Source organism: Bombina bombina, unplaced genomic scaffold (assembly GCF_027579735.1).
Source record: "Bombina bombina isolate aBomBom1 unplaced genomic scaffold, aBomBom1.pri scaffold_808, whole genome shotgun sequence".
Classification (NCBI taxonomy): domain Eukaryota; kingdom Metazoa; phylum Chordata; class Amphibia; order Anura; family Bombinatoridae; genus Bombina; species Bombina bombina.
The window spans coordinates 106,665-168,995 of NW_026511680.1; the positions used below are offsets into that span (position 1 = coordinate 106,665).

General features: G+C 40.9%; 2 protein-coding genes across 2 annotated transcripts in view; one reads left to right on the forward strand and one right to left on the reverse strand.

Annotated features, from left to right (window-relative positions):
- LOC128643903 (double-stranded RNA-binding protein Staufen homolog 1) overlaps positions 1-98 on the reverse strand; it is a gene marked incomplete at its 3' end in the record, with an annotated part of 77,563 nt that extends 77,465 nt beyond the window's left edge. The window contains exon 1 of the mRNA XM_053696674.1: positions 93-98. Coding sequence (XP_053552649.1) covers positions 93-98 — 6 coding nt within the window. The remainder of the gene's footprint in view (positions 1-92) is intronic.
- A 9,385-nt stretch (positions 99-9,483) lies between these two features.
- On the forward strand, positions 9,484-41,982 carry LOC128643904 (double-stranded RNA-binding protein Staufen homolog 1; the record flags this gene model as incomplete). The annotated part of the gene is given in 3 exon segments (XM_053696676.1): positions 9,484-9,606; positions 21,030-21,115; positions 41,132-41,982. Coding segments are annotated over 3 exon segments (297 nt in total), but the record flags the coding sequence as incomplete, so codon positions are not given.
- Between the last annotated feature and the right edge of the window lie 20,349 nt (positions 41,983-62,331).

The window sequence follows — 62,331 nt, forward strand, 5'->3', positions numbered from 1 at the left end:
GTACCACTACCTACATTAGTTAGATACCTACCTCTTTCCTAAATGGTGTTGCATGCCCTCCTCTGTCTCTTATGGGGCGTATATTAACTTACCTCCATGGTGCCCTGTTCAGCATGTGATAACTATTACCAAAGTGATTCCAACTTAGGAGAAAATGAAGCCCCTCATTAATTTTTTCCCCTTTATAGTGAGAGTAAAGCAGAGGGGAAGACGAGGGTTTTTATGTGGATCATGTTTATTCTTTGGGGGTGCAAGTGACTTAATTCAAAAGAAAGGAATAATTCAAATGAGGACACCCTTGCCCACTTATGCCATATTGGAGGATATAATGGATTTTATTAGAGCACTGCATCTTATGAATCAGGCTTCTTGTACCTAAAGCTGCAGGTTCAGTTTTTATTGCAAGGCCTTTCTAAGTGCTATGGGGCCAATATATGGGCTTCTTAACATTTAATCTCCCTCACCACTTGCAATGATGAATTGCCTCTGACTATGGAAACTCATTGTGTGATGTCACTACGCAGCAATACAGGATAGTCATGTTTGCTACATGTAGACAAGCCAGCCACATAAGTGTAAAAAATGTTATTGGTTTTCTCCTCCTCGTGAAATCATAAAGCACTATAGTTTTAAGTATTCACTCTTTTAGATGCAAAGCATAATGTCCCTTTAGATGTTTATAGAACCATATTTCTCTTGTAAGGTGTATCCAGTCCACGGATTCATCCATTACTTGTGGGATATTCTCCTTCCCAACAGGAAGCTGCAAGAGGATCACCCACAGCAGAGCTGTCTATATAGCTCCTCCCCTAACTGCCACCTCCAGTCATTCTCTTGCAGCTCTCGACAAGGGAAGTAGCTAAAGAGATGTGGTGAATTAATGTAGTTTATCTTCAATCAAAAGTTTGTTATTTTAAACGGTGCCGGCGTTGTACTGTTTTTTTACCTCAGACAGAAATTAGAAGAAGAATTTGCCTGAGGTTTTTGATGATCTTAGCAGGTTGTAACTAAGGTCCATTGCTGTTCTCACACATAACTGAAGAGTATGGGAGACTTCAGCTGGGAGAACGGCCTGCAGAATTAACTGCCCTGAGGTATGTTCAGTATATTTTTTTCTAGAGGATAAGAACTAGAAAATGCTGACAGTGCCTGATATAGTTAAGGTAAGCCTGATTGCAGTGATTTAATAACGACTGGCATCATGCTTGCAGTAAAGGGTAATTTTCATATTACTTTCTATTATGGCTTAGTATGTTAAACGTTATATATATATATATATATATATATATATATATATATATATATATATATATATATATATATATATATATATATATATATATATATATATAAGAAATGTTTTTTACTGAGGTGATAAATCTTTATTTGGGGCCTAGTTTTCCACATGGCTGTTATTTTACTCCTAGGAATAGTTTTTTAAGGCCCTCTGACTTTGAGTGTATGGTGGGAGGGGCCTATTTTGCGCTCTAATTGCGCAGTTGTTTATTACATCCTGAGACATCCAGCTTCCCTGAAGGAGTCCCCTGACATATTGGACCTCTGTAAAGGATTTTTGTGCCTAAAAAAGTCGTTTTATGGGAAGGTAGGAGCCACAGTAGAGCTGTGGCAGTTTGCTTGTGACTGTTCTAACGGTTTTTACCGTTTTTTTTGCTTCGTTTTTGAACCTGAGGGGTTAATAATCCATTTGCAAGTGGGTGCAATGCTATTTTAGTCTATTATATACACTGTAAAAATTTCATAGTTAACTGCTTTTTTCACTGTTTTGCAGTTTTTGTGTTTGTTTTTTTTTCCCTTAAAGGCACAGTACCGTTTTTTATATTCTGCTTTTTCACATTAATTAAAGTGTTTTCAAAGCTTGCTGGTCTCATTACTAGTCTGTTAAACATGTCTGACATAGAGGAAACTCCTTGTTCATTATGTTTAGAAGCCATTGTGGAACCCCCTCTTAGAATGTGTACCAAATGCACTGATCTTACTATAAGTTATAAAGACCATATTCTGGCTTTAAAAGATTTATCACCAGAAGAAATTGACAAGGGGGAAGTTATGCCGACTAACTCTCCCCACGTGTCAGAGCCTTTAACTCCTGCTCAAGAGGCGCCAAGTACATCTAGCGCGCCCATTGCGTATACTTTACAAGACATGGCAGTTATGAATCATACTCTTACAGAAGTATTGTCCAAACTGCCAGGGTTACAAGGAAAGCGAGACAGCTCTGGGACTAGAAAAAATACAGAGCTCTCTGACGCTTTAGTAGCTATGTCCGATATACCCTCACCATGTGCAGAAGCCGAAGAAGGAGAGCTTCTATCTGTGGGTGATTTTTCTGACTCAGGGAAGACACTTAAACCTGATTCTGATATGTCTACATTTAAATTTAAGCTTGAACACCTCTGCATGTTGCTCAGGGAGGTTTTAGCAACTCTGGATGACTGTGACGCCATTGTAGTCCCAGAGAAATTGTGTAAATTGGATAAATACTACGCAGTGCCTGTTTACACTGATGTTTTTCCAATACCTAAGAGGTTTTCAGAAATTATTACTACGGAATGGGATAGACCAGGTGTACCGTTCTCTCCCCCTCCTGTTTTTAAAAAGATGTTTCCCATAGATGCCGCTACACGGGACTTGTGGCAAACGGTCCCTAAGGTGGAGGGAGCAGTCTCTACTCGAGGACAGTTGTGCTTTTCTAGACCAAATAGACAAAAAATTAGAGGGTTACCTTAAGAAAATACTTATTCAACAAGGTTTTATTCTCCAGCCCCTTGCATGCATTGGCCCTGTCACTGCTGTTGCAGCCTTCTGGTTTGAGTCTTTAGAAGAGGCTCTACAGGTAGAAACCCCATTGGATGATATCCTTGACAAGCTTAAAGCCCTTAAGCTAGCCAATTCATTTGTTTCTGACACCGTTGTTCATTTAACCAAGCTAACGGCTAAGAACTCAGGTTTTGCTATTCAGGCGCGTAGGGCGCTATGGCTTAAATCCTGCTCAGCTGACGTTACTTCAAAGTCTAAGCTTCTCAACATTCCCTTCAAAGGGCAGACCCTATTCAGGCCTGGACTGAAGGAGATCATTTCTGATATTACTGGAGGAAAAGGTCAGGCCCTTCCTCAGGATAGGTCCAACAAATTAAGGACCAAACAGACTAATTTTCGTTCCTTTCGAAACTTCAAGAGTGGCGCAGCTTCAACTTCCTCTAATACAAAACAAGAGGGATATTTTGCCCAGTCCAAACCGGTCTGGAGACCTAACCAGACTTGGAACAAAGGAAAGCAGGCCAAAAAACCTGCTGCTGCCTCTAAGACAGCATGAAAGATCAGCCCCCGATCCGGTAACGGATCTAGTAGGGGGCAGACCTTCTCTCTTCGCCCAGGCTTGGGCAAGAGATGTCCAGGATCCCTGAGCGTTGGAAATTGTGTCCCAGGGATATCTTCTGGACTTCAAAGATTTCATCTCTCACAATTATCTGCAAACCAGATTGTCAGAGTATATGAATATTATGATGAATATTACATATGTGTACATATATATATATATATATATGTATATTTTATACACTGTATATGTTAGATGAGAACTCAGGATTAATTAAACATGAGTTTGTTGAACACAGCTTCTAATACACGTCTATCAGGATTGACGATCAGTAGAGCCTTTTTGAAACACAAACATTTCTTTTCTAAAGGAAATAGCTCAGTGACCCTATTCATTTGACTATATATGCAGATTTTTATAACCTCAGAACATTTGGTGAGGTGAGAAAAGAATGTGTTCAAGGACCCCTTTGGAATTTGACACGTGTGATACAACAGTTCTATCTCACTGAATCTCTATTTGAAGACTTACTGCAAAAACCCCTCTTGGGGGAAGGTGACACAAATAAAATCAAATACTCATCTGCACTGCTGGCTAAACAGGAAATATGCTGTTTTAAAGACTCTTACAACTCCTCATGGATTGACCCCATGTGGTGAGTATGAGACAAAAAGTCTGGCAACTGAAGTTACTGAAAAGTTAGAATGTTAGGATAATACAGTGAAGACAAATGACTTACATTATGATTCATGATATATATATATTAAAATTAAGCACATTGTATTAGGTGGATGATTGCTGCAGGGGATATTTATATAGGAAATAAATTCAGATATACATAGAAATGATGTATATGTTTTGAAAACACAAAAGATCTTACTTAGCCTCTGTGTGTTTAAAAACATGAATAGATGTTTATGGACCTGAAGAGAAGTGATTATTAACATTTATTTTCTTATTTCAGATCTACATAGACAGGATTCACTTGGAATACAGTACAATACTGAATTAAAAATAAGCTATTATTCACATATAAATGCCAGGATACCGATAAAATTGTAATGCATTTTAAGCTACTAATTAGCAGTATTAAATTGCCTTGATATAATAAAATGTTAATAATATAACATATTTGGTATCAGAATAATCAGAAAAAAATAACCTAATATTAACCATCTGTAATTGGGGTTATATATGATTAATGCAGAGAGTGTAATCTGATTAAATAACCATTTTATGAAAAAAAAAAAATTAACTTGCTTAAAAATGTCAGAAATGCTGTATTGTATTGCTATGTTGTACTGTATGCTGCCACCTGGTGTTATGTTGCGAGAACTACAGCCAGAAGGTTCTTTCTGGCTGTTAAAAATGAAATTTCCAAGGGCCAATCCGATTTAGACTTCCCAGATAACCAATGGGAAGGTCAGCTCCCGTAGTGCCACCCACATGATGTCATCAATGATTATATAATGGGAGTGTTGAATGCACAAGAGAGAGTTGTCTGTAACTTGTTGAAAATTAGTGATCTGATTTTGGCTGCGATATACCTGAAAAAAAAAAAGTTCACTTCAGCAAGGAGCTTAAAACTTATCCTTGATTTGTGCAAAAACCTTCTTTCAAATGAGATGACCTAAAGACCGCTACGAATTGGTTCAAAATTGGTGAAGTATATTGTATTTTAAATTGGTAGTTATAAGCCTAGGTTTTGTTCAAATCTGTGTCTGAATTGGCTAAGTAACGCATCTATACAAGTTCTGATATTGTCGGTTAATTTTGTATTAGGATAAATTGCAGTTAAATAGCAGAATATATATTTTATCCTATTGTTTTATAAACACTGTTTAGAATTGTATTGCTTGGATGTTAAAGGTTTTTAGTCCCATTGTGTTAAATAAATAAGGCTGAATTGTGAAGGTATATTGTTCTGGGTTTTGTAAGAAGAATAGCATATCTTAAGAGTTGGTTCTAACGCATATAAACTTTTATTTAGTTTCCTTTTATTGCAAATATAGTTCAATATGTTTATGGATATTAACTAAATAAAAGAATTCAGATATTTATATTAATTGTATGGTCTAGTAGGTGCATGGTTGATAAGGGTTTCTATTTCTTTGTATTGTGTTTATAACCCTGCCATAAACTTATATATATTATTTGGATAGCACTACTAAGATTTTCATAAATATACTGACAAGATAAAGAGAGAGGCATTCTTACATTGTGTTCAAGACCTCCTAGTTATGGGAGTGATCCACCCAGTTCCAAAGGAGGAACAGGGGCAAGGCTTCTATTCAAATCTGTTTGTGGTTCCCAAGAAAGAGGGAACCTTCAGACCAATCTTAGATCTCCAGATCCTAAACAAATTTCTCAGGGTCCCATCCTTCAAGATGGAGACTATTCGAACCATCCTACCTATGATCCAGGAGGGTCAATATATGACTACCGTGGACTTAAAGGATGCTTATCTGCACATTCCGATACACAGAGATCATCATCGGTTTCTCGGGTTCGCCTTCCTAGACGGGCATTACCAGTTTGTGGCTTTTCCCTTTGGGTTAGCTATGGCACCAAGAATCTTTACGAAGGTTCTGGGGTCACTCCTAGCGGTCCTAAGCCTGCGGGGTATAGCAGTAGCCCCTTACCTAGACGACATTCTAATACAGGCATCGAATTTTCAAATCACCAGGTCCCATACAGACATTGTTCTGGCATTTCTGAGGTCTCATGGGTGGAAAGTGAACGAAGAAAAAAGTTCTCTATCCCCTCTCACAAGAGTTTCCTTCCTAGGAACTCTGATAGATTCTGTAGAAATGAAGATTTACCTGACAGAGGCCAGGTTGTCAAAACTTCTAAACTCCTGCCGTGTTCTTTATTCTACTTCTCGCCCTTCAGTGGCTCAGTGTATGGAAGTAATCCGCTTAATGGTAGCGGCAATGGACATAGTGCCGTTTGCCCGCCTACATCTCAGACCGCTGCAACTCTGCATGCTCAGTCAGTGGAATGGGGATTACACAGATTTGTCCCCTCTACTAAATCTGGATCAAGAGACCAGGGATTCTCTTCTCTGGTGGTTATCTCGGGTCCATCTGTCCAAGGGTATGACCTTCAGCAGGCCAGATTGGACAATAGTAACGACAGATGCCAGCCTTCTGGGCTGGGGTGCAGTCTGGAACTCCCTGAAGGCTCAGGGCTTGTGGACTCAGGAGGAGACACTCCTTCCGATAAACATTCTGGAACTGAGAGCGATATTCAATGCTCTTCAGGCTTGGCCTCAGCTAGCTGCGGTCAGGTTCATCAGATTTCAGTCGGACAACATCACAACTGTAGCCTACATCAACCATCAAGGGGGAACAAGGAGTTCCCTAGCAATGTTGGAGTTTTCAAAAATAATTCTATGGGCAGAGGTTCACTCTTGCCATCTATCAGCTATCCATATCCCAGGAGTAGAGAACTGGGAGGCGGATTTTCTAAGTCGACAGACTTTTCATCCGGGGGAGTGGGAACTCCATCCGGAGGTGTTTGCACAGTTGATTCAACTTTGGGGCAAACCAGAACTGGATCTCATGGCGTCTCGTCAGAACGCCAAACTTACTTGTTACGGATCCAGGTCCAGGGATCCCAAGGCAGCGCTGATAGATGCTCTATAGCAGCGCCTTGGTCTTTCAACCTGGCTTATGTGTTTCCGTTTCCTCTGCTCCCTCGTCTGATTGCCAAGATCAAGCAGGAGAGAGCTTCGGTGATTTTGATAGCACCTGCGTGGCCACGCAGGACTTGGTATGCAGATCTGGTGGACATGTCATCCCTTCCACCATGGACTCTACCGCTGAGGCAGGACCTTCTACTTCAGGGTCCTTTCAACCATCCAAATCTAATTTCTCTGCGTCTGACTGCTTGGAGATTGAACACTTGATTTTATCAAAACGTGGTTTCTCCGAATTGGTCATTGATACCGTAATTCAGGCTCGAAAGCCTGTCACCAGGAATATCTATCATAAGATATGGTGTAAATATCTTCATTGGTGTGAATCCAAGGGTTACTCATGGAGTAAAGTCAGGATTCCCAGGATATTATCTTTTCTCCAAGAAGGATTGGAGAAGGGATTGTCAGCTAGTTCCTTAAAGGGACAGATTTCTGCTCTGTCTATTTTGCAGAAGCGTCTGGCGGATGTTTCAGGCGTTTTGTCAGGCGTTAGTTAGAATCAAGCCTGTGTTTAAACCTGTTGCTCCGCCATGGAGTTTAAATTTAGTTCTTAAAGTTCTTCAAGGGGTTCCATTTGAACCTCTGCATTCCATAGATATCAAGCTTTTATCTTGGAAAGTTCTGTTTTTGGTAGCTATCTCTTCGGCTCGAAGAGTTTCAGAGTTATCTGCCTTACAGTGTGATTCCCCTTATCTGATCTTCCATGCAGATAAGGTAGTTTTGCGTACCAAACCTGGGTTTCTTCCTAAGGTGGTATCTAATAAGAATATCAATCAGGAGATTGTTGTTCCGTCACTGTGTCCTAATCCTTCTTCAAAAAAGGAACGTCTGTTACACAATCTTGACGTGGTTCGTGCTTTAAAGTTTTATTTACAAGCTACTAAAGATTTTCGTCAAACATCTGCATTGTTTGTCTACTCTGGACAGAGGAAAGGCTTCAGCAACTTCTCTTTCCTTTTGGTTAAGAAGTATAATTTGCTTAGCTTATGAGACTGCTGGCCAGCAGCCTCCTGAAAGAATTACAGCTCATTCCACTAGAGCGGTGGCTTCCACATGGGCTTTTAAAAATGAGGCTTCTGTTGAACAGATTTGTAAGGCGGCGACTTGGTCTTCGCTTCATACTTTTTCTATATTCTACAAATTTGATACTTTTGCTTCTTCGGAGGCTATTTTTGGGAGAAAGGTCTTACAGGCAGTGGTGCCTTCCGTTTAAGCGCCTGCCTTGTCCATCCCTTCATCCGTGTCCTATAGCTTTGGTATTGGTATCCCACAAGTAATGGATGAATCCGTGGACTGGATACACCTTACAAGAGAAAACAAAATTTATGCTTACCTGATAAATTTATTTCTCTTTTGGTGTATGCAGTCCACGGCCCGCCCTGTCATTTTAAGGCAGGTGTTTTTTATTTTTAAACTACAGTCACCACTGCACCCTATGGTTTCTCCTTTCTCTTGCTTGTCTTCGGGTCGAATGACTGGAGGTGGCAGTTAGGGGAGGAGCTATATAGACAGCTCTGCTGTGGGTGATCCTCTTGCAGCTTCCTGTTGGGTAGGAGAATATCCCACAAGTAATGGATGAATCCGTGGACTGGATACACCACAAGAGAAATAAATTTTTCAGGTAAGCATAAATTTTGTTTTTGAGAGTTTTGTTTTTCTCTAGTGCCCCTTTTTAATGCACTTTTTACTTGTGACTATTGAAGGGATATTAAAGAGACAGTCTACACCTTGGTCATCTTAAAGTCTTACTTTAGATTAAGCTGCAAATAGCCTCTGCATACCTTTCTATATCATTCACCAGGAAAAGTGAATATTGTTTCTGGTCACACTGAAATGGCTGCCAACTCTATCCACTGATGGCATCACAATCTGGGCTGCATCTAGGCTGAATAGCATTGACAGTCTATTAAATCCAACCAGTGAGCCTTTTGTGATTGGATGCCATATGCAGCTCAGAATGTGATTTCATCAGTGAGCGGCACTTGGTAACCGTTTCAAAGTGGCTCGAAACAATATTCATTTTAAAATATATTTTTTTCTTCCATTTCTGGTGCAGGAGGCTATATGCAGCTTAATCTAAGGTAAGACTTTAAGATGACTGCAGTGTAGACTGTCCCTTTTTTAAATGAGCAGCAAAATCAAAAAGTGTTTCATGATTCAGGTGAAGCATACCATTATAAGTAACTTTCAATTTACTTCTGTCATCAAATTTGCTTCATTCTTTTTGTATCCTTTTTTGACGTAGCAGCAATGCACTACTGGGAACTAGCGGAACACACTAGGTGAGCCAATGACAAGAGGCATAAATGTGCCATCATCAATCAGCAGCTAGCTCCCAGTAGTGCATTGCTGCTCCTGAGCCTGCTCAAGTATTTTGACTTTACTGTCCCTTTTAATTCAGCCATCTTGTGATTGTAAGGTGTATTCAGTGTGTTTTGTTTTTTAGGTGGACTATAAAGATTTCCCCAAAAACAACAAAAACGAGTTTGTATCCCTAATAAACTGTTCTTCTATGCCACCACTAATAAGCCATGGCATTGGAAAAGATGTAGACTCCTGTCATGATATGGTAAGACTGGTTACTTCTATATTACTTATTTGCACGTTCAATAAAAGTTACTTTGAAACTTTTTATTGAATAAGTAGAACTTGAGAAAAAAATGGGATGTTTATCTTTAATAAATACAAAAGCACTGACAATTTATGTTTCCAAGTATTTCTCTCATTACCCAAAGCTGTTGATATAGAAGGTTATATTTATTTCATTTTGGATGTGCTGTACACCAGCAAACCTTTTCTTTAGCAAGTACCCTTCCAGACATGCCTTTGTTTCCTATGCACAACTGAAACTTATAAATAAATCATGCATATTATGTTTTTTCACAAACTTGTATCCAATCTGTTAAAGGGAAATGACACCTACATTTTTCTTTCATGATCCATTTCAGATAGAGCATACAATTTTAAACAACTTTAAAATGTTATATTATCAAATGTGCTGCATTCTCTTTATATCCTTTGTTGAAGGATCAGCAATGCACTACTGGGAGCTGGTTGAACACTTTGGGTGAGCCAATGACTAGAGGCATGTATGTGCAGTCAGCAGTTTGCTCCCAGTAGTGCATTGCTGTTCCTAAGCTTACCTATCTATATGTTTCAACAAATTATACCAAGGGAAAAAAGCAAACTAAATAACAGAAGTACAGTGTGTTTTTGTTCTGTTTGAATCATGAAAGAAAATTTGTTTCATGTCCCTTTAACCAGAGAAAATATAAAGACATCAGATCTTGTATTTTACAATTTAATTTTTTAAAATAAAATTTTATATTTTAGTACATGACGGGCAGATAAATATTTTTGGTACCACCTTTTTATGTCTAACTTCAGTTTATCTGTCTCATTTTACTGTGGCACACTTGGATAGAATACACTTTAACTAGCACATTTCACAGTGGCAGTTTTATCTGGCACATGTTTCTGTGACACATTTTCACAGTAATGCACTTGGCACTTTTCCTGTGGCACACTTTATATCAGTGAAGCTCAACTTCAGTCCTCAAATGTGATTAACAGGACAGATTTCCCTAGCTGAGATCTTCATTTTAGTATGTTGTGATAGCTTTTTAATGGACCAAAAAAATCAAAGCTTCTTTAATTCCCGGGAGTAATGGATTGTGGACTCCTGTATAAATCTTTCTGGCCACTAGGAGGAGGCAAAGATTCTGAAATTCCAAGAGCTCTGTAAAACCCCTCCCACCTCACTGGTAACAAGTCTTGTGTTTACCTTCTTAGGAGGAAAGTGAAGAATGAAGGTGCTCCTGATGCTCTTTTGGGAGAGGTGGTCTCACACTGATTTAAGGCCCATTTCCCCTCAGACTGCTGCTGTTAGATGGAGGGCTTTATTGGGAGTATGTGGTAGTGGCAAAATTACACCTTATGAGAGTTGGTCACGTGCCTTCCTCAGGTGTTGCAGGGACCTGTCCTTAGCCTCCTCCTGTTGAGTCGGTCGTTGGTATACTCCTTTCTTTCATGTAATTGGCAAAAGTCCATGAGCTAGTGACGTATGGGATATACAATCCTACCAGGAGGGGCAAAGTTTCCCAAACCTCAAAATGCCTATAAATACATTTTTTTTTTTTTGTGCGAAGTTACGTTCGATGACGCAAATTCGTCATTTCCGGCGTCTTTGTCGAGTCCTTTCACAAGGTTGCGTCTTCAATGACGCAAGAGTGTTATTTCCTGATGTTGTTAGCGCCAAAAAAATTTCTGTTTGTTTGTGCGTCATACTTGGCGCCAAATATTTTCATTATTTTAAACCCCATTCCTATATGCCTCTTGCCTTTTTTCTCTATCAGAGGGCTATGCTGTTTGCATTTCTTTTCCCATTCCTGAAACTGCGATATAAGGAAATTTGATAATTTTGCTTTATATGTTTTTTTCTCTTACATTTGCAAGATGTCTCAATCTGATCCTGACTCAGAAAACACTGTTGGAATCCTGCTGACTGATATCAGTTCTACCAAAGCTAAGTACATTTGTTGGAATCTTATAGAGATTATGTCTTCAGCTGTGGTTTGTAATAATTTATCATGATAAACTTTTGCATGCAGAGAATGGGGCCATCAGTAATAGTACATTGGCTGTTGCTGTTCTTTTAAATATCTAATGTACAAGATATACCTGTGAATTTATAAGAATTTATTGCTGATTCTATTCAGAAGGCTTTGTCTGCCATCCCGCCTTCTAATAAATGTAAAGGTCTTTTTAAACGTTTCATAAAGTTGATGAAATTTCAAATGACCAACAACATACTGAATTATCCTCCTCTGATGAGGACCTATCTGATTCAGAAGATCCTTCCTCAGATATTGACACTGACAAATCTACTTATTTAAAATGGAGTACATTCGTTCTTTGTTGAAGAAGTGTTGATTATATAGGATATTGAGGAGACTAGTCCTCTTGATATTAAAGCTAGTAAACGTTTAAATTCTGTTTATAAACCTCCTGTGGTTATTTCAGAGGTTTTTTCAGTTCCTGATGCAATTTCTGATATGATTTCTAAGGAATGGAATATGCCTGGTACTTCTTTTATTCCTTCTTTAAGGTTTAAAAAATTGTATCCTTTGCCAGCAGTTTGGAGTTTTGGGAAAAGATCCCCAACGTTGATGGTGCTATCTCTACTCTTGCTAAACGTACTACTATTCCTACAGAAGATAGTATTTCTTTTAAAGATCCTTTAGATAGGAAAGCTTTATTTATTTTCAGGTCTTCTTCTTAGGCCTGCAATTTCTTTGGCTAATGTTGCAGCTGCTTCAACTTTTTGGTTGGAAACTTTAGCGCAACAAGTATCGAATCATGATTTGTCTAGCATTGTTAAGTTGATTCAACATGCTAATAATTTCATTTGTGATGTCTTTTTCTCTTGTAAGGTGTATCCAGTCCACCGATTCATCCTTTACTTGTGGGATATTCTCCTTCCCTACAGGAAGTGGCAAAGAGAGCACACATCAGAGCTGTCCATATAGCTCCCCCTCTAGCTCCATCCCCCAGTCATTCTCTTTGCCGGCTCTAAGCAATGGAAGTGTAAAGTGAATGTGGTGTTAGAATTGTAGTTTTTATTTAATACAAGCAAAAGTTTATTATTTTAAATGGTACCGGTGTGTACTATTTACTCTCTAGCAGAAAAGAGATGAAGATTTCTGCAGGGAGGAAGATGATTTCAGCATGTTGTAACTAAAATCCACTGCTGTTCCCACAAAGGACTAAGGAGTACAAGAAAACTTCAGTTGGGGGGAACGGTTTGCAGGTCGGGCTGCAATAAGGTATGTTCAGTCATTTATTTCTAGACAAGACTGTGATAATGCTAGAAAAGACTGATAAGATCCCCATGAGGGAAGGGTAAGCTGTATTCAGAGACTAAGTATGGAATTGCTAGCTTACATAACAGGGCTAATTTATGCTGGTTGACACTACTTAATGGCAAACGGTTTTTATTGAAAAAATATCGTTTTTTGAGACACCTTGAAGGTTCCTTTGGGTTTCTTTCAGGGGTTGTTACCCACATGGCTATTATTAAAACACTTAGGAGTGTTTCTTTAGGCTTCACAGCACCGGAGTATGGTGGGAGGGGCCTAATTTTGCGCCTCAGATACGCAGTTTTAGTGTCTAGAACTTCAGGCTGTTTCACATGGAGGGTCCTGCTACAGTTTGAGGACCCATAAGAAGCATTTTCCCCACAAATCTGACTCCTAAGGACAGGTAGGGCCACAGCAGAGCTGTGGCAAGGTGCTGAAGTTGTTTTAACCGGTCTGTTGGCTTAATAACGATTCGGTTTGGGCATTAAGGGGTTAATCGTTTTTATTGCTAGTGGTGCAATCTTACTAATGCTTTAGGTACATACTGTAAAAATTTCGAAAAGTTTGCTGCATTTTTCACTGTTTTGGAAAAATTGTGTGCCTTTTTATCTCTTAAAGGCACAGTAACGTTTTTTGCAAAGTGTGTTTTTACTTGATTAATGTGATTTCTAAGCCTGTTTGCCTTACTAACTAGTCTGTTAAACATGTCTGACACTAAGGAAAATCCTTGTTCAATGTGTTTAGAAGCCATGGTGGAACCCCCTCTCAGAATGTATCCCACTTGTACTGATATGTTTATACATTTTAAAGAACATATTGTTGCACTTAAAAATGTGGCCCTAGATGATTCTCAGATAGAAGGTAATGAGGTTAGCCCATTAACCTCTCTCCAAGTGTCACAACCAGTTACGCCCGCTCAAGCGACGCCTAGCACCTCTAGTGCGTCTAACCCTTTTACCTTACAAGACTTGGCGGCAGTCATGGATAATACCCTCTCAGTGTTTTTATCTAAACTGCCCGTGTTACCTGCAAAGCGTGATAGCTCTGTTTTAAGAACAGATTCTGAGCATTCTGACTCTTTAGTAGCCGTATCCGATATACACTCACAACGCTCTGAAATGGGGGCGAGGGATGTGCTGTCTGAGGGAGAAATTTCCGATTCGGGTAAGGTTGCTCCCCAGACAGACTCAGATACACGTTGGCTTTTAAATTTAAACTAGAACACCTCCGCTTTTTGCTCAGGGAGGTATTAGTTACTCTGGATGACTGCGACCCTATGGTGGTTCCAGAGAAATTGTGTCAAATGGACAAGTACCTAGAAGTTCCTGTCTACACTGATATGTTCCCGGTCCCTAAGAGGATTGCGGATATCGTTAATAGGGAGTGGGATAAACCAGGTATTCCCTTCGGTCCCCCCCCCCCCCCTGTTTTTAAGAAAATGTTCCCCATATCTAACCCCATGCGGGACTCGTGGCAGACTGTCCCTAAGGTGGAGGGGGCTGTTTCTTCACTTGCTAAACGCATAACCATACCAATCGAAGACAGTTGTGCTTATAAAGACCCTATGGATAAAAAATTAGAGGGTTTACTTAAGAAAATTTTTGTTCAACAAGGTTTTCTTCTCCAACCTATTGCGTGCATTGTTCCTGTAACCACTGCAGCTGCTTTCTGGTTCGAGGCGCTGGAAGATGCGCTCCAGACGGAGACCTCATATGAGGACATTATGGACAGAATTAAGGCTCTTAAGCTGGCTAAATTTATCACAGATGCTGCTTTCCAAATAGCTAAGTTAGCGGCAAAAAATTCAGGTTTCGCCATTTTAGCGCGCAGGGCGTTATGGCTAAAGTCCTGGTCGGCCGATGTGTTGTCAAAATCCAAAGTATTGAACATCCCTTTCAAAGGAAAGACCCTCTTCGGGCCTTAATTGAAAGAGATTATTTCAGAAATCACTGGGGGAAAAGGCCATGCTCTCCCCCAGGACAAGTCCTTCAAGACGAAGAACAAACAAAATAATTTTCGTTCCTTTCGGAATTTCAGGAGCGGTCTTGCTTCATCCTCCCCTGCTGCAAAGCAAGAGGGTAACACTTCACAACCCAGGGCAGCCTGGAAGCCTTACCAGGGCTGGCTGGAACAAGGGTAAACAGGCCAAGAAGCCTGCTGCTGCCTCTAAGACAGCATGAAGGGGTAGCCCCCGATCCGGGACCGGATCTAGTAGGGGGCAGACTCTCTCTCTTCGCTCAGGCCTGGGCAAGAGACGTACACGATCCCTGGGCCTTAGAGATTGTATCCCAGGGATATCTTCTAGAATTCAAGGACTCCCCTCCAAGGGGAAGGTTCCATATTTCTCGGCTGTCTTCAGACATGACAAAGAAAGAGGCGTTCTTACGCTGTGTAGAAGACCTACATACAATGGGAGTGATCCACCCAGTTCCAATTGCGGAACAAGGGCTGGGGTTTTACTCAAACCTGTTTGTGGTTCCCAAAAAAGAAGGAACTTTCAGACCAATCCCGGATCTCAAAATTTTAAACAAGTTCCTCAGAGTCCCATCATTCAAGATGGAGACCATTCGGACAATCTTACCCATGATCCAGGAGGGTCAATATATGACTACCGTGGATCTAAAGGATGCGTACCTACATATTCCTATCCACAAAGATCATCACCAGTTTCTCAGGTTCGCCTTTCTGGAAAAGCATTATCAGTTTGTGGCTCTTCCTTTCGGGTTGGCCACTGCTCCCAGAATTTTCACAAAGGTGCTAGGGTCCCTCCTGGCGGTTCTAAGACCGCGGGGCATAGCAGTGGTGCCTTATCTAGACGACATCTTAATTCAGGCGTCGACTTTCCAAAGAGCCAAGTCTCACACGGAAATTGTATTGGCCTTTCTGAGGTCTCACGGGTGGAAGGTGAACATCAAAAAGAGTTCTCTCTCCCCCCTCACAAGAGTTCCTTTCCTAGGAACCCTAATAGACTCGGTAGAAATGAAAATATTTCTGACGGAGGTCAGAAAGGTAAAACTCTTAACTACTTGCCGAGTTCTTCATTCCATTCCTCGGCCATCTGTAGCTCAGTGCATGGAGACAATCGGACTAATGGTAGCGGCAATGGAAATAGTCCCTTTTGCACGGATACACCTCAGACCACTGCAACTGTGCATGCTCAAACAGTGGAATGGGGATTATGCAGATTTGTCTCATCAAATACAGTTGGACCAGGGGACCAGAGATTCTCTTCTCTGGTGGTTGTCTCAGGATCACCTGTCTCAGGGAATGTGTTTCCACAGACCAGAGTGGATCATCGTAACGACCGACGCCAGTCTGTTGGGCTGGGGTGCAGTCTGGAACTCCCTGAAAGCTCAGGGCTTATGGTCTCGGGAAGAAGCTCTTCTCCCGATAAACATTCTGGAACTGAGGGCGATATTCAACGCGCTTCAGGCATGGCCTCAGCTAGCTGCGGCCAAATTCATCAGATTTCAGTCGGACAACATCACGACTGTAGCTTATGTCAATCATCAAGGGGGAACAAGGAGTTCCCTAGCAATGATGGAAGTAACCAAAATAATCAGGTGGGCGAAGGATCACTCTTGCCATCTCTCAGCAATTCACATCCCAGGAGTAGACAACTTGGGAGGCGGATTTCCTAAGTCGTCAGACTTTTCACCCGGGGGAGTGAAAACACCCGGAGGTGTTTACCCAGCTGATTCAGCTATGGGGTACTCCAGAATTGGATCTGATGGCGTCCCGTCAGAACACCAAACTTCCTCTTTACGGGTCCAGGTCCCGGGATCCCCAGGCGGTGTTGATAGATGCTCTAGCAGCGCCTTGGTCCTTCAATCTGGCCTATGTTTTTCCACCGTTTCCTCTCCTCCCGCGTCTGGTTGCCAGAATCAAGCAGGAGAGGGCTTCGGTGATTCTAATAGCGCCTGCGTGGCCACGCAGGACCTGGTATGCAGACCTAGTGGACATGTCCTCTGTGCCACCATGGACACTACCAGTGAGGCAGGACCTTCTAATACAAGGTCCTTTCAAACATCCAAATCTAATTTCTCTGCGTCTGACTGCTTGAAGATTGAACGCCTAATTCTATCAAAGCGTGGGTTCTCGGAGTCGGTTGTTGATACCCTGATTCAGGCTAGAAAGCCTGTCACCAGGAAGATCTACCATAAGATTTGGCGAAAATATCTTTGTTGGTGCGAATCCAAGGGTTACTCATGGAGTAAGGTTAGGATTCCCAGGATTTTGTCCTTTCTCCAAGATGGATTGGAGAAAGGATTATCAGCTAGTTCCTTAAAGTCTATTCTTTTTCACAAACGTCTGGCAGAGGTACCAGACGTTCAAACGTTTAGTCAGGCTTTAGTCAGAATCAAGCCTGTTTATAGACCTGTGGCTCCGCCATGGAGTCTGAATTTAGTTCTTTCAGTTCTGCAAGGGGTTCCGTTTGAACCTTTACATTCCATAGATATTAAAATTTTATCTTGGAAAGTTTTGTTTTTGGTAGCTATCTCTTCTGCTCGAAGAGTTTTAGAGTTATCTGGTTTACAGTGTGATTCACCTTACCTGGTGTTCCATGCGGATAAGGTAGTTTTACATACCAAACCCGGTTTTCTTCCTAAGGTTGTGTCTAATAAGAATATTAACCATGAAATTGTTGTTCCTTCTCTGTGTCCTAATCCTTCGTCGAAGAAGGAAAGTCTGTTACACAATCTTGATGTGGTTCGTGCTTTAAAGTTCTATTTACAAGCAACTAAGGATTTCAGACAAACAACTTCTTTGTTTATCTATTCTGGTGAGAGGAGAGGTCAGAAAGCGACAGCTACCTCTCTTTCCCTTTGGCTGAAAAGCATCATCCGTTTGGCCTATGAGACTGCTAGCCAGCAGCCTCCTGAAACAATTACTGCTCATTCTACCAGAGCAGTGGCTTCCACATGGGCTTTTAAAAATGAGGCTTCTGTTGAACAGATTTGTAAGGCAGCGACTTGGTCTTCGCTGCATACTTTTTCCAAATTTTACAAATTCGATACTTTTGCTTCTTCAGAGGCTATTTTTGGGAGAAAGGTTCTACAAGCAGTGGTGCCTTCCGTTTAAGGTACCTGTCTTGTTCCCTCCCTTCATCTGTGTCCTAAAGCTTTGGTATTGGTATCCCACAAGTAAAGGATGAATCCGTGGACTGGATACACCTTACAAGAGAAAACAGAATTTATGCTTACCTGATAAATTACTTTCTCTTGTGGTGTATCCAGTCCATGGCCCGCCCTGGCTATTAAGTCAGGTGGATTTTTTTATTTAAACTACAGTCACCACTGCACCCTATGGTTTCTCCTTTTTCTTCCTAACCTTCGGTCGAATGACTGGGGTGTGGAGCTAGAGGGGGAGCTATATGGACAGCTCTGCTGTGTGCTCTCTTTGCCACTTCCTGTAGGGAAGGAGAATATCCCACAAGTAAAGGATGAATCTGTGGACTGGATACACCACAAGAGAAAGGTAAGCATAAATTCTGTTGTTTTTTTAGCTAGAAGAGCTTTGTGGCTTAAATCTTGGAATGCTGATATGACTTCTAAGTCGAGATTGCTATTTCTTTCCTTCCAAGGTATTACATTATTTCGTTCACAGTTGGATTCAATAATTTCATCTGTCACTGGGGGGAAGGGAGTTTTTTTGCCTCAAGATAAGATCGAAGGGTAAATTTAAAGCTTCTAACCGTTTTCGTTCTTAAATAAGGAACAGAAACCTAATTCTTCCCCAAGGAATCAGTTTCCAATTATAAGCTTTCTTCAAATTGGAATAAATCCAAGCCATTTAAGAGATCAAAGCCAGCCCCTAAGTCCGCATGAAGGAGCGACTCTTATTCCAGCTTATTCCTAGGATATTATCTTTTCTCCAAGAAGGATTGGAGAAAGGATTGTCAGCTAGTTCCCTAAAAGGACAGATATCTGCTCTGTCTATTCTGTTGCACGAGCGTCTGGCAGATTTTCCAGACGTTCAGGCTTTTTGTCAGGCTTTAGTTAGAATTAAACCTGTTGCTCCGCCACGGAGTCTAAATTTAGTTCTGAAAGTTCTTCAGGGGTTCCGTTTGAACCCATGCATTCCATAGATATTAAGCTTTTATCTTGGAAAGTTTTGTTCCTTGTTGCTATCTCTTCAGCTCGAAGAGTTTCTGAACTATCTGCATTACAATGTGATTCGCCTTATCTTGTTTTCCATGCTGATAAGGTGGTTTTGCGTACCAAGACTGGGTTCCTACCTAAGGTTGTTACTAACAGGAATATCAATCAGGAAATTGTTGTTCCTTCTCTGTGTCCTAATCCTTTAAGAAGGAGCGTCTGTTGCACAACTTGGACGTGGTTCGTGCTTTGAAGTTTTACTTGCAAGCGACCAAAGATTTCCGTCAAACATCTTCTTTGTTTGTTGTCTATTCTGGAAAGCGTAGGGGTCAAAAGGCTATGGCGACTTCTCTTTCCTTTTGGCTGAAAAGCATTATCCGTTTAGCTTATGAGACTGCTGGACAGCAGCCTCCCGAAAGGATTACAGCTCATTCTACTAGACCGGTAGCTTCCACATGGGCTTTTAAAAATGATGCTTCTGTTTAACAGATTTGTAAGGCTCCATACCTTTTCAAAGTTTTACAAATTTGATACTTTTGCTTCTTCGGAGGCTATTTTTGGGAGAAAGGTTTTGCAGGCAGTGGTGCCTTCCGTTTAGGTTCCTGTCTTGTCCCTCCCTTGTCCCTCCCTTCATCCGTGTCCTAAAGCTTTGGTATTGGTATCCCACAAGTAAGGATGAATCCGTGAACTTGGTACATCATGCAAAAGAAAACAAAATTTATGCTTACCTGATAAATTTCTTTCTTTTGCAATGTACCGAGTCCACGGCCCGCCCTGTCTATTCAAGACAGATGGTATTTTTTATTAAAAACTTCAGTCACTTCAGCACCTTATAGTTTCTCCTTTTTCTTCCTTGGCCTTCGGGTCGAATGACTGGGGGGTGGAGTTAAGGGGGGAGCTATATAGACAGCTCTGCTGTGGTGCTCTCTTTGCCACTTCCTGTTAGGAAGGATAATATCCCACAAGTAAGGATGAATCCGTGGACTCGGTACATTGCAAAAGAAAGAAATATATCAGGTAAGCATAAATTTTGTTATATATATATATATATAAGGCAAAAGGGCTAAAGACAATATATCAGTAACAGGACATATTTATCTATACAGTACATATAATCAGCAATAGTAAGCGATCCACTAAAAATTGTGTAAACAGGTAATAGTGACATCAATTCATATAACAACTAACATCAATCTAGGGCTAGGTGTAAATAACAAGCTTGACACGATATCATGCAAAGCATAGTCCCAAATCACCTGATTTAATATAAACAATCCAAATGATAACTCCTATTATTTATAGTTTGCACATAAGACTAGAGTGGTTGTAAACTTAAAAATACATTTATAGTGTCCTGAAAAAGTGAAAAGTAAGCATCTGTAGATGTCCTTTAGGCTAAGGACATAACCATAAAACACAATACCATGTGCAGGAGCTCATTGGAGTAAAGCAGCTGGTGCTGTGCACAGACAACTAATTGCAAACCAACTAATCGATTATGAGATTCGTTCACAACTATTTTCATAATCTATTATGCTGATTAGTTGTTGCAGCTCTAATTAAGTTGAAATAATGTATCTGCTTATTTATTGATATTATCTATATAAACTTTGCATGAGACACACATATATATTAATTTCCATCCTTGAGCACACAAATGAGTTTTTGCAACAAAGGACAAGCTATCGTGACTTCCCTCTGCTGGATGAATTTGGTATAGCTATAGTAACAGCATGTACATAAGGTTATATGTTGGACAGAGTACTCTTATGTAGTAACGGAAAGTATCAATACCTCCTTCCTTCCTTTTTTTTTTTTTTTTTCTTTTTTACAGTTGGTAATTTTAGCACATTTTTAATACCCAATTCCTGCACACATAAGTAATATCCGTCATTGGTGGTCAATTTATAACCATTTATAGTATGATTTAAACACTATGGTAAGTTGTAACTGTGCCAACCCAACATCCAGGATGGTTATATTGAACTTAATGTTTACAGAAATTGGATTTTGATTTGTTGTTTGTTTTCTTTAAGGCTGCCTTGAACATTCTAAAGCTGCTGTCTGAGCTTGATCAACAAAATACAGAGATGCCAAGAACAGGAAATGGTCCAATGTCAGTGTGAGTATTCACCATTTCACTTCAAAGTCTATGTAGTTTATTTGCATAACTGGACAAAGCAATACAGTTATGCTGATATTTGATTCTGGTTATTTCTTAATTCTATGGAAAATACAGAAAAAGAAAAACACTGTCTCTAGCATTTCCCCTGTGCGCTGTGTGCGCGCTCTCTCTCCTGTGGGTTTCTAAAGTCCAGGCTCCTGATTGACGGCAAGCATACTCTTGTCCTTTCCTGGGCCGTACTTAAGTAGGGGACTGGAGAATCCATTTAGAGAGCAGTGGAAATGCTTGTTAGTTTTTTCAAGATGATTAAAGATGCTTTTTTAAAGGGCCATAATAGTTGGAAAATGACATGCTCTAATTAGACCATGCAATTTTAAAACTATCAACCCTTCACTACTGTGTGTTTGACCCCCATAAAAGTGTTGAACACACAGTAGAAGTACTTCTCTGGAACCTCAGAACATCTGGTCCATAGGGGAAACCCGCTGCTGTTTGGATCAGCTGCGGTTTCCGCTCAGGACGATCAGTGCAGATACTTCTGTGTGTTTAACCCCTTTGCTGTGGTTAAACACACAGTAGTGCAGGGTCAATAGTGTTAAATTAAATGCTCTAACAAATTATTTTGTATTTTTTACTATTATGGCCCTTTAAGCTTCCTTATATTTTCTGATGCACACATTCTTCTCCATTCTGATCTTCATCAGACCGTCTAAACTTTCAGGCTGTAGAAAAATCGATTCAGTTTTGTCAATGTTTAAATTCTGCTGCATGAGGCTAACCTTGTTGCTAGAGGGCCCACAGACCAGCAGAGACAATATTATTTTCCTCCTTAATACAGGGAGCGTCCACAGCTGCATTCATTACTTGTGGGAATACAGAACCTGGCCACCAGGAGGAGGCAAAGACACCCTAGCTAAAGGCTACAGGCTAGGCTCACAGGAGGTTGGCAGAGAAATGTCAGAAGATTTTGGAGTAGTTCCTTAGGTAGGGTATCTGCCCTGAGAGATGGGACTGGAGTTTTATGCAGTCTTGTCAGCCTCTCAGTGAGAGCATCGACGAAATTAGAGTCTGAAGATGCAGGGATAGACTTTCTGCGAAATCATCCAGACTCACATAAACAGCTCCTTAAGCAATCAGTGTTGATTAGTTTTGCTGCCTGCTTTCTTCACTCAAGTCCATGTCAGAAGCGCTGCTACAATCTGTCAAACTTGAAGGACAGCGTTACTGTTCCATGGCATAGATTCCGGTAAAATCGTTTCATTTTTTTTACACATATTGCAAACGCTAGAAGACAGGGTCACAGTGTGGCTCCTTTTATCTATATAGAATCAAGGGTTAATATCTCCTGAGGGGGATTATGAACAGTTGGGTTTAATCATATATGCTTTATTTGATTTAATGCTGCTTTATGTGTAAGATGTTTATGGACTCATAGGCTGAGATGGAACATACAGGTTTCACTTTCACTTTGAAGGTTGCGCAGCTTAAAAGCTTGGCGCGCTTTTTCTCATAGCGGAGACGGGCCTGCATTGTGCACCATGTGACCGGCATGGTCGAGGCTTCCATTTCCTTTCTCTTGATCGAGTTACTACCGAAGAGGATTTTTATCTCTTTTCTGTCTGGGTCATAGGAGGTGGGGAGTGCCCCAGCCATTGGGGGTATAAAGGTGGCGCTTTATATAAAAAAAAAAAATTGTTTTTTCGGAGTCCTCCGCATATCCTACTTTAGCTATGGAGGATTCTGATTCATTAGAGGGTTCTCCCTCTATTTCAAAGAGTAATGCCTGTTTATATTGTGAGGGAGCTCTGGAATATCCGCCCCCCTCAATGTTCCATATGCCTTGATAAGGGGGTTATATCAAATACGGTTGACATGTTTGATACCACTGAGCCGCCCACCTCTGAGGAGTCCTCGTCCAATGAGGTGCACACTCTACATGCATCTTTGTATACACATGCAGCTTCCCATTGCACTGCTAATGCTCAATCTGAAGGGGGCCTTTTTTTTCATCAGACGTTACTGCGCAGCTTCATACGGCGGTGTCTTTGGCCATTAGTGCTTTTCCTTGCACTGCTAAGCGAAAGGTTAAATCTTGCATTCCTGCCCAGGTGGCATCATGTTATTTGTCGGATATCTCTGATCAGTTATCCAAGGATGAGGTTCTCTCTGAAACTTCAGAGTATAAACTTTGAGGGTTGGAGTCTGCTGCCTATAATCCTCTGCATGTGGAGGATCCAGTTTTTAGATTTAGGAAAGAACGTTTACGCTTTCTACTAAATGAGGTTTCTCTTGTAAGGTGTATCCAGTCCACGGGTTCATCCATTACTTGTGGGATATTCTCCTTCCCAACAGGAAGTTGCAAGAGGACACCCACAGCAGAGCTGTCTATATAGCTCCTCCCCTAACTGCCACCCCCAGTCATTCTCTTGCAACTCTCGACAAGAAAGGAAGTATCAAGAGATATGTGGTGACTTAGTGTAGTTTTACCTTCAATCAAGAGTTTGTTATTTTTAAACAGTACCGGCGTTGTACTGTTTTACTCTCAGGCAGAAATTAGAAGAAGAATTCTGCCTGTAGGTTTGATGATCTTAGCGGTTTGTAACTAAGGTCCATTGCTGTTCTCACACATAACTGAAGAATATGGGAAAACTTCAGTTGGGGGAACGGTCTGCAGATTACCTGCTTTGAGGTATGTTCAGTATTTTTATTTCTAGAGAGATGAATAAGTTCTAGAAAATGCTGACAGAGCCTTGTGTATTTGAGGTAAGCCTGATGCAGTGATTTAACACTGACTGGGATCATGCTTACAAAACAGGGCAATACTCATGTTAATATTCATATTACTTAGTGACAAAACGTTTACATGATTTCATAAATAGGACGTTTTTTCTCTGAGGGAGATAAGTCTTTATTTGGGGCCTAGTTTCCACATGGCTAGTCAGATACTCCTAGGAGTATTTTCTTAAGGCCCTTCTAACATCCAGTACATGGTGGGAGGGGCTTATTTTAGCACTCTGCGCAGTTTTAATTCAGACTGAGACATCCAGCTTCCCTAGAGGAGTCCTCTGGCATCTGAGGACCATTTCAAAGGGTTTATTTCTGCACAAAATCGTATTTGAGGGCAGGTAGGAGCCTCAGCAGAGCTGTGGCAAGGTGCTCAATTGACTTTTAACGTTTTTCAATCTGGTTTGGGGCCTAAGGGGTTAATCATCCATTTGCAAGTGGGTGCAATGTTGCTTTAGTCCCTTACACACACTGTAAAAATGTCAAAGACTTTACTGTATTTTTACACTGTTTTGCAGTTTAAGTGCTAGTTTTTTTCTCTTAAAGGCACAGTAACGTTTTTGTTTAATTGCTATTTCACCTTTATTAAAGTGTTTTCCAAGCTTGCTTGTCTCATTACTAGTCTGTTAAACATGTCTGACATAGAGGAAACTCCTTGTTCAATATGTTTTGAAGCCATGGTGGAACCCCCTCTTAGAATGTGTATCAAATGTACTGATATTTCTATAAACTATAAAGACCATATTTTGGCGCTTAAAGATTTATCTCCAGGGGATTCTCTGACTGAAAAGAGGGAGATTATGCCATCTAGCTCTCCCCATGTGTCAGAACCTATAACTCCCGCTCAAGTGACGCCAAGTACATCTAGCGCGTCTAATTCTTTTACCTTACAGGACATGGCGGCAGTTATGAATGCTACCCTCTCAGAGGTATTCTCCAAACTGCCAGGGCTACAAGGAAAGCGAGACAGCTCTGGGGCTAGAACTAATGCAGAGCTTTCTGACGCTTTAATGCCTGTGTCCGATATACCCTCACAATACTCAGAAGCCGAGGCAGGTGAGCTTCTATCTGTGGGTGACATTTCAGACTCAGGGAAGGCGTTACTTGAGTCTGATTCTGAAATGACAGCGTTTAAATTTAAGCTTGAACACCTCCGCTTATTGCTTAGGGAGGTTTTAGCGACTCTGGATGACTGTGACCCCATTGTGGTTCCAGAGAAATTGTGTAAAATGGACAAATACTTTGCAGTGCCTGTTTACACTGATGTTTTCTCTTGTAATGTGTATCCAGTCCACGGATCATCCATTACTTGTGGGATATTCTCATTCCCAACAGGAAGTTGCAAGAGGACACCCACAGCAGAGCTGTCTATATAGCTCCTCCCCTAACTCCCATACCCAGTCATTCTCTTGCAACTCTCAACAAACATGGAGGCAGTAAGAGAGAAGTGGTGAAATGTAGCTGTTATTTTACTTCAATCAAAAGTTTATTATTTTTAAATGGTACCGGAGTTGTACTATTTTGTTCCAGGCAGAAAAATAGAAGAATATGCCTGTGATTTCTATGATCTTAGCAGGTTGTAACTAAGATCCATTGCTGTTCTCACACATGGCTGAAGAGAGAGATAACTTCAGCGGGGGAATGGCGTGCAGGTTATCCTGCTATGAGGTATGTGCAGTTAAGATTTTTCTAGATGTGAATGCTAGAAAATGCTGCTGATGCCAAATTTATGTAAGGTAAGCCTGAATACAGTGATTTAATAGAGACTGGTATCATGCTTACTTTCTGAGGTAATACTCTTTTATATTTACAATATAAAACGTTTGCTGGCATGTTTAAACATTTTTATATATACTTTGGTGATAAAACTTTATTGGGGCCTAGTTTTTTTCCACATGGCTGGCTTAAATTTGCCTAGAAACAGTTTCCTGAGGCCTTCCACTGTGTTACTATGAGTGGGAGGGGCCTAATTTAGCGCTTTTTTTTGTGCAGTAACTTTTACAGACTGAGACATCCAGCTTCCTCCAAGGGTCCCCTGAATGCTATAGGACATCTCTAAAGGGCTCTTAGGCTTTCCAAAATCGTTTGTTGGGGAAGGTAGGCCCACAGCAAGGCTGTGGCAGTTTCGTGTGACTGGTAAAAAACGTCTATATCGTTTTTTTGATCTGGTTTTTGAACTAAGGGGTTAATCATCCATTTGCAAGTGGGTGCAATGCTCTATTAGCTTATTATACACACTGTAAACATTTCGTTTGATTTACTGCCTTTTTTCCCTGTTTTTCAAATTCTGAAAATTTGTTTCTCTTAAAGGCACAGTACCGTTTATTATATTTGCTTGTTAACTTGATTTAAAGTGTTTTCCAAGCTTGCTAGTCTGTATAAACATGTCTGACATAGAGGAAACTCCTTGTTCATTATGTTTAAAAGCCATTGTGGAGCCCCCTCTTAGAATGTGTACCAAATGTACTGATTTCATTTTAAGCAATAAAGATCATATTCTGTCTTTAAAACATTTATCACCAGAGGAATCTGACGAGGGGAAAGTTATGCCGACTAACTCTCCCCACGTGTCAGATCCTTTGACTCCCGCTCAAGGGACTCACGCTCAAATGGCGCCAAGTACATCTAGGGCGCCCATAGCATTTACTTTACAAGACATGGCGGCAGTCATGGATAATACACTGTCAGCGGTATTAGCCAGACTACCTGAATTTAGAGGAAAGCGAGATAGCTCTGGAGTTAGACGAAATACAGAGCATACTGACGCTTTAAGAGCTATGTCTGATAATGCCTCACAATATGCAGAAGCTGAAGGAGAGCTTCTTTCTGTGGGTGATTTTTCTGACTCAGGGAAGATGATGCAACCTGATTCTGATATTTCTACATTTAAATTTAAGCTTGAACACCTCTGCGTGTTACTCAGGGAGGTTTTAGCTGCTCTGAATGACTGTAATACAATTGCAGTGCCAGAGAAATTGTGTAGACTGGATAAATACTATGCAGTGCCGGTGTGTACTGATGTTTTCTTTCATGTAATTAGCAAGAGTCCATGAGCTAGTGACGTATGGGATATACATTCCTACCAGGAGGGGCAAAGTTTCCCAAACCTCAAAATGCCTACAAATACACCCCTCACCACACCCACAATTCAGTTTTACAAACTTTGCCTCCTATGGAGGTGGTGAAGTAAGTTTGTGCTAGATTCTACGTTGATATGCGCTCCGCAGCAAGTTGGAGCCCGGTTTTCCTCTCAGCGTGCAGTGAATGTCAGAGGGATGTGAGGAGAGTATTGCCTATTTGAATGCAGTGATCTCCTTCTACGGGGTCTATTTCATAGGTTCTCTGTTATCGGTCGTAGAGATTCATCTCTTACCTCCCTTTTCAGATCGACGATATACTCTTATTTATATACCATTACCTCTGCTGATTTTCGTTTCAGTACTGGTTTGGCTTTCTACAAACGTGTAGATGAGTGTCCTGGGGTAAGTAAATCTTATTTTCTGTGACACTCTAAGCTATGGTTGGGCACTTTATTTATAAAGTTCTAAATATATGTATTCAAACATTTATTTGCCTTGACTCAGAATGTTCAACATTCCTTATTTTCAGACAGTCAGTTTCATATTTGGGATAATGCGTTTGAATCAATCATTTTTTCTTACCTTAAAAATTTGACTTTTTTTCCCTGTGGGCTGTTAGGCTCGCGGGGGCTGAAAATGCTTCATTTTATTGCGTCATTCTTGGCGCGGACTTTTTTGGCGCAAAAAATCTTTTCTGTTTCCGGCGTCATACGTGTCGCCGGAAGTTGCGTCATTTTTTGACGTCCTTTTGCGCCAAAAATGTCGGCGTTCCGGATGTGGCGTCATTTTTGGCGCCAAAAAGCATTTAGGCGCCAAACAATGGGGGCGTATTATTTGGCGCCAAAAAATATGGGCGTCGCTTTTGTCTCCACATTATTTCAGTCTGATTTTTTCTTTGCTTCTGGTTACTAGAAGCTTGTTTATTGGCATTTTTTCCCATTCCTGAAACTGTCATTTAAGGAATTTGATCAATTTTGCTTTATATGTTGTTTTTTCGCTTACATATTGCAAGATGTCTCACGTTGCATCTGAGTCAGAAGATACTTCAGGAAAATCGCTGTCTAGTGCTGGAACTACCAAAGCTAAGTGTATCTGCTGTAAACTTTTGGTAGCTATTCCTCCGGCTGTTGTTTGTATTAATTGTCATGACAAACTTGTTAAAGCAGATAATATTTCCTTTAGTAATGTACCATTGCCTGTTGCAGTTCCCTCAACATCTAAGGTGCAGAATGTTCCTGATAACATAAGAGATTTTGTTTCTGAATCCATCAAGAAGGCTATGTCTGTTATTTCTCCTTCTAGTAAACATAAAAAATCTTTTAAAACTTCTCTCTCTACAGATTAATTTTTAAATGAACATCATCATTCTGATGACTCTTCTGGTTCAGAGGATTCTGTCTCAGAGATTGATGCTGATAAATCTTCATATTTATTTAAAATGGAATTTATTCGTTCTTTACTTAAAGAAGTACTAATTGCTTTAGAAATAGAGGATTCTGGTCCTCTTGATACTAATTCTAAACGTTTAGATAAGGTGTTTAAATCTCCTGTGGTTATTCCAGAAGTTTTTCCTGTTCCTAATGCTATTTCTGAAGTAATTTCCAGATAATGGGATAAATTGGGTAATTCATTTACTCCTTCTAAACGTTTTAAGCAATTATATCCTGTGCCGTCTGACAGATTAGAATTTTGGGACAAAATCCCTAAAGTTGATGGGGCTATTTCTACCCTTGCTAAACGTACTACTATTCCTACGTCAGATGGTACTTCGTTTAAAGATCCTTTAGATAGGAAAATAGAATCCTTTCTAAGAAAAGCTTATCTGTGTTCAGGTAATCTTCTTAGACCTGCTATATCTTTGGCTGATGTTGCTGCAGCTTCAACTTTTTGGTTGGAGACTTTAGCGCAACAAGTAACAGATCATGATTCTCATAATATTATTATTCTTCTTCAGCATGCTAATAATTTTATCTGTGATGCCATTTTTGATATTATCAGAGTTGATGTCAGGTTTATGTCTCTAGCTATTTTAGCTAGAAGAGCTTTATGGCTTAAAACTTGGAATGCTGATATGGCTTCTAAATCAACTCTACTTTCCATTTCTTTCCAGGGTAACAAATTATTTGGTTCTCAGTTGGATTCCATTATCTCAACTGTTACTGGTGGGAAAGGAACTTTTTTACCACAGGATAAAAAATCTAAGGGTAAAAACAGGGCTAATAATCGTTTTCGTTCCTTTCGTTTCAACAAAGAACAAAAGCCTGATCCTTCATCCTCAGGAGCAGTTTCAGTTTGGAAACCATCTCCAGTCTGGAATAAATCCAAGCCTTCTAGAAAGGCAAAGCCTGCTTCTAAGTCCACATGAAGGTGCGGCCCTCATTCCAGCTCAGCTGGTAGGGGGCAGGTTACGTTTTTTCAAAGAAATTTGGATCAATTCTGTTCACAATCTTTGGATTCAGAACATTGTTTCAGAAGGGTACAGAATTGGTTTCAAGATGAGACCTCCTGCAAAGAGATTTTTTCTTTCCCGTGTCCCAGTAAATCCAGTGAAAGCTCAAGCATTTCTGAATTGTGTTTCAGATCTAGAGTTGGCTGGAGTAATTATGCCAGTTCCAGTTCTGGAACAGGGGATGGGGTTTTATTCAAATCTCTTCATTGTACCAAAGAAGGAGAATTCCTTCAGACCAGTTCTGGATCTAAAAATATTGAATCGTTATGTAAGGATACCAACGTTCAAAATGGTAACTGTAAGGACTATCTTGCCTTTTGTTCAGCAAGGGCATTATATGTCCACAATAGATTTACAGGATGCTTATCTGCATATTCCGATTCATCCAGATCATTATCAGTTCCTGAGATTCTCTTTTCTGGACAAGCATTACCAGTTTGTGGCTCTGCCGTTTGGCCTAGCTACAGCTCCAAGAATTTTTTCAAAAGTTCTCGGTGCCCTTCTGTCTGTAATCAGAGAACAGGGTATTGTGGTATTTCCTTATTTGGACGATATCTTGGTACTTGCTCAGTCTTTACATTTAGCAGAATCTCATACGAATCGACTTGTGTTGTTTCTTCAAGATCATGGTTGGAGGATCAATTTACCAAAAAGTTCATTGATTCCTCAGACAAGGGTAACTTTTCTGGGTTTCCAGATAGATTCAGTGTCCATGACTCTGTCTTTAACAGACAAGAGACGTCTAAAATTGATTTCAGCTTGTCGAGACCTTCAGTCACAATCATTCCCTTCGGTAGCCTTATGCATGGAAATTCTAGGTCTTATGACTGCTGCATCGGACGCGATCCCCTTTGCTCGTTTTCACATGCGACCTCTTCAGCTCTGTATGCTGAATCAATGGTGCAGGGATTACACAAAGATATCTCAATTAATATCTTTAAAACCGATTGTACGACACTCTCTAACGTGGTGGACAGATCACCATCGTTTAATTCAGGGGGCTTCTTTTGTGCTTCCGACCTGGACTGTAATTTCAACAGATGCAAGTCTCACAGGTTGGGGAGCTGTGTGGGGATCTCTGACGGCACAAGGAGTTTGGGAATCTCAGGAGGTGAGATTACCGATCAATATTTTGGAACTCCGTGCAATTTTCAGAGCTCTTCAGTCTTGGCCTCTTCTGAAGAGAGAATCGTTCATTTGTTTTCAGACAGACAATGTCACAACTGTGGCATACATCAATCATCAAGGAGGGACTCACAGTCCTCTGGCTATGAAAGAAGTATCTCGAATTCTGGTTTGGGCGGAATCCAGCTCCTGTCTAATCTCTGCGGTTCATATCCCAGGTATAGACAATTGGGAAGCGGATTATCTCAGTCGCCAAACGTTACATCCGGGCGATTGGTCTCTTCACCCAGAGGTATTTCTTCAGATTGTTCAAATGTGGGGACTTCCAGAAATAGATCTGATGGCCTCTCATCTAAACAAGAAACTTCCCAGGTATCTGTCCAGATCCAGGGATCCTCAAGCGGAAGCAGTGGATGCATTGTCACTTCCTTGGAAGTATCATCCTGCCTATATCTTTCCGCCTCTAGTTCTTCTTCCAAGAGTAATCTCCAAGATTCTGAAGGAATGCTCGTTTGTTCTGCTGGTAGCTCCGGCATGGCCTCACAGGTTTTGGTATGCGGATCTTGTCCGGATGGCCTCTTGCCATCCGTGGACTCTTCCGCTACGACCAGACCTTCTGTCGCAAGGTCCTTTTTTCCATCAGGATCTCAAATCCTTAAATTTAAAGGTATGGAGATTGAACGCTTGATTCTTAGTCGAAGAGGTTTCTCTGACTCTGTGATTAATACTATGTTACAGGCTCGTAAATCTGTATCCAGAGAGATATATTATAGAGTCTGGAAGACTTATATTTCTTGGTGTCTTTCTCATCATTTTTCTTGGCATTCTTTTAGAATTCCAAGAATTTTACAGTTTCTTCAGGATGGTTTAGATAAAGGTTTGTCCGCAAGTTCCTTGAAAGGACAAATCTCTGCTCTTTCTGTTCTTTTTCACAGAAAGATTGCTAATCTTCCTGATATTCATTGTTTTGTACAAGCTTTGGTTCGTATAAAACCTGTCATTAAGTCAATTTCTCCTCCTTGGAGTTTGAATTTGGTTCTAGGGGCTCTTCAAGCTCCTCCGTTTGAACCTATGCATTCATTGGACATTAAATTACTTTCTTGGAAAGTTTTGTTCCTTTTGGCAATCTCTTCTGCCAGAAGAGTTTCTGAATTATCTGCTCTTTCTTGTGAGTCTCCTTTTCTGATTTTTCATCAGGATAAGGCAGTGTTGCGAACTTCTTTTGAATTTTTACCTAAAGTTGTGAATTCCAACAACATTTGTAGAGAAATTGTGGTTCCTTCATTATGTCCTAATCCTAAGAATTCTAAGGAGAAATCGTTACATTCTTTGGATGTTGTTAGAGCTTTGAAATATTATGTTGAAGCTACTAAGTCTTTCCGAAAGACTTCTAGTTTATTTGTTATCTTTTCCGGTTCTAGAAAAGGCCAGAAAGCTTCTGCCATTTCTTTGGCATCTTGGTTGAAATCTTTAATTCATCTTGCCTATGTTGAGTCGGGTAAAACTCCGCCTCAAAGGATTACAGCTCATTCTACTAGGTCAGTTTCTACTTCCTGGGCGTTTAGGAATGAAGCTTCGATTGATCAGATTTGCAAAGCAGCAACTTGGTCCTCTTTGCATACTTTTACTAAATTCTACCATTTTGATGTATTTTCTTCTTCTGAAGCAGTTTTTGGTAGAAAAGTACTTCAGGCAGCGGTTTCAGTTTGAATCTTCTGCTTATGTTTTTCATTAAACTTTATTTTGGGTGTGGATTATTTTCAGCAGGAATTGGCTGTCTTTATTTTATCCCTCCCTCTCTAGTGACTCTTGCGTGGAAAGATCCACATCTTGGGTAATCATTATCCCATACGTCACTAGCTCATGGACTCTTGCTAATTACATGAAAGAAAACATAATTTATGTAAGAACTTACCTGATGAATTCATTTCTTTCATATTAGCAAGAGTCCATGAGGCCCACCCTTTTTTGTGGTGGTTATGATTTTTGTATAAAGCACGATTATTCCAATTCCTTATTTTATATGCTTTCGCACTTTTTTATCACCCCACTTCTTGGCTATTCGTTAAACTGAATTGTGGGTGTGGTGAGGGGTGTATTTGTAGGCATTTTGAGGTTTGGGAAACTTTGCCCCTCCTGGTAGGAATGTATATCCCATACGTCACTAGCTCATGGACTCTTGCTAATATGAAAGAAATGAATTGATCAGGTAAGTTCTTACATAAATTATGTTTTTCCAATACCTAAAAGGTTTACAGAAATTATTACTAAGGAATGGGATAGACCAGGTGTGCCGTTCTCTCCCCCTCATATTTTTACAAAAATGTTTCCAATAGACGCCACCACACGGGACTTATGGCAGACAGTTCCTAAGGTGGAGGGAGCAGTTTCTACTCTAGCAAAGCGTACTACTATCCCTGTCGAGGACAGTTGTGCTTTCTTAGATCCAATGGATAAAAAGTTAGAGGGTTACCTTAAGAAAATGTTTATTCAACAAGGTTTTATCCTACAGCCCCTTGCATGCATTGCTCCTGTCACTGCTGCTGCGGCGTTCTGGTTTGAGTCTCTGGAAGAGGGTTTACAGGTAGCGACTCCATTGGATGACATACTTGACAAGCTTGGAGCACTTAAGCTAGCCAATTCTTTTGTTTCTGATGCCATTGTTCATTTGACTAAACTAACGGCTAAGAATTCTGGTTTTGCTATCCAGGCGCGCAGAGCGCTATGGCTTAAATCATGGTCAGCTGACGTTACTTCAAAGTCTAAGCTGCTTAACATTCCCTTCAAGGGGTAGACCCTATTTGGGCCTGGTTTGAAGGAGATTATTGCTGATATCACTGGAGGAAAAGGTCATGCCCTTCCTCAGGATAGGTCCAAATCAAGGGCCAAACAGTCTAATTTTCGTGCCTTTCAAAACTTCAAGGCAAGTGCGGCATCAACTTCCTCTAATGCAAAACAAGAGGGAACTTTTGCTCAGTCCAAGACGGTCTGGAGACCTAACCAGACCTGGAACAAGGGTAAGCAGGCCAAAAAGCCTGCTGCTGCCTCTAAGACAGCATGAAGGAACAGCCCCCTATCCGATAACGGATCTAGTAGGGGGCAGACTTTCGCTCTTCGCCCAGGCATGGGCAAGAGATGTCCAGGATCCCTGGGCGTTGGAAATTATATCCCAGGGATATCTTCTGGACTTCAAGGCTTCCCCCCCAAAAGGGAGATTTCACCTGTCACAATTATCTGCAAACCAGATAAAGAGAGAGGCATTCTTACACTGTGTACAAGACCTCCTAGTTATGGGAGTGATCCATCCAGTTCCAAAGGAGGAACAGGGTCAGGGATTTTACTCAAATATGTTCCCAAAAAAGAGGGAACCTTCAGACCAATTTTGGATCTAAAGATTTTAAACAAATTCCTCAGAGTTCCGTCATTCAAGATGGAGACTATTCGTACCATCCTACCTATGATCCAGGAGGGTCAATACATGACTACAGTGGATTTAAAGGATGCTTATCTTCACATTCCGATACACAAAGATCATCATCGGTTTCTCAGGTTTGCCTTCCTAGACAGGCATTACCAGTTTGTAGCTCTTCCCTTTGGGTTAGCTACAGCCCCAAGAGTTTTTATGAAGGTTCAGGGGCCGCAGGGCATAGCAGTGGCCCCTTATTTAGACGACATCCTAATTCAGGCGTCAAACTTCCAAATTGCCAAGTCTCATACGGACATAGTGTTGGCATTTCTGAGGTCGCATGGGTGGAAGGTGAACGAGGAAAAGAGTTCTCTATCCCCCCTTACAAGAGTTTCCTTCCTAGGGACTCTGATAGATTCTGTAGAAATTAAAATTTACCTGACGGAGTCCAGGTTATCAAAGCTTCTAAATTCCTGCCATGTTCTTTATTCCATTCCTCGCCTTTCGGTGGCTCAGTGCATGGAAGCAATCGGCTTAATGGTAGCGGCAATGGACATAGTGCCGTTTGCACGCCTACATCTCAGACCGCTGCAACTCTGCATGCTCAGTCAGTGGAATGGGGATTACACAGATTTGTCCCCTCTACTAAATCTGAATCAAGAGACCAGGGATTCTCTTCTCTGGTGGCTATCTCAGGTCCATCTGTCCAAAGGTATGACCTTTCGCAGGCCAGATTGGACAATTGTAATGACAGATGCCAGCCTTCTAGGTTGGGGTGCAGTCTGGAACTCCCTGAAGGCTCAGGGATCGTGGACTCAGGAGTCGCTCCTTCCAATAAACATTCTGGAACTAAGAGCGATATTCAATTCTCTTCAGGCTTGGCCTCATCTAGCGACAATGAGGTTCATCAGATTTCAGTCGGACAACATCACGACTGTGGCTTACATCAACCATCAAGGGGGAACAAGGAGTTCCCTAGCGATGATGGAAGTCTCAAAGATAATTCGCTGGGCAGAGATTCACTCTTGCCACCTATCAGCTATCCATATCCCAGGTGTAGAGAACTGGGAGGCGGATTTTCTAAGTCGACAGACTTTTCATCCGGGGGAGTGGGAACTCCATCCGGAGGTGTTTGCACAATTGGTTCATCGTTGGGGCAAACCAGAACTGAATCTCATGGCGTCTCGCCAGAACGCCAAGCTTCCTTGTTATGGATCCAGGTCCAGGGACCCCAAGGCAACGCTGATAGATGCTCTAGCAGCGCCTTGGTCCTTCAACCTGGCTTATGTGTTTCCACCGTTTCCTCTGCTCCCTCGTCTGATTGCCAAAATCAAGCAGGAGAGAGCATCAGTGATCTTGATAGCGCCTGTGTGGCCACGCAGGACTTGGTATGCAGATCTGGTGGACATGTCATCCTTTCCACCATGGACTCTGCCGCTGAGACAGGACCTTCTACTTGAAGGTCTTTTCAACCATCCAAATCTAATTTCTCTGAGGCTGACTGCCTGGAGAATGAACGCTTGATTTTATCAAAGCGTGGTTTCTCAGAGTCAGTCATTGATACCTTAATTCAGGGACGAAAGCCTGTCACCAGGAAAATCTATCATAAGATATGGCGTAAATACCTTTATTGGTGTGAATCCAAGGGCTACTCATGGAGTAAGGTCAGGATTCCCAGGATATTATCTTTTCTCCAAGAAGGATTGGAGAAAGGATTGTCAGCTAGTTCCTTAAAGGGACAGATTTCTGCGCTATCTATTCTTTTGCACAAGCGTCTGGCGGATGTCCCAGACGTTCAGGCATTTTGTCAGGCTTTAGTTAGAATCAAGCCTGTGTTTAAACCTGTTGCTCCACCATGGAGTTTAAATTTGGTTCTTAAAGTTCTTCAGGGGGTTCAGTTTGAACCTCTTCATTCCATAGATATCAAACTTTTATCTTGGAAAGTTCTTTTTTTGGTAGCTATTTCCTCGGCTCGTAGAGTTTCCGAGTTATCTGCCTTACAATGTGATTCTCCTTATCTGATCTTCCATGCAGATAAGGTAGTTCTGCGTACCAAACCTGGGTTTTTACCTAAGGTGGTATCTAATAAGAATATCAATCAAGAGATTGTTGTTCCGTCTTTGTGTCCTAATCCTTCTTCAAAGAAGGAACGTCTATTACACAATCTGGACATGGTTTGTGCTTTAAAGTTTTCCTTACAAGCTACTAAAGATTTTCGTCAAACATGTACTTTGTTGTCTACTCTGGACAGAGGAGAGGTCAAAAGGCTTCAGCAACCTCTCCTTCTTTTTGGCTAAAAAGCATAATCCGCTTAGCCTATGAGACTGCTGGCCAGCAGCCTCCAGAAAGGATTACAGCTCATTCTACTAGAGCTGTGGCTTCCACATGGGCCTTTAAAAATGAGGCTTCTGTTGAACAGATTTGTAAGGCGGCGACTTGGTCTTCGCTTCATACTTTTTCAAAATTCTACAAATTTGATACTTTTGCTTCTTCGGAGGCTATTTTTGGGAGAGAGGTTTTACAGGCAGTGGTACCTTCTGTTTAAGTACCTGCCTTGTCCCTCCCTTCATCTGTGTACTTTAGCTTTGGTATTGGTATCCCACAAGTAATGGATGATCCGTGGACTGGATACACCTTACAAGAGAAAACATAATTTATGCTTACCTGATAAATTTATTTCTCTTGTGGTGTATCCAGTCCACGGCCCGCCCTGTCATTTTAAGGCAGGTATTTTTTAATTTTAAACTACAGTCACCACTGCACCCTATGGTTTCTCCTTTCTCTGTTTGTTTTTGGTCGAATGACTGGATATGGCAGTTAGGGGAGGAGCTATATAGACAGCTCTGCTGTGGGTGTCCTCTTGCAACTTCCTGTTGGGAATGAGAATATCCCACAAGTAATGGATGATCCGTGGACTGGATACACCACAAGAGAAATAAATTTATCAGGTAAGCATAAATTATGTTTTATTTATTTGTTGTGTGAATACATATGTTTATTTAAAGTTATACGTTAAGACTTGTAAAATAAGTCACAACGTAAACCGGAAGTAACTTGTCAAAGAAACCGGAAGTACTTAAGGGCCGACGACTCACAAGCCGGTTCGAGTTTGTATATAACAAGGCATAAAATAAACAAAATATATATGCAATGAAGGTTATTTGGATATGACAAGCTTATAATACCAAGTTATATTCACAAGGTATTTAGAAATAAGGATTTTAATCAATTATACGAAACCGGAAGTATTATGCAACTACTTCCGGTCTACACTTGTCAAACAGGTATAAAAGATCACCTGTAACTATACATTCTAGTCTTGAAAAAGGTCTAGCATAGACCGAAACACGTCGACTGGTGAGTCTATTTTCATCTATTATACTTGGATAATACCCTCTGCACTATTGTGTGTTTATATTTTTTATTATAGGTGTTATTTGGGGTTGCCGGGCTTCTGAGGAGACCTAGATACCCCATAACAACCCTCCGGTCCTGTTGTGGCTGCAGGCACTTTCTCTTCAAAGAATATCAATACTAGGAAGACCTATCTGTAGGTCTCTTAACAATCTGCATGTCCTGTTTTGTTTTTAACAGTGGCCACTGATTTTTTGCAATTTATTTTTTAACTGTTTGGATTTAACACTACTATTTGGATTATAACACTGTTTTTTTTTTTTGGAGGATTTTTAAACTAGTGACAATCACATATATGTGTTTTTTGAACATTGACATTCACGCTTGTTTGTTTGTTTAACCCTGCTAGAGTTGCTAATGTTAGTTTTTATTAAGAATTTTTATTGGAACTATTTTATTTTATTTTTTACTTTATATATTTATATATATTTTCATATTTCACAGGCATAGGAAATTCATGTATATTTTTCACAAGCAAAGGAATTTCATCACCTGAAAGGAGTTTATTTTGCACATTGTATTGGAGTGTAACACTTAGCCCCACACTGATTTCACATAGAAAGCTACTATTATTGATAGACATTTCTGAACACATATCAGCACGCAATTTAGCACTATATTATTCACTATCACTACCTATAGTTAAGGAAAGGCTAACCCAACTCCTAATAGATCAATTTAAGAGCTACTGGGACACCAGTACATATCGGTCTAAACTAGTTACCCGTAAGAGGATTGCGGCCGTGATTCTAATAATCATTTTAATTAATCATTCGAATTTAATTTGTTTTTATGTACATTTTAACTGTTTGTCTGTAACATGGATCCATGCATGTTTGAAAATAAAATGTAATTTTATTTTGCATCTTAAAGTTATACTGACTATAGTCCATTCGTTCAGACCCAGCCTCTTTTGGCGCTTTGGTTTCCAACATTAGCCATCCTTTCAACAAGCAAGATTCCTTTTTCGACATTGTGGTCTTCCGTCCTGCGATCTCTTGGTTGGAAGGTTAATTTGGAAAAGGAGCTGCGTAGTTCCAATCTCAAGGGTATTTTGTTTAGGAGCATTAAATTCCTTACCGAGGTAGTTTTTTCTGACAGAGGTCAGGAATTTACAGATTTTGATTCTGATTTAGTTCTGCAGTCCTCTCCTTGGCCATCAGTGGCTCAGTACAGGAGATTATGCGGTTTTGTTTCCTCAAATAATACGGATGCAGGAGTCAAGTTTTTTTTTTCATGGGGGTTGTCTTTGGATCATCTCTCCCAGGGAACCTGCTTCGCAGTCCTTCCTGGGTGATTATGATGACAGAGGCCAGCTTCTAGGATGGGGAGCAGTCTGGAGCTCCCTATAGACTCAGGGAGGCTGGACTCAGTCTGAGTCGGTTCTAACCATGATCATTCTGGAGCTGAGAGCGATCTTCAATGTTTTTCTGACTTGACCCCAGTTAGCCCGGTTCCAAGTTATCAGTTTTTAGTCGGGCAACATATCTTCGGTGTCTTACGCCTGTCATCAGGGAGGAACGAGGAGTTTCTTAGTAATGATGGAGGTAACCTAAATAATTCCGGGGGCGGGAGCCCACTTTGCAGTCTGTCGGTAATCTTTATCCCAGGGGTTGACTCCTGGAAGGCGGACTTCCTGAGCAGACAGATCTTTCATCTGGGGGAGTGGTATCTCCATCCGGAAGTGTTTTCCAGTCTGATTCTCAGATGTGGTCAGCCGACATTCGATCTCATTGCATCTCAGAATGCCAAACTTCCGAGGCTCGGGTCAAGGTTCAGGGACCCTCAGATAGTATTGAAGTTGCCCTGGCAGCGCCTTGGATCTTCAGTTTAGCATACCTATTTCTTCCGTTGGCTCTTCTCCCTAGAGTCATTGCTGGAATCAAGCAGGAGGGGTCCTCGGGGATCCTCGTTGCACCAGCTTGGCCTTGCAGGATTTGGTATACGGATCTGGTGGACAGTAGAGGGATCTTCTACTTCAAGGACCCTTCTTTCATCTTAATATAGTTTCTCTGGAGCTAACTGCTTGGAGATTGAACGCTTAATTTTATCTAAGCGGGGTTTATTTCTGACTCGGTCATAGAGACTATGATTCAGGCTCGTAAGTCTGTAACTAGAAAGATTTTCCTTGAGATTTGGCATAAATCTCTATTAGTACGAATCCAAGGGCTACTCGTGGAGTAGAGATAGGATTCCTAGAATTTTGTCTTTTTCTCCAAGAGGGTTTGGAGAAGGGGATTATCGACATCCCTAAAAGGGTCTAATTTCGGCCTTATCTTTTTTGTTACACAAACGTCTGGCGGATGTCCCAGATGTACTCTCTTTTTGTCAGGCCTTGGTCAGGATCAGGCCTGTATTCAAACCAGTTACTCCTCCATGGAGTCTTCAGGTTTCTTTAAGGGGCTCCGTTTGAGCCCATGCATTCCTTAGATATTAAGTGTTATCTTGGAAAGTTTTCTTTCCTGTTGCTATTCCTTCTGCTCAGAGAGTGTCTGAGCTCTCGGCATTTCAGTATGAATCTCCTCATCTTTTTTTCCATTCAGATAAGGTAGTTTTTACGTACTAAGTTAGGATTTTTTCCTAAGGATTGTTTCTGAATCTAACATTAATCAGGAGATTGTTGTTCTTTGTTTGTGTCCTAATCCTTCTTTCAGAATGAACGTCTTTGGACAATTTGGACGGGGTCCGTGCTTTAAAGTTTTACTTGCAAGCGACTAAGGACTTTCGTCAGTCTTCTTTTGTTTGTGGTTTTCTCAGGAAAACGCAAGGGACAAAAAGCTATGGCTACTTCTCTTTCTTTTTGGCTGAAGAGTATCATCTGTTTTGCATATGAGACTGCTGGACAGCAGCCTCCTGAGAGAGTTTCGGCTCGTTCCACAAGGGCTGTTGCTTCTTCATGGGCATTCAAAAATGAAGCCTCTGTGGAACAGATTTGCAAGGCTGCAACTTGGTCCTTTCTTCGCACTTTTTCAAAGTTTAGCTGCGGCTATATTTTTGGGAGATAGGTTCTTCAAGCAGTGGTGCCTTCCGTTTAGGTTCCCTGTCTTATCCCCCCCGTATCATCTGTGTACTCTAGCTTGTGTATTGAATCCCATTAGTAATTAAGATGATCCGTGGACTCATTGTGTCTTAAAAAAGAAAATTTATGCTTACCTGATAAATGTATTTCTTTTTTGACACGATGAGTCCACGGCCCGCCCTGTTCTTATTGACAGGTTGTGTATTATTGTAAACTTCGGAGACCTCTACACCTTGGCTTTTCCTTTCTCTTCCTTACTTCGGTCGAATGACTGGAGTGGGAGGGAAGGGAGGAGTTATTTAAAAGCTCTGCTGTGGTTTTCTTTGCCTCCTCCTGCTGACCAGGAGGTGAAAATCCCATTAGTAATTAAGATGATCCGTGGACTCATCGTGTCAAAAAAGAAATACATTTATCAGGTAAGCATAAATTTTCTTTTTTCTAGTTCACCTCAGGCACCTTTTCACCCTCGGCTGAATGACTGGGGGTTATGGGTAAGGCAGTTACATTTAATAGCTTTGCTGGGGTGCTCTTTGCCGCCTCCTGCTGAGTTGAATATCCCACTAGTAATTGGAATGATGTTGTGGACTCTCCATGTCCAGAAATAAAGAAATTTATCAGGTAAGCATAAATTTGGTTTTTCATAACTTATATTCTTTCCCATTTTTCCACTAATTACTGGATTTTTCTTAACTGTTTTTATTGACTTAAATTTTTTTTTATTTTTTTTTTTTTGTAGATGTATGAAACCAGAAATGGAAAGTGACCCTCTACATAAACAGGCTAACTCAAACACTTTGGGACAAACACTGGACAGTACAGCCTGAAAGTCTTCAGCTGGGCTTAAACTTAAAAGCACCAGAGAAAATCAAACAATTCCTCCCCTGTGTGTTTTAGAAAGCTACAGCTCTCGTCTTCTTATACATAACCTACTGATAAACTGTCATCAAAAAAGTTTCTTAATTGGGTTAATTACATTAACAATGCACAATATGAAAACTTTTTCAAAAACATTTCATAAAAATAAAAGATCATATCCTTGTATGCAGTTAAATATTCCCCACCCCCTTTCCTTAATGTTTGTTAAAATTATATTGTGTGCTGTCACTTTAAAAATGAAATATAATTACTGATTTAAAGAGAATTAAGTAACCATTGTGAGAAGGAAAAAAAACTTTTAGACATTTTAAACAATGATGTATTTTATGTTTTATATTATTTTTTTTTATTTTTTTTTTTGTCTGAGCAAATTAGATGAATTTGTAAAGCACACAGATCACTGCATTAACAGATATGATCTCATTATAGTATTTAAAGACTTCCGATTTGATTTTCCTTGAGTGCTTTGAGATGTTTAATTACATATCCATGTAGGGCTGAAAAATTGCCTCTGTTTATATATAAACTGTGTTGCTTTTGATGTTGTGTTATTGTGCACAAAATGTGCACAGGTAAAGCACGATAGGCTTGCAAGTTAATTAGTGCTTCAGTTCATTGTTTACGCTGGAATTTTTTCTCCCCATGGAATGTAAGTAAAACTTAGTGTTTGTCACCAATAAATTGATCTAAACAAAATATAATTAAATTAAATGACTTGGTAGCAATGATTTATTTTCTTTCATTTAAGAGAGTCAGTGTGTGGACACTTAAAGGACACTTGACTATAAATTACAAAAGACTAGGTTTTTCTTGATATGATGAATTAATAATTGACTGCTTTTGTAAAGTAGTCAAAATGCCGTTTTCTTTTATAAGATACGATGAGTCCACGGATTTCATCCTAACTTGTGGGATATCGCCTCCTGGTCAGCAGGAGGAGGCAAAGAGCACCACAGCAGAGCTGTGTATATATAGCTCCTCCCTTCCCTCCCACTCCAGTCATTCTCTTTGCCTGTGTTAGTGATAGGAAGAGGCAAAGTGAGGTGTTAGTTTAGATTCTTCAATCAAGAGTTTGTTTTTAAAATGGTACCAGTGAGTGCTGTTTCTTTCATGTAATTAGCAAGAGTCCATGAGCTAGTGACGTATGGGATATACATTCCTACAAGGAGGGGCAAAGTTTCCCAAACCTCAAAATGCCTATAAATACACCCCTCACCACACCCACAATTCAGTTTTACAAACTTTGCCTCCCATGGAGGTGATGAAGTAAGTTTGTGTTAGATTCTACGTTGATATGCGCTTCGCAGCAGGCTGGAGCCCAGTTTTCCTCTCAGTGTGCAGTGAATGTCAGAGGGATGTGAAGAGAGTATTGCCTATTTGAATGCAATGGTCTTCCTCTAGGGGATCTATTTCATAGGTTCTCTGTTATCGGTCGTAGAGATTTCTTCTCCTACCTCCCTTTTCAGATCGACGATATACTCTTATATACCATTACCTCTACTGATTCTCGTTTCAGTACTGGTTTGGCTATCTACTATATGTAGATGAGTGTCTTAGGGTAAGTAAGTCTTATTTTATTTATGACACTCTAAGCTATGGTTGGGCACTTTTATATGTAAAGTTCTAAATATATGTGTTTAAACTTATATTTGCCATGATTCAGGATAAGCAGTATTCCTTCATTCAGACTGTCAGTTTCATTATTTGGGATAATGCATATGAATAAATATTTTTTTCTTACCTTAAAATTTTCAATTTACTTTTTTTCCCTGCGGGCTGTTAGGCTCGCGGGGGCTGAAAATGCTTCAATTTATTTCGTCATTCTTGGCGCAAACTTTTTTGGCGCAAAATTTTGTCATTTCCGGCGCCCTAATTGACGCCGGAAGTTTGTTCGTGGTTGCGTCATTTTTGACGTATAAAGACTTTTTTGCGCCAAAAAATGTGGGCGTCGTTTTTTTTTCAGCGTCATACTTGGCACCAAAAAATATGGGCGTTGTACTTGGCGCCAATAATGTGGGCGTCATACTTGGCGCCAAAAATGTGGGCGTCATTCTTGTCTCCACCTTTTTTCACATTATTTAAGTCTCACTTTTTCATTGCTTCTGGTTGCTAGAGGCTTGTTTATTTGGCATTTTTTCCCATTCCTGAAACTGTCATTTAAGGAATTTGATAATTTTGCTTTATTGTTCAAAAGATTTTTATTGGGTATACATATTTTCATATAATGACATCCATACAATAACATATGATTAAACAGTTGGTGGATATCTGACAGATGGATTTTTTACATTATGAAAGGTATCATTCTACCCAAGGAGTTTTATGTTTTATCGAAAGTACCCATTAAGAGAATTGAGGAAGTGCTATGAGTATTTCATAGCTAGAGCATAAGAAAGAGAGATAGGAACAGAGAAAGAAGGGAGAGAGGGGGAGGGGTAAAGGGATGGTAGGGGAGTTTTGAGGTTATTATCTTCATGTTATGGAGTGTGTGGTATGGCACCTTCCACTTATATCTGTCTAACCAGGGATAGGGGTTAAGGTAATTATATCCCTACGGGGGTTTTTGCTAAGTTAGAAATTCCCTTTTCCCAGATAAAGTACATATCTAAGTAGAAATCTCGTTTACCTGATAGGCAATAACATTGCTTTTCTAACGTTAGGACGTGGTTCATTTCAGTTAGCCACATCGTGTGTGTAGGTGTTGTTTGTGATTTCCATAGTCTAGGTATTAATCTTTTGGCACTAGTTAGCATTATCTGAAGTAGTTTTATGCGATACCGACAGTGGAGTTGTGGGAGGATATTGAGAAGGACAATTTTCGGACTAAGAGAAAGATCTGAGCTTAAAATTACGTTGATACTATTTTCCAGGTTTTTCCAGAATTCGGATTGGAGCGGGCAGTCCCACCAGATATGGATCATTATTTTGTAGTTCGTTTCTGCTATAAGTAAGGAGGTAGAAGACGAGTGGGTGGCTTTAAAACCAGCCCTCCACTCCTCGTCTAGAACAACCTCTGGAATTTCAGTGTTCCATCTCTGGATGTATGACGGTTTTTGGGTAGGAAAGGATCCTCTAAGCAATTTGTAAGATATGGAAAGAAATCTTTTCTGGATGTCAGGGCTTGTACAAAGCCGCTCGAATATTGTCATTGGTCTAAGAATATTTGACTTATGTTCACTGTTATAAAGTGCATGTCGGGTCTGGAAGTAAACATACCAGAGGTGGAAGGGTTGGCCAAATTCAGTAATTAGTTCCGCTCTGTCCTTCAGTTTTCCCGAGCTCAGCAGGAGGTGAATGGGCAGATTCTGCAAGTGTGGTAAGGCATTTGTGTGAGTAAAAGGAGGTTGTTGAAAGAACAGCTGGCTGCCTAGTAAAGGGGATAGAGGAGAGACAGAGGTGGAAATGTCTTTATGGTGTTTGAGTATATTGTCCCATATATCAAGAGTAGACTTAATATAGTAAATTTTTTGCGTTAGTGGAGGCCTGTGGGTTTTAGGGAGCCATGCAATGTCTCTCATAGATGTGATTTTCAGTAGGGAGCATTCAACTTGTTTCCATACAGATAGGTTGTCAGGTCTGGACCAGGAGAGTACCCTAGCCAGGTGGGCAGCTTTATAGTAGTTCGGAAGACTCGGGATGTTGAGTCCACCATCTTCTTTAGTTAGGTGCAAAGTGTTTTGTGGGACTCTAGATTTTTTGTAGGACCATATGAAGGAGGAAAGCATTCTCTGTTGTGTCTGGAGGTATGAGGTAGGGAGAGCTAGTGGGAGTGTCTGGAAGAGATAGAGGTATTTTGGAATGATCATCATCTTGATAGTATTAACCCTCCCCAACCAGGATAGGTGACCCTGTCTATGCCAACTTTCGAGGAGAGTTTGTATTGTGTGTTGGAGACTAAGATAATTACACTGAAACAGCTCTTGTTGAGTGCTAGGAAGAATAATACCTAAGTATTTAAGTTTGTCTTTTAGGATAAATTTAGTCTGATTTTTTATGAAGTCTAAGTCTCGGGGGTTTGCGTTCAGCTCCAGTATGCCCGACTTCTCCATATTAATGGAGAAATCAGATACTTGACCATATGTTTTAAGGGTACGAACCAAGGCAGGGAGTGATATAGTTGGGGATTGGAGTGTAAAGATCACGTCATCCGCAAATAACAAGCATTTTTGGTTAATATGTGAGTATTGTATTCCATTGATTTCAGGATTGTCTCTAATTTTTATAGCCAATATTTCCATCACAATGGCGAACAGTAATGGGGATAGCGGGCAGCCCTGTCGTGTTCCATTTGTTATGGGGAAGGTTTGTGAAGTGGTGCCATTGATCCGCACCCTTGCTTGGGGATTGGAGTATAAGGCCTGTATCCGAGTTTTAAAGATCGAAGAGAAGCCAAACCTCGACAGGGTCTCCCACATAAAGTGCCAGTTGACCCTGTCAAAGGCCTTCTCCGCATCTGTTGAAAGGAGAATAAGGGGCGTCTTATCCTCATATGAGGATTGTAAAGTGTGCAGAACTCTAATCGTGTTATCTTTAGCTTCCCTCCCCCTGACAAACCCAACCTGGTCCGGGTGTATTAGGTTCGGTAAGATATCATTCATGCGATTGGCAAGAATTTTCGCATAAATCTTCATGTCGATATTTAAGAGAGATATGGGGCGATAACTATTTGGCTGGTCAGGTGGCTTGTCGGGTTTCGGTATAACTGTTATAAGAGCTTCAAGGAGGGATTGGGAAAAGGTTTCGCCTTTGTCTATGGACGTATAAAGGGTATGCAATGGTAGGCTAAGTTGACTTTGAAGCAATTGAAAAAAATTAGCAGTTAGGCCATCTGGGCCAGGGGACTTGCCGGCTGGGAGGGCTTTAATAGTGAGGCTGACTTCTTGGGGTGTTATAGGGGAGTCGAGGATTTGTATTTCTGTTTCTGAGAGTTTTGGGGTTTCTAGGGTGTTAAGATATGTTTCTATGTCGTCTAGTCTTTTTTGAGATATGTGGGGGTCAAGGTTGTATAGTTTGGAGTAATAGGAGACAAAGGCATTGGCTATCTCCTCGTTTTTGCTTACTGAAATTCCTGATGTGTGTTTGATAGATCTAATAAAAGCATGTGCCCTCTGTTTTTTTGAGTGACCTTGCTAAAAGACGACCTGCTTTGTTATTTTCAGAATAGAACTTGGCTTTAGAGGTGAGTGCCCGCAAGTGTGCTTTTGCAGTCAGGTATTTGTTAAGGTCTTCCCTTGCTGAGGATAGATCTGAGAGTTTGTGAACGGAGGAGGGATCAGCCTTATGGGCGGCATCTGCTTTGGTTAGGTTTTCTGTCAGGAGAGTGAATTGGGCGGAGTTTAACTTCCGCATGTTGGCGGTGTGTTTGATTAAGTATCCTCTAATGTAGCATTTATATGCTTCCCAGTTATTGACAGTGGATGTGTCCTCTGGTTTATTTATCTGAAAGTATTCTTTAGTCGCCTTAGTTAAGTCCTCTATTGTTTCTGGGTTCGCGAGAACAGAGTCATGAAGTCTCCAGTGAAAAGATTTTGCGGGTTTGGAGGGCCACCTAAATGTAGATAAAACCATACTATGGTCTGACCAGGGTGTATGTGAGATGTTGGAATGTGTTAGGTCTGTAAGGAGTGACTGGTCACACATTAAATAGTCTAGGCGTGAGTACGTGTGTTTAGGATGTGAAAAAAACGTGAAGTCCCTTTGTGTGGGGTGGACTATCCTCCATGTGTCAAAAAGTGAAATAGAGTGTAGTGTGGTGCAGATTGTTTGTTTCTTCTGTTAAGTGTGATCAGTCCACGGGTCATCATTACTTCTGGGATATTACTCCTCCCCAACAGGAAGTGCAAGAGGATTCACCCAGCAGAGTTGCATATAGCCCCTCCCCTCTACGTCACCCCCAGTCATTCTCTTGCACCCAACGACTAGATAGGATGTGTGAGAGGACTATGGTGATTTTATTTAGTTTATTTCTTCAATCAAAAGTTTGTTATTTTTTTAATGGCACCGGAGTGTGTTATTCCTTCTCTGGTAGAGTTTGAAGAAGAATCTACCAGAGTTTTTACTATGATTTTAGCCGGAGTTGTTAAGATCATATTGCTGTTTCTCGGCCATCTGAGGAGAGGTAAACTTCAGATCAGGGGACAGCGGGCAGTTTATTCTGCAAAAAGGTATGTAGCAGTTTTTATTTTCTAACAATGGAATTGCTGAGAAAATCCTGCCATACCGACATTATATCATGTATGTATAATTTACATTTTAGTATTCTGGGGAATGGTACTTCACTGGAATTACACTGTGTATATAAGATTTTAGCCTAATAGAAATACAACAGGCTTTTTAATAATTCTTAATTATGTTAAACGTTTTTGCTGGAATGTAAAATCGTTTTCATTTTCTGAGGTACTGGGTGAATAAAATGTTTGGGCACTATTTTTCCACTTGGCAGTTGCTGGATCTAATTATGACAGTTTTTAATCTCTCTCACTGTTGTGTGTGAGGGGGTGGGACCTTTTTTGGCGCTTTTGCTACGCATCAAAAATTTCAGTCAAAAGCTCATTGTTTTTTCCTGCATGTTCCGGTTTATCTCTACAGAACCCAGGGATCTTCAAAGCTAATTTGAGGGAAGTAATCTAACAGAGCTGTAAGATTGTAGTTGACTGTGATAAAAAAACGTTTATTCTTTAACTTTTTTATGCCTCAGGGTTAGTTATTTCTTCCTACTGGGTACAAGCCTTTACTAAGTTGCATTTTGTTTTATAAAGCTGATTGATTTCATCTGTTATATATATTCAGTGCTTTTCAAGCACAGTTCGTTTTTTTTTTTTCATTGTATTTTACTTGTATAGTATTTCCAAATTGCAAGTTTATTTGCTAGTTTGTTAAACATGTCTGATTCAGAAGATGAGACCTGTACTATTTGTACTAAAGCCAAGGTGGAGCCCAATAGAAATTTATGTACTAACTGTATTGATGCTACATTAAATAAAAGTCAATCTGTACAAATTGAACAAATTTCACCAAACAACGAGGGGAGAGTTATGCCGACTAACTCGCCTCACGTGACAGTACCTGCATCTCCCGCTCGGGACGTGCGCGATATGGCGACGCCAAGTACATCTGGGCGGCCATTACAAATAACATTACAAGATATGGCTACTGTTATGACTGAGGTTTTGGCTAAATTACCAGAACTAAGGGGCAAGCGTGATCACTCTGGAGTGAGAACAGAGTGCGCTGATAATGTTAGGGCCATGTCAGATACTGCGTCACAACTTGCAGAACATGAGGACGGAGAGCTTCATTCTGCGGCTGACGGTTCTGATCCAAACAGATTGGATTCAGATATTTCAAATTTTAAATTTAAGCTGGAAAACCTCCGTGTTTTACTAGGGGAGGTGTTAGCGGCCCTGAATGATTGTAACACAGTTGCAATACCCGAGAAAATGTGTAGGTTGGATAAATATTTTGCTGTACCAACAAGTACTGACGTTTTTCCTATACCTAAAAGACTAACTGAAATTATTACTAAGGAGTGGGATAGACCCGGTGTGCCGTTCTCACCCCCTCCAATATTTAGAAAGATGTTTCCAATAGACACCACCACACGGGATTTATGGCAAACAGTCCCTAAGGTGGAGGGAGCAGTTTCTACTTTAGCTAAACGTACCACTATCCCGGTAGAGGATAGCTGTGCCTTTTCAGATCCAATGGATAAAAAATTAGAGGGTTACCTTAAGAAAATGTTTGTTCAACAAGGTTTTATATTGCAACCCCTTGCATGCATTGCGCCGATCACGGCTGCAGCGGCATTCTGGATTGAGTCTCTAGAAGAGAATCTTGGTTCAGCTACGCTGGACGACATTTCAGACAGGCTTAGAGTACTTAAGCTATCTAATTCATTCATTTCGGAAGCCGTAGTACATTTAATTAAACTTACGGCTAAGAATTCCGGATTCGCCATTCAAGCGCGCAGAGCACTGTGGCTAAAATCCTGGTCAGCTGATGTAACTTCTAAGTCCAAATTACTTAATATACCTTTCAAGGGACAGACCTTATTTGGGCCTGGTTTGAAAGAAATTATCGCTGACATTACAGGAGGTAAGGGCCACGCCCTACCTCAAGACAAAGCCAAACCTAAGGCTAGACAGTCTAATTTTCGTTCCTTTCGGAATTTCAAAGCAGGAGCAGCATCATCTTCCACTACTCCAAAACAAGAAGGATCTGGTGCTCGCTACAGACAAGGCTGGAGACCTAACCAGTCCTGGAACAAGGGCAAGCAGGCCAGGAAGCCTGCAGCTGCCACTAAAACAGCATGAATTGAGGGCCCCCGATCCGGGAACGGATCTAGTGGGGGGCAGACTTTCTCTCTTCGCCCAGGCTTGGGCAAGAGATGTCCAGGATCCCTGGGCGCTAGAGATAATATCTCAGGGATACCTTCTGGACTTCAAACACTCTCCTCCAAGAGAGAGATTTCATCTGTCAAGGTTGTCGACAAACCAAACAAAGAAAGAAGCGTTTCTACGCTGCATACAAGACCTATTGTTAATGGGAGTAATCCATCCAGTTCCACGGTCGGAACAGGGACAAGGGTTTTACTCAAATCTGTTTGTGGTTCCCAAAAAAGAGGGAACTTTCAGACCAATACTGGATTTAAAGATCCTAAACAAATTCCTAAGAGTTCCATCATTCAAAATGGAGACTATCCGGACAATTTTACCCATGATCCAAGAAGGTCAGTACATGACCACAGTGGACTTAAAGGACGCTTACCTTCACATACCGATTCACAAAGATCATTACCGGTATCTAAGGTTTGCCTTTCTAGACAGGCATTACCAGTTTGTGGCTCTTCCATTCGGATTGGCTACAGCTCCAAGAATCTTCACAAAGGTTCTAGGTGCTCTTCTGGCGGTACTAAGACCGCGGGGAATTTCGGTAGCTCCTTACCTAGACGACATTCTGATACAAGCTTCAAGCTTTCAAACTGCCAAGTCTCATACAGAGTTAGTACTGGCATTTCTAAGGTCACATGGATGGAAGGTGAACGAAAAGAAAAGTTCACTCGTTCCACTTACAAGAGTTCCCTTCCTGGGGACTCTTATAGATTCTGTAGAAATTAAGATTTACCTGACAGAAGACAGGTTAACAAGACTTCAAAGTGCTTGCCGCACCCTTCATTCCATTCAACACCCATCGGTGGCTCAATGCATGGAGGTAATCGGCCTAATGGTAGCAGCAATGGACATAGTGCCATTTGCTCGCTTACACCTCAGACCACTGCAATTGTGCATGCTAAGTCAGTGGAATGGGGATTACTCAGACTTGTCCCCTTCTCTGAATCTGGATCAAGAGACCAGAAATTCTCTTCTATGGTGGCTTTCTCGGCCACATCTGTCCAGGGGGATGCCATTCAGCAGACCAGACTGGACAATTGTAACAACAGACGCCAGCCTTCTAGGTTGGGGTGCCGTCTGGAATTCTCTGAAGGCTCAGGGACAATGGAGTCAGGAGGAGAGTCTCCTGCCAATAAACATTCTGGAATTGAGAGCAGTTCTCAATGCCCTCCTGGCTTGGCCCCAGTTGACAACTCGGGGGTTCATCAGGTTTCAGTCGGACAACATCACGACTGTAGCTTACATCAACCATCAGGGAGGGACAAGGAGCTCCCTAGCAATGATGGAAGTATCAAAGATAATTCGCTGGGCAGAGTCTCACTCTTGCCACCTGTCAGCAATCCACATCCCGGGAGTGGAGAATTGGGAGGCGGATTTCTTAAGTCGTCAGACTTTTCATCCGGGGGAATGGGAACTTCATCCGGAGGTCTTTGCCCAAATACTTCGACGTTGGGGCAAGCCAGAGATGGATCTCATGGCGTCTCGACAGAACGCCAAGCTTCCTCGGTACGGGTCCAGATCCAGGGATCCAGGAGCAGTCCTAATAGATGCCCTGACGGCACCTTGGGACTTCAGGATGGCTTATGTGTTTCCACCCTTCCCGATGCTTCCTCGATTGATTGCCAGAATCAAACAGGAGAGAGCATCAGTGATTCTGATAGCACCTGCATGGCCACGCAGGACTTGGTATGCAGACCTGGTGGACATGTCATCCTGTCCACCTTGGTCTCTACCTCTGAAACAGGACCTCCTGATACAGGGTCCTTTCAAACATCAAAATCTAACTTCTCTGAAGCTGACTGCTTGGAAATTGAACGTTTGATTTTATCAAGACGTGGGTTTTCTGAGTCAGTTATTGACACCTTAATACAGGCCAGGAAGCCTGTTACCAGAAAGATTTACCATAAAATATGGCGTAAATACCTATATTGGTGTGAATCCAAAGGTTACTCTTGGAGTAAGGTTAGGATTCCTAGGATGTAGGAAAAAGAAAAAGATGCAGGCACTGCTGTGGGTAACTTAAAAACAATAAGTCTTTATTTGAAAAGCCATAAAAAATAAACAGCTACAACCGCTGTACAGGCATGAGCAAAAGGTACAAAAAACGACAGAGGCAAGGCAGGGTAGAAAAATAGACAGAAAATTGTCTGACTAGTTTCGAGTGCGGACTGCACTCTTATTCATAGACATACAGAGAGAGGGCTAGGCCTGCCTTTTAAAGGGAAAACAGATGACTGAAAATTCAGCTGATGTCCATTACTAAAGATTAGGACATGTACTTCAGTTAACCCCTCAAAGACAAGTCACGCCTAGTCTCTGTGAGAAAGATTAAAAACAAAGAACAAAATTCTCAGATTGTTGTTGTTATATCAAACAGTGTTACACGCTATATCAGTTAGTGTTTTAAAGGGGGAGACAAATATTAGAGGTAGTTAGCATTCTATGTACTATATCATAAATGCCATTCAAAAATTATTATTATTATTCTTCTATTCCTGTAAAATAACAAATCTATGTAAACTGAACAATAGTTTTATGTGCCTAGTATCATTATCTATTAAAATTAAGGCAAAATTGTTATTATACAGGATAGAGAGTCATAAAGTAACTGTCCTACAATGGTTTATCAAGTAATGAGAGAAACCTAAAGTAACAGTTATACTCAACTAATGGTTACATAAATATTAAATACACAGTGTTTAATAAACAAAGCTAAATAAAAATCCTGTTATGAATTTTAGGATTATGTTTTAATGTCAACATGAACTTGAAAATATGTGCTAGACTGGTAATGACCTATATGTTAGATATGTTAAATATGTTAAATATACAATTCATGTATAGCCTAAAGAATTATAAAATAATTCTAAATATAGAAAAGAAGAAGAAAAGAAGAGTAAATATCATTTTGGAAAGAATTAAATATTAAGAAAGTCAATAGACTATACTTAGTATTTCTTATTTTTTATTATTTGTTGCTTTAATTATCAATGAAAAAATTAATATCGCATTCACGATTCATTCCTTTAGGAAAGCGTGTTTGTAATTTAAGCATCCAGAAGAGTTCTTTTCTTTCTAGGGACTTAAATTTATTGCCTCCTCTGATAGATAGATTTACAATGTCAATTATTTTAATAGTGATATTAGCCTCATTAGAAAAGTGTAAGCTGTTAAAGTGGTTAGCTACAGCAGAGTCTTTGTTATAATTTTTAATATCTCTGGCATGTTCGTTGTAACGTTTTCTAACTTCTCTAGAAGTCTGACCTGTATACTGTAATTTACAGATATTGCATGTTAAAAGATATACCACAAAAGTGGTGCTACAATTGGCATAGAAGTCTATACTATATTCTGTCCCTGTACTGGTGCTAGTGTATGTGTTCCCTTCTTGAATATGTGAACACATGTTGCAGTTACGACTGCCACATTTGTAATTTCCTTTTTGTGTCAGCCAATTATGTTCCTTTCTTTTATTTCTAGTGACTAAGCTAGGTGATATAGCCTGTCCTAGGGTTTTTGATCTTTTGGGGACATATTTGATATTGTTGATAAGGGGTCTGAGAATATCATCACCCGAAAGTATATGTGCATGTTTTTGCATAATTTTTACAATATCATTGTACTGTTTGGAATATGCTGTGGTGAACACAATTGCTTCTTTAAAGTTGGATTCTTTCTTTTTTACCTTATGTTTCTGTATGTCAGTATCTGTGTTGTATTTTCTAATTTCCTTCCTACATTTTTCTAGGCTATTGACATTGTATCCTCTACTTGTAAGTCTCTTCTTCAGCTCAAGTGATTGTGTATCATAGATATCGTCTGATTTAGTATTTCTTCGTAACCTAATGAATTGACTACGTGGAATGGACTTTATCAGATGTGTTGGGTGTTGTGACGTTGCATAAAGTATCGTGTTACCTGCAGTCTCCTTGCGATAGGTACTTGTGACAATACAGTTTTAAACTATCTCCAATGTTAGGTCTAAATAATTGACTCTTTGTGTATTATATATTCCTGTAAATCGTAAATTAAATGGATTAGAGTTGATGTATTCTAAGAAGTTGTTAAATTCTATATCATTTAAAGGTTTTTTGACAATAAACAACAGATCGTCAATATAACGTGTATATATTAGAATACTCTCAAGCCATGGATTTTGAGTATTATAAATATGAGATAGTTCCCACCAAGAGACAAATAAGTTTGCAAAGGCGGGGGCAAATTTTGCCCCATGGCGGTACCACATACTTGATTATAAAAACAGCCATCAAACCAAAAATAATTGTGAGATCATAAGAATTTTAACACATCTCCTATGTATTGCTTAGTATAAACATTTAAATCCATTTCTCTTTGGAGAAAAAATTCCACTGCTTGTACCCCCAAGTTTTGGGGGATACTGGTGTAAAGTGAGGATACATCAATTACCACCCATGTATAATTCTCTTTCCAAGAGACAGTGTCTATGATTTCAATTAGTTTCGCACTATCTCTAAGATAGGAAAGTTGTTTTTTTGCAATTGGTTGTAGTATTTCATCTAGCCATGCCCCCAAAGGCTCAAACAAGGACCCCACCCCTGAAACAATGGGTCTCCCTGGGGGGGAGATGGGGTCCTTGTGAACCTTGGGGACATGGTAGAAAATAGGAGTAAGGGGATGTTCAGGAACTAGATTTTTTATGTCTTTCTCTTTAAAGACATTGTGTGATCCCTTCCATAATTAATGACTGTAATTTCTTTTTATATATAAAGATAGGGTTGCCTGGGAGTAATCTGTACGTATTGGTATCACTGAGTTGTTTGATAGCTTCATCAAAGTAATCCTTTTTATTTTGTATAACAATACTGCCGCCCTTATCTGCACTTCTAATGACAATCTCTTTATTTCTCCAACATAGGTGTGTCCGGTCCACGGCGTCATCCTTACTTGTGGGATATTCTCCTCCCCAACAGGAAATGGCAAAGAGCCCAGCAAAGCTGGTCACATGATCCCTCCTAGGCTCCGCCTACCCCAGTCATTCTCTTTGCCGTTGTACAGGCAACATCTCCACGGAGATGGCTTAGAGTTTTTTAGTGTTTAACTGTAGTTTTTATTATTCAATCAAGAGTTTGTTATTTTAAAATAGTGCTGGTATGTACTATTTACTCAGAAACAGAAAAGAGATGAAGATTTCTGTTTGTATGAGGAAAATGATTTTAGCACCGTAACTAAAATCCATGGCTGTTCCACACAGGACTGTTGAGAGCAATTAACTTCAGTTGGGGGAACAGTGTGCAGTCTCTTACTGCTTGAGGTATGACACATTCTAACAAGACGATGTAATGCTGGAAGCTGTCATTTTCCCTATGGGATCCGGTAAGCCATGTTTATTAAGATAGTAAATAAGGGCTTCACAAGGGCTTATTAAGACTGTAGACTTTTTCTGGGCTAAATCGATTCATTATTAACACATATTTAGCCTTGAGGAATCATTTATTCTGGGTATTTTGATATGATTATATCGGCAGGCACTGTTTTTGACACCTTATTCTTTAGGGGCTTTCCCTAATCATAGTCAGAGCCTCATTTTCGCGCCGGTATGGCGCACTTGTTTTTGAGGACAGCATGGCATGCAGCTGCATGTGTGTGGAGCTCTGATACATAGAAAAGTCTTTCTGAAGGCATCATTTGGTATCGTATTCCCCTTTGGGCTTGGTTGGGTCTCAGCAAAGCAGATTCCAGGGACTGTAAAGGGGTTAAATATAAAAACGGCTCCGGTTCCGTTATTTTAAGGGTTAAAGCTTCCAAATTTGGTGTGCAATACTTTTAAGGCTTTAAGACACTGTGGTGAAATTTTGGTGAATTTTGAACAATTCCTTCATACTTTTTCGCAATTGCAGTAATAAAGTGTGTTTAGTTTAAAATTTAAAGTGACAGTAACGGTTTTATTTTAAAACGTTTTTTGTGCTTTGTTATCAAGTTTATGCCTGTTTAACATGTCTGAACTACCAGATAGATTGTGTTCTGACTGTGGGGAAACCAAGGTTCCTTCTCATTTAACTATATGTATTTTATGTCATAAAAAAATTTAGTAAAAATGATGCCCAAGATGATTCCTCAAGTGAGGGGAGTAAGCATGGTACTGCATCATCCCCTCCTTCGTCTACACCAGTCTTGCCCATACAGGAGGCCCCTAGTACATCTAGTGCGCCAATACTCCTTACTATGCAACATTTAACGGCTGTAATGGATAATTCTATCAAAAACATTTTAGCCAATATGCCCACTTATCAGTGAAAGCGCGACTGCTCTGTTTTAGAAAATTCTGTAGAGCATGAGAACGCTGATGATATGGTTTCTGAAGGGCCCCTACACCAGTCTGAGGGGGCCAGGGAGGTTTTGTCTGAGGGAGAAATTTCAGATTCAGGAAACATTTCTCAACAAGCTGAACCTGATGTGATTACTTTTAAATTTAAGTTGGAACATCTCCGCGCTCTGCTTAAGGAGGTGTTATCCAATTTGGATGATTGTGATTATCTGGTCATTCCAGAACCACTATGTAAAATGGAAAAGTTCTTAGAGGCCCCGGGGCCCCCGAAGCTTTTCCTATATCCAAGCGGGTGGCGTACATTGTTAGTAAAGAATGGGACAGGCCCGGTATACCTTTAGTACCTCCCCCCATATTTATAAAATTGTTTTCCTATAGTCGACCCCAGAAAGGACTGATGGCAGACAGTCCCCAAGGTCGAGGGGGCGGTTTCTACTCTACACAAGCGCGCCACTATACCCATAGAAGATAGTTGTGCTTTCCAAGATCCTATGGATAAAAAATTAGAAGGTCTGCTAAAGATGTTTGTTCAGCAAGGTTCCCTTCTACAACCAATTGCATGCATTGTCCCTGTCACTGCAGCCGCGTGTTTCTAGTTTGATGAGCTAGGAAAGGCGATTATTAGTAATTCTTCTTCTTATGAGGAGATTATGGACAGAATTCGTGCTCTTAAATTGGCTAATTCTTTCACCCTAGACGCCACCTTGCAATTGGCTAGGTTAGCGGCGAAAAAATTCTGGGTTTGCTATTGTGGCGCAGATCGCTTTGGTTAAAATCTTGAGCAGCGGATGCGTCTTCCAAGAACAAATTGCTTGACATTCCTTTCAAGGGGAAAACACTCTTTGGCCCTGACTTGAAAGAGATTATCTCTGATATCACTGGGGGCAAGGGCCACGCCCTTCCTCAGGATAGGTCTTTTCAAGACCAAAAATAAACCTAAGTTTCGTCCCTTTCGCAGAAACGGATCAGCCCCAAGGGCTACGTCCTCTAAGCAGGAAGGTAATACTTCTCAAGCCAATCCAGCCTGGAGACCTATGCAAGGCTGGAACAAAGGACAGCAGGCCAGGAAACCTGCCACTGCTACCAAGACAGCATGAAATGCGGGCCCCCGATCCGGGACCGGATCTGGTGGGGGGCAGACTCTCTCTCTTCGCTCAGGCTGGGGCAAGAGATGTTCTGGATCCTTGGGCACTAGAAATAGTCTCCCAAGGTTATTCTCTGGAGTTCAAGGGGCTTCCTCCAAGGGGGAGGTTCCACAGGTCTCAGTTGTCTTCAGACCACATAAGAAGACAGGCATTCTTACATTGGGTAGAAGACCTGCTAAAAATGGGAGTGATTCATCCTGTTCCATTAGGAGAACAAGGGATGGGGTTCAACTCCAATCTGTTCATAGTTCCCAAAAAAGAGGGAACGTTCAGACCAATCTTAGATCTCAAGATCTTGAACAAGTTTCTCAAGGTTCCATCGTTCAAGATGGAAACCATTCGAACACTCCTTCCTTCCATCCAGGAAGGTCAATTCATGACCAAGGTGGATTTCAAGGATGCGTATCTACATATTCCTATCCACAAGGAACATCATCGGTTCCTAAGGTTTGAATTCCTGGACAAGCATTTCCAGTTCGTGGCGTTTTCTTTCGGATTAGCCACTGCTCCTAGGATTTTCTCATAGGTACTAGGGTCCCTTCTGGCGGTGCTAAGACCAAGGGGCATTGCTGTAGTACCTTACTTGGACGACATTCTGATTCGAGCGTCGTCCCTTCCTCAAGTAAAGGCTCACACGGACATTGTCCTGGCCTTTCTCAGATCTCACGGATGGAAAGTGAACGTGGAAAAGAGTTCTCTATCTCCGTCAACGAGGGTTCCCTTCTTGGGAACTATAATAGACTCCTTAGAAATGAGGACTTTTCTGACAGAAGCCAGAAAAACAAGACTTCTAGACTCTTGTCGGATACTTCATTCCGTTCCTCTTCCTTCCATAGCGCAGTGCATGGAAGTGATAGGTTTGATGGTAGCGGCAATGGACATAGTTCCTTTTGTGCGCATTCATCTACGACCATTACAACTGTTCATGCTCAGTCAGTGGAATGGGGACTATTCAGACTTGTCTCCGAAGATACAAGTAAATCAGAGGACCAGAGACTCATTCCGTTGGTGGCTGTCCCTGGACAACCTGTCACAAGGGATGACCTTCCGCAGACCAGAGTGGGTCATTGTCACGACCGACGCCAGTCTGATGGGCTGGGGCGCGGTCTGGGGATCCCTGAAAGCTCAGGGTCTTTGGTCTCGGGTAGAATCTCTTCTACCGATAAATATTCTGGAACTGAGAGCGATATTCAATGCTCTCAAAGCTTGGCCTCAGCTAGCGAGGGCCAAATTCATACATCAACCATCAGGGGGGAACAAGGAGTTCCCTAGCGATGGAAGAAGTGACCAAAATCATTCTATGGGCGGAGTCTCACTCCTGCCACCTGTCTGCTATCCACATCCCAGGAGTGGAAAATTGGGAAGCGGATTTTCTGAGTCGTCAGACATTGCATCCGGGGGAGTGGGAACTCCATCCGGAAATCTTTGCCCAAGTCACTCAACCGTGGGGCATTCCAGACATGGATCTGATGGCCTCTCGTCAGAACTTCAGAGTTCCTTACTACGGGTACAGATCCAGGGATCCCAAGGCGGCTCTAGTGGATGCACTAGTAGCACCTTGGACCTTCAAACTAGCTTATGTGTTCCCGCCGTTTCCTCTCATCCCCAGGCTGGTAGCCAGGATCAATCAGGAGAGGGCGTCGGTGATTTTGATAGCTCCTGCGTGGCCACGCAGGACTTGGTATGCAGATCTGGTGAATATGTCATCGGCTCCACCATGGAAGCTACCTTTGAGACGAGACCTTCTTGTTCTAGGTCCGTTCGACCCACTCCAGCTGACTGCTTGGAGATTGAACGCTTGATCTTATCAAAGCGAGGGTTCTCAGATTCTGTTATTAATACTCTTGTTCAGGCCTGAAAGCCTGTAACCAGAAAAATTACCACATAATTTGGTATATCTGTTGGTGTGAATCTGCAGGATTCCCTTGGGACAAGGTTAAGATTCCTAAGAGTCTATCCTTCCTTCGAGAAGGATTGAAAAAAGGATTATCTGCAAGTTCCTTGATGGGACAGATTTCTGCCTTGTCTGTGTTACTTCACAAAAAGCTGGCAGCTGTGCCAGATGTTCTAGCCTTTGTTCAGGCTCTGGTTAGAATCAAGCCTGTTTACAAAATTTTGACTCCTCCTTGGAGTCTCAACCTAGTTCTTTCAGTTCTTTAGGGGGTTCCGTTTGAACCCTTACATTCCGTTGATATTAAGTTATTATCTTGGAAAGTTTTGTTTTTGGTTGCAATTTCTTCTGCTAGAAGAGTTTCAGAATTATCTGCTCTGCAGTGTTCTTCTCCTTATCTGGTGTTCCATGCAGATAAGGTGGTTTTGCGTACTAAACCTGGTTTTCTTCCAAAAGTTGTTTCTAACAAAAACATTAACCAGGAGATAGTTGTGCCTTCTTTGTGTCCTAATCCAGTTTCAAAGAAGGAACGTTTGTTGCACAACTTGGATGTAGTTCGTGCTCTCAAATTTTACTTAGCAGCTACTAAGGATTTCAGACAAACTTTGTCTTTGTTTGATTGTTTATTCTGGTAAACGGAGAGGTCAAAAAGCAACTTCTACCTCTCTCTCCTTCTGGATTAAAAGCATTATCCGATTGGCTTATGAGACTGCCGGACGGCAGCCTCCTGAAAGAATCACAGCTCACTCCACTAGGGCTGTGGCTTCCACATGGGCCTTCAAGAACGAGGCTTCTGTTGATCAGATATGTAAGGCAGCGACTTGGTCTTCACTGCACACTTTTTCTAAATTTTACAAATTTGATACTTTTGCTTCTTCTGAGGCTATTTTTGGGAGAAAGGTTTTGCAAGCCGTGGTGCCTTCCATTTAGGTGACCTGATTTGCTCCCTCCCTTCATCCGTGTCCTAAAGCTTTGGTATTGGTTCCCACAAGTAAGGATGACGCCGTGGACCGGACACACCTATGTTGGAGAAAACAGAATTTATGTTTACCTGATAAATTACTTTCTCCAACGGTGTGTCCGGTCCACGGCCCGCCCTGGTTTTTTTAATCAGGTCTGATAATTTATTTTCTTTAACTACAGTCACCACGGTAACATATGGTTTCTCCTATGCAAATATTCCTCCTTAACGTCGGTCGAATGACTGGGGTAGGCGGAGCCTAGGAGGGATCATGTGACCAGCTTTGCTGGGCTCTTTGCCATTTCCTGTTGGGGAGGAGAATATCCCACAAGTAAGGATGACGCCGTGGACCGGACACACCGTTGGAGAAAGTAATTTATCAGGTAAACATAAATTCTGTTTTTCTTGAAGTGATTTTATGGCTTGTCGTTCTCTAAAGGATAGATTATGGGCGGCAGTATTGGTATTACTTTTTTTCTCTAACTCAAACAGATCTTCCTGGATTAGTTTTTGATAAGAATTAATGACAGTCCCCCTATATTGGGTAGGATAGAAATCAGATGCTGTTCTTTTTGGATGAGCAAGCCTATTAGGTTTGTAACTTTCTTGGTCACCACTAAATAAATCTGTGAGAGTGACCAGGGTTTGTGCATCCTCAAATGACAGCATAGGATTTTCGATATGTGACTGTTCATTTAAAGGGGTATCTCTCATGGTATCTTCTAAGGTAGTGTCACTATTTGTAAGGGAAAAGAATCTTTCTCCAACATAGGTGTGTCCGGTCCACGGCGTCATCCTTACTTGTGGGATATTCTCTTCCCCAACAGGAAATGGCAAAGAGCCCAGCAAAGCTGGTCACATGATCCCTCCTAGGCTCCGCCTACCCCAGTCATTCTCTTTGCCGTTGTACAGGCAACATCTCCACGGAGATGGCTTAGAGTTTTTTAGTTTTAACTGTAGTTTTTCATTATTCAATCAAGAGTTTGTTATTTTCAAATAGTGCTGGTACGTACTATTTACTCAGAAACAGAAAAGAGATGAAGAATTCTGTTTGTATGAGGAAAATGATTTTAGCAACCGTAACTAAAATCCATGGCTGTTCCACACAGGACTGTTGAGAGCATTAACTTCAGTTGGGGGAACAGTTTGCAGTCTTTGCTGCTTGAGGTATGACACATTCTAACAAGACGATGTAATGCTGGAAGCTGTCATTTTCCCTATGGGATCCGGTAAGCCATGTTTATTACGATTGTAAATAAGGGCTTCACAAGGGCTTATTTAGACTGTAGACATTTTTTGGGCTAAATCGATTGAATTAACACTTATTTAGCCTTGAGGAATCATTTATTCTGGGTATTTTGATATAATAATATCGGCAGGCACTGTTTTAGACACCTTATTCTTTAGGGGCTTTCCCAAAGCATAGGCAGAGTCTCATTTTCGCGCCGGTGTTGCGCACTTGTTTTTGAGAGGCATGGCATGCAGTCGCATGTGAGAGGAGCTCTGATACTTACAAAAGACTTCTGAAGGCATCATTTGGTATCGTATTCCCCTTGGGTTTGGTTGGGTCTCAGCAAAGCAGATACCAGGGACTGTAAAGGGGTTAAAGCTTAAAACGGCTCCGGTTCCGTTATTTTAAGGGTTAAAGCTTCCAAATTTGGTGTGCAATATTTTCAAGGCTTTAAGACACTGTGGTGAAAGTTTGGTGAATTTTGAACAATTCCTTCATGTTTTTTTCGCAATTGCAGTAATAAAGTGTGTTCAGTTTAAAATTTAAAGTGACAGTAACGGTTTTATTTCAAAACGTTTTTTTGTACTTTCTTATCAAGTTTATGCCTGTTTAACATGTCTGAACTACCAGATAGACTGTGTTCTGAATGTGGGGAAGCCAGAATTCCTATTCATTTAAATAAATGTGATTTATGTGATAATGACAATGATGCCCAAGATGATTCCTCAAGTGAGGGGAGTAAGCATGGTACTGCATCATTCCCTCCTTCGTCTACACGAGTCTTGCCCACTCAGGAGGCCCCTAGTACATCTAGCGCGCCAATACTCCTTACTATGCAACAATTAACGGCTGTAATGGATAATTCTGTCAAAAACATTTTAGCCAAAATGAACCCTGTTCAGCGTAAGCGTGGATGCTCTGTTTTAGTTACTGAAGAGCATGACGACGCTGATATTAATATCTCTGAAGGGCCCCTAACCCAATCTGAGGGGGCCAGGGAGGTTTTGTCTGAGGGAGAAATTACTGATTTAGGGAATATTTCTCAGCAGGCTGAATCTGATGTGATTACTTTTAAATTTAAATTGGAACATCTCCGCATTTTGCTTAAGGAGGTATTATCCACTCTGGATGATTG